The sequence below is a fragment of the Protopterus annectens genome, chromosome 3.part0, assembly GCF_019279795.1.
Source record: "Protopterus annectens isolate FY-2018-M chromosome 3.part0, PAN1.0, whole genome shotgun sequence".
NCBI classification, from domain to species: Eukaryota; Metazoa; Chordata; order Ceratodontiformes; family Protopteridae; genus Protopterus; species Protopterus annectens.
The window spans coordinates 1,384,460,986-1,384,533,074 of NC_056731.1; positions in this window are offsets into that span (position 1 = coordinate 1,384,460,986).

Consider the following 72,089-nt stretch of genomic DNA (forward strand, 5'->3'; position numbering starts at 1 on the left):
CTGATATGCCTGTGTGTTTCTGCCTCTGCCAGGCCTCACATACTCTCAGGTATATATTTGAACAACCTCAGAGACAGATACATATACGTGAGATACACCTGCAATATATTACAGACATATTTCAGTTGAGACTTTCTTGGAAATCAGAGCATATGTATACCTACACCTTTTCTGATGTGCAAGCAGTGTCTACTCTCACCTATTGACATTATTCATTACGTGTGATTCCACACTTGTCTGCCTAAAGTTAGTACTTTCCAGAGTGATTCAGTGGGGCACTGCTAACATTTGTTTACAAATCAGGGACATCCCTGTAAAGCAGCCACAGTTGGGGTGTATGGCCTCTGCCCTTTTCAACTTAGCCAGTATTTATCCCGGTCTGATACTGTGTGGTGTTTGTAAGGTGCTACTGTAACATTATTCCTTGCTTGGATGGCTGGTTCTCTTTTCACAGTCATGTCATGCAATTCCACAACAACTGCTGGTAAAGACCCACAGAACAGGATTTGTGTTATACCATTCCTAATTTCCATTTACATTCCCTCATTGTAATGCATGATATATTTATTTCAGCACCAAATTATTTGTATATCTGCTATGGCTTAGTGGTAATTCATGCAATCTATTGTGTCAATGGTCTGGGGTTTGAGACTGGCAGAGGTCTTTTCTTTTGCTGCTGAGCAGAACAAGGGCCCTTCCATAGGGTGACTAAGGCACTTTTAAGCAGTTGTAAGCAGGTTTGCATGGGTTTGCGTGATGCTTAGCTAAGCGCACACATGCACACACTCGCTTAAACCCGCTTACTACTGCTTAAAAGTGCTTACTCCTGCTAACCCCTGCGTTACTTTCCTTTAAAGAAAAGAAAATGGGGAGATAGGAAAGTGGTGAAAAAGGGGGCACAAAGATGGACAGACAGTAGGTAAACAAGCTCGGGATGTGCAGGACGGGTGTAGGGAAGGTCCATAGCTGCCCATTTCTTTACCAGCAACACCTGTGCATATGCAATAAATTTGTAGTGAAATTTGAAACCATCCACACCTGGGAGAGGGGTGAGGACAACAAAGTATGTTGTACTGCCAATTATAATTATCAGTTTACATGTCCAATGGACATGTGTGCGAAATGGGCAGCTATGTATGGGGCATAATTTTTTTGTGGGTACAGATTGCCCTTTTTTTTTTTCAGGTGAGAGTGGAAAGTGAGGTAGAGGAAGTAGGTATGTTCGGGGAGGTAGGTTGGGGAGGTAAACAGACAAGACCGAAAAGACACATACAGGGGTGGTGTATGACACATGGGGTGGGTGAACACAATTGACGGGGTTGGATGTTTGGAAATCGCAAGCCAATGAGCCCACAGATGGTAACAGTGGAACTGAGATCCCCACCCATGGGCTGTCACCACTGCACCTTCACAGCCTCGGGGGTGGCTGTGCTGGGGGCTGCGTAGGACAGGCAGGCTTACCCGTGAGATGCGCCACTCTCACCTTGAGCTGGCGTAGGGGATCAGCGACTGACACTGGATCTCCCTACTCGCCACAGCTTGGACCCTTGGAAGGGTGACAGGTGGCCCTTCTCTGCCCACGCTTGCATGGGGGGACAAGCCCCATCCCCTGCAGCGGTTCTACCTGAAGGTGGCACAGGACCAATAAAGGAGAGGAGCCTGGGCTGTGCACTGGATCTGCTGGTGCCAGGTGCACTCGCCAGCTGAGGAGGGACAGGTGGGTCCGCTGGGACCGGCCTTCCCATACGTTCTGTGATTAGGTGGGTTTAATTACAACATAAACAACAGCATTCCAGATTAGTTGTAACAGCATGCAGTAATATTCCCATTAACCCAACACACCAAGGTTCCAACAGTTGACAAGCAAGCATAACACATGCATATATTGAATGACAGTGGATATTCCAACAGCATGCAGGGATGTTTGGTAGCAACAGGCCACCATGATTGTGGTGTTTGAACAGGGCAAATGCATCAACGTGAATGCAAATATTTATAGAACAATAGGACATATGTCCCAACAAATATTTAAGATTACACATACCCATTGAGGTGTGGAATTACATGGTTTATGCACATACAGTAGGGTGTAGAAAAATCCTCGATTAACATCTTATAATTACTTTTAGTCTACACTACATTCCTAGTGACTGCAAGTGTATATCCCCTGCATGTATTATTACACTTGCCACCATGCATTAGGTTGTGTAATGGGTTTGGCTAGTTCAATATATGCCTGACCTATATCTGACATACTAACTGTCCAAGATGCAGATGTTACTGCTACATATTCCTTGATTGCATTTATATTTCTTTATCTACATATCTGGATGTTTTCATATGACATTTTCACTTCTATTTGTACAGAACCCTGCATTTCTTGACACACACTCAGATTTCTGGGGAACAAATTAACATGCTACTCGTGTGCCAGATTTACTTATGCATGCCAGCCAGTAACTGACTGTTGAGGACTGTATATATGCTTCACAGCTACTAGCACTTCCATCACCCACTTCATATGGGACTGCAGAACTCTGGGTTGCCAGCACTTTTTAAAACAGTACTATTTGTATAATGCAAGGATACAACATTTCAAACTAAGTGACACAGACACACTCCAGGTTTTAGACCTTTATTAATGACATTACACACTTTTCCACAGGCTCACTCCTTTATTTGTTATAACAGTGCATATGGAAGACATATTCAAGACATATTATACCTTTATTAATAGGTTAGAACACTCTTTTTCAGGCTCATTCACTTATTTTATATGACAGTACCTGCAGAGATATTATTCTGGACATATGTTACCTTTCTTAATGGTTACTACACTCTTTTTCTGGCTCTCTGACTTTTTTATCTGACAGTACATGCAGATGACTTATTCAGGCCATTTTTTGGCTGTATTATTGGACTACAACACTTTATTTCATGCTCTCTCCCCTATTTTATATAACAATACATGCAGAATAATCACTAACCTGCCTGGTGGCCCAGCCTTAGCAGCCTAACTGCATAGGCTTGCTGATTCGCAGCATGGTCACCTGCAGCTGTAAAGTAAATAAAGGGATATTGAGACACACCTATCTGTTATACAGAATCAATTATCAATTCTTACATACTGCATTCCATGGCTACCTACTCAGTTGTGGGGCACCCTGCATCCCATGGGCCTCCTGTATCCATTGGTTCAGGTGGTCCTGCTTCCATTTCTTCAAGTCTGCATGGTGGTGACAGACCTGCTCACCAGTCCGAGGAACACCTGTAACACTGGTGAGGTCATGAGCTAACCGGTTCCAAGCCCCTGCCTTGTACTCCATCCCTTGGAACTGGCCCTGCAGGAGTCATGATGGTGGACAAGGAGCCAAACCATGTATTTTGACTCCTCAATGCCCCAACGTTGTGCTCGGAAGCATGTACCCTCTCCAACACTAGCCATTCTAACTGCAGATGTGAGCTACAATCAGTTATGGTGAGTATTCCCACCTATGGGGCTTAAATATGCCGCATTTCCCGCACTTTTTTGTGTTTGGCCATTTTTGAAATTTCTCAGCTGACTGCAGACCTGCTTAGTAATGGTTAATCTACCATTACTAAGTATATGTATGTTAACAGTGGCTGCTTCTCCTAAGTTGTCATGACTTAGTGGTTCTGTACTTTAATAATGATGCACAGAGTCCTGGGTTCGAACCTTGTCATTCATTTTATTTTCATACTGTCCAGACAGGCTAGCGGGTGTGGCTGCATTTAAGCAACTTTGTTTTACGTTGCTCCACGGTGCCTTGTTTGGCATGGCGCGCACCTCCGCGCAAACACATTGCACTGGTTAAAGAGCTATTTCGCTATGAGCACCTCTATTGCGCTGGGTAAAGTGCTGTTAAACTTTGGGCAACTCTATTGCACTGGGTAAAGTGCTATTAAACTATGGACAACTCTATTGCACTGGGTAAAGCGCTGCTTAACTGCAAGCAATTATATATCAGGATCCTTTAAAAATATATATTTTGTTCACTGATACATTGGCCATTTCACTGCTTTTTACTAATATTTTAATCATATTTGTCAGGTATTATTCCATATACTGATTTAAAACATAAATAAGAAGGGGAGTGGTGGGACTCGAACTGTGAATGCCTCTTCTTTGTGCAAATGCTTTACCATTAGGCTATTGTTATTTGGTGTGATTTGCATAAACATTCTTTTTTATGTTCTTCCATGTCGGAATTGCTAACTACAGCTAAGCAATGGGCACACCTGTGCACACAATCGCAAATACGGGCAGCTATTTCGGGAATTTAAAAAAAATAAAATTAATGTTTTACTTTTTATAACTGTGATGGGGGTTTACAATGTCAAGGAGTGTGGTGTTGGGTGCAAGGACATTTGAGCGGACTCGCTCTTTTGTAATTTCATTTTACTTTTCCAAACCTAGCAGGGGCGTGGACATTTAGACTGCTCGGCAGTCGGACACACCCCCTGCTTTCCTACATGGTCCGTGTAACACTTACGGTTGAGTCAGCATGCCCTCATGAATATTCATGGCATGCTGACATCATACCGTTCAACTGCAGCCTCTGAGTAAGACTTATTAAGTCTTACACGGAGGATTCATGAATCCGGGGGACTATCTAACAAATGTTACTATATTAAGCAAGAAATCAGTTTAGAACAATCAGGAAGGGAAAATCAAAGAACACATGCATTTACACATTGTCTTAAAATGTATGCAAGGGTCCCATAGCTTGAAAAGAGTCTGGAGACCAAGGTACTCTTAATCTACCACATTTCAGGTACATTTTCAATGAATATGAGTTTAAATGTATTTTATGAATGAAAGTTTCAAGGGAGAAGAAATTTACTCTTGCGCACATTAAATCTGCTTTTTTTTAACAAAACGTTTACTGTTGCTCATGCTTAGTCTGTTTTCAATGTACATGAAATGAATGCCTGTAGCATGGCACACTATGAATAGTAATATAGTCTAGATGGCCATCCCATAAACATCTCCCCTCATAAGGTCAGCAAATAGTAAGAGTTGCCTATCCTGGTTACCTTTATGGTATTGTATTGCTTAACAAGGTACATCAGTGAAGCCTGCTTAATAGGCGGTGATGTCCTCATTAATATCAATGTATCAATGGGCATCAACAGGCAAGTGCATTTTTCAGCCAATGGAATGCCACGTGGAAGGGTCCCACTGACACAGTAGGTGAGCACAATACAGTATGCAAAATCAAATAACCGGACTTCACAAAAATGCTCTCATGATGATTAATGAATTACAAAAGGAATATATATTTCCTGCTAGATTAGGTCCTTTGTTTTCTGACTTCATACCAGCATGATTCCATCAAAGATAACAGCAGAAATGGCAAACAGGTTGCCCATGATGTAATGGCTACATTCATAGGTCAGTTGAAGTATATTAGAAAATGATCTGTGCAAGAAAATGTTATGATACAGTGTCTACTCAAACATTTTGCAGTGTTTCTCTTTCTAAAAGCTCTCAAGCAACTGTCTAAAACTGAGTATTGAGGCATGCTGTGTTTTTGGAAGTAGATTTACACTGATATAATCATGAGTATTTAATGCATTTTTGAAAATGGCAAGTAGAAAAACAGAGAATTGTCTTATCTGCTCTTTCTCTCTCGCTGGTGATGTAATCTTAACAAGATGATGTTCATTGTCACACTGCCTTTAAAGCATTTTACACTAGTGAAAAGTAGCAATATTTTCATTTATCTGCTCAAATTCAGAAAATAATGGATACGTTTATCTGCTTTTCAGTTGACAGTACTTGTTGCCATGTTACTGATGAAGAGGTAGTCTCAACAGGTTTACATTAAAGGAAAATTCAGAAAACTTATATAAAAGAACACATTATCATTTGATAAAATGTTCAAAGTAGCTATTTTATTTGATATCCAGGTCACAAAGCAACAAGGCATTTAGATATCTGGTGGTGCACGTGAGATTAGATGCTGATCTTAGGAGTATTTATACCCTCATAGGGTCATAGACTTTACAAGGCATAATTACATTGCCAAAACCCACCCTCACAACAGACATTCTGCCTGCAGGGGTACAAGTCAGGCCTTGAGTGAATTTATGGGTACCTATAAAATTGTTAAGATTTACCTGAAACAGTGGCAAATTAAATTACAGACTACTTAAAAACCTATAGTACTGAATGGATGTGCTGGCCAAGAACAAAATTAATTGTAGATATTGCTTGAATCTTAAGAAGAAAGCCCTATTTAATATTTTTTCCACTCTTTCATTTATTCCTCTGTCTTTGACACCTCGATGAAAAGAGGATAATGTTTTATTTTCTCCATTTATGGGTAAGTATGGAGGAATAATATGAATCACAGTAAACACAAGACCAGGGGTCCAGAGGTCATGACATGCCTATAACCACCCCCAGGCTCTTACAATCTTTTCAAGGAAGGCAAAGTCTGGGGGTTGTCTAAGCTGTGTTTGAAGGCAGGCAGGGAGTCCCACAGCTAGACATGTGGGGGGGAATTGATTCCAGAGCGAGGGCATAATCTGGATGGTGAATTCATTTCTCAATTTAGTTTTATTTATTCCCTGATGTAGATTCATATCTCTTGTTCCAGTGTGGCTGTACTGTATGACACATAGAGAAAAAGTAGGTCTTGGATAATAGGATCTCTGATGGCATAGAAATAGGATATTGATCACCCATCCTGAGTCTATATGATCCTTTGTACAGGAAGGGTGATTGCAGACTTTCTTTCAGCTAAGACTTTTGAGACCCAGGATTCTTTTTGTTAGAAGCCTCTGTATTCCTTCAAGTGCTTTGATATGTCTAGTGAGATACATACAAAAAGGGTGCAATATATATTTTATAATGGGATTAACCAGGGCAGAGTACAGGGGAACAATAACTTGCTTGATTTTAGAAGATATGCCTTTGGTGATTAATTGTGATATAAAAAAGGACTTCCTGACTCTGGTTGCTACACGGTGATCAAAGGAGAAGGAGACATCCACTCAGGTACCCAGGTCTTTTATGACAAACTCATTGGAGTGTTAGATGGTAGCAGTTTATTTTTTTTTATGAAGGTGATGATACTGGATTTCTTAGCATTTAGTTTGAGACTTTTCTCCATTTTCCTTGTGACATCCCATCCCTGGGACAATAATCAAGGAGCCTGAATCCTCACCACTGACACTGGAGAGGAATCTTCACTTTGAATATAAATGGAAACACTCAGTATTTCCAGGCACAGACCTCTCTTCATCAAGCACAAATTCCCTTAAGAGCACCCAAGGAACACTCTCAGGCTGGGGGATGATTCCTCTCTACACCTGTCCAGACCCTCAGTAAGACTCCCTATTGGCACAGCTTAGAGTTGAGTCCTTAGCTGGGGTTCCAAGCTAAGTTCTCCCACACCCTCTCTGTGAAGCTAGTGCTTTGTGTCACTGCTCCAAGCAGCTGACACACACACACTCTTTGAGATTTGATTTACATACACAAACACACACACACACACACACACACACACACACACACACACACACACACACACACACACACCTACACACCTGGGAAAGGCTAGCACAGATTCACCTGCTGTGCCCCTTTCTGCTCTGACTGTAAGGTAGTTATCACTGCCATCAGAATCCCTGCCAGTTATTTTAAGGGTCTTACAAGAGCATCCAATTAAACTGAGTGAAGTTAATATTATTATTGGCACATATTTATTTGGTGATAACTCTGGTTACTCCTGAAAGCCTTGCTGTTTGGTCAACATTACCATTTGTATTCATTTTATTTATTTTACATTTGTTGACCATTCGGGCTTGCTCCACACCCTGGCCTGCCCCCAAATCCCGTCCCCCAGTGATCCTAAATTTATAGCTCTAAAGCCACTCCTCCTCTTTCTAGAACCAGTCAACAAGTCTCTACTCAGCAATAGAACCCTCTTTACTCACCCTTTTCTACTAATCTTGTTACTCAATTAGGGTATATGTCAAAGTCAATTACCATATAATGCCACTGACACTCATAAAGAAACCAACTAAATTTATGCTATCATACTGCTTGTTACCCTTGATATTTACCATATATCTTCTCACCCACTATGAAAACCAATCCTACCAAGGTTTTCACTACCCAAGATGCCAAACTGCCACTCCATTAATTCCAAATAGGTTAGACCACCTAATAACCCCCCCAACAACTAACTCTTCAAATATAAAATATCACTATCCTATTAGACCCAGATACATCAACCCCAAAACCAAGAATTATCTAATACCAATAATTAAATTCTTGAAGCTCTCAAATAGTCTACAAAGGAATCTCACAAAGGATGGTGATATCCATCCAAACCCAGGCCCTATCTCACCAGTTGGCTCCTGCCCCATTATCAATACTGCCAGTAACTTTCAAACCTTAAATAGACCTCTGAATTCTCTCATGTTCAGTCACTTAAATATTAGAGGCATAAATGATAAGGTCCATCAGCTTCATGTCCTCTTAGATACATATTCCCCAGACATACTATGTCTCACTGAAACCTGGTTAAAAACCCCAACTACAGATAATGAAGTAATACCACCAGCTTATAACATACTAAGATTAGACTGTACACTAGGAAGGGAGGAGGGGTCACTATACTTTGCAAAACTACCCTTGATTGGAACTCTGACTCCTCACAATCACCCCAAGTTGATAATGCAGAAATTCTCATTACTAAGTTATAAATTAATAAAAACAAAAGTATAAATATTGTCTGTATCTACATTCCCCCAAGTAATAACACTAACATCCTAGAATACATCCTCTCCTGACTGGCTACTAACTACCCTCAAGAAACAATTATTATTGGAGACTTCAACATAGACTGGAACAGTTGTTCCTCAGAATCACCCACTATCCATATGAATCTATATGCCTTTACTCAGATTATATCCTCCCCTACTAGGATCAATAACCCTAACAACAAAGAAAGTACCCAGTATTGGATTCTCATTAACAATCATCCAAACATGTAGAGGACTGGGACCCTACCTGATGATATAAGTGATTGTTTTCTAACCTATATAATCAGGCAGAAGACTGATATCCATTACCAACCCATTTACAAAACAATAAGAAACAATAAAAACTTCATCCCCTCTAATTTCCAAAATGTACTCAATTCATGTAATTGGTCAATCCTAAAACAATTGCCACTTGAAGAAGTCATAATATACTTCAATGCCAAATTCCCAGCCATCCTTGATACCCATGCACCTCCACATTCTATCAGAACTAAAACAAGAACTGCACCATGGCTATCGAAAGATACCAGACAAAAGGTCTTTCTCAGAAACAAAGTGTGGGCTACCTGGCATACCACAAAATCTCCCTTAGATCATCTCATATATAGACAGCTAAGGAATGAGACAAAAATATCCATTATGCTTGACAAAAAAAACTTTTACTGCCAATTACAACAGAGGCACCAAAACAATCCGCAAAAGTTCTGGGCAGGCATAAATAAACTTCTTCACCCTGGACAAACTACCACTCCTACCCCCTCGGCTAACAACCAAAAACCTTCAGAGGATGTTGCCAATAACTTTAACAATTTCTTTACAGAAACTATCCAGTCACTAGCTAGCAAACTATCTCCAGTTTGCCTAAGTCTGCCTGTCTCTACAATCAGTTCCCAACTCTCCTTTAACTTTCAACCTGTTTCTACATCACTTATCCAAACTCTAATCAACAAACTAAAACCATCCACTCTATCTGTGTATCTCCTTCCTGCTGAGTATTTTCAAAAAGCAGTGGATGCCATAGCATAACCCATTTCTATACTTATTAATAGAAGTATATCAGAATCCTATATTCCCTCTGTCTGGAAGATACCACATGTTATTCCACTCCATAAAGGAGGTAGCTCAACAGAACTGTCAAATTACAGGCCTATAGCCATTCTATCACCCCTGGCTAAAATTATGGAGAAGTGTATCCATAAACAACTTCTGAGCTATCTCATTCAGAACAATTGCCTGGCCAAATCACAGCATGGATTCAGACCTTTTCACCACCACTGCCCTCCTCTCCTTCTCTAATGTTATCAATCAAAACTGAAACAATAACAAGTTCTCTTCTGCCCTCTTTCTTCACTTTCCAAAGCTTTTGACATGGTAAACCACCCACTACTCATAAATATGCTCTAGACCATCCCCCTAGATGACCAGGCTATCCAATGATTTCAACCCTACCTGTGTGGGAGGCAACAGGCTGTACTTTGGCAAGACAAGCTATCTTCCCTGCTACCCATCACCCTAAGGGTCCCCCAGGGCTCTATATTAGGTCCTCTCCTATTTTCTATCTTTATCAATGACCTGTACACTGTCATCCCTAAAGCATCTTGTATTCAATATGCAGATGATTCCACTCTGATTTGCTCTGCCACCTCTCTTACAGACCTGCGGACTCTAACTCAAAATGTTTTTAATACTGTTGAAAATTGGCTCTTAGATCATCAACTAATTTTAAATCCAAACAAAACAAAGCTGTTGCTCTTCTCTTCCACATGCAAGGCCTCCTCTCCTAGCTTTACTTTAGAATCTAAAAATGGAACTATCATTGCCCCAGATCTTACTACCAAGCTCTTAGGGGTAACAGTTGACAATAACCTCAAGTTTGATTTGCATATTAATCAAACCATCAAAAAAGTTAACAAAAAACGTGGATCTCTATATAAGATTAGCACAACTTGCCAGGACTGTTATTGTCCACACATATCTACTCTCCACTCTGCTCTATGCCTCTCCTCTTTTCACTAATTTGAGTAAGACTGACCTTAACAGATTTCTAGCTGCTACAACCATATTGCTAAATTTGTCACTGGTGCAGCCTACAGAACACACCACTGTCTGTACCTAAATCTCTTAGGGTGGCTTGAACTGCCTAACTAACTAACTTCAGTACAGCCAATTAATAGTAGCCTATAAAATCCTCTACCAACCTGAAAGCATGCCTGTACATAAAACATCATAACCCCTTATAGTAACCTCAAGACACTTTGCTCATCCAACAAGCTACTAGTTCATACACTCAAATCCAACAACTCAGATGGCGACTCTCTATTTGCCAACTATGTTGGCAAAACCTGGAACTCACTCCCTGCTGAGCTTACCTCAGATCCCACTCTATCCCATTTCAAAAATAGACTAAAACTGGTCCTTAAAAGCTGCTGGCTTTGTCGTTGTTCTGGCCCTGACTAACTCCCACAATGCAAACATGTGCTAAATAGGATGCCTGTCTTCATCTAGTTTTTTTTTCTTATTGAAAGGTTACTACTTTATATTAAATATGATAGACTGTATTGACTTTTATCCTGACATGAGTGTGCTATTGGAATGTAATTGTAGTAGTAGTGATGTACTTGTATTATGTCAAATACCTCTGTATGTACAACACCTCTCTGTATGTGTGGTGCTGTAATAGTGCTCTGATTGTAACATGGAATTTCTCTGTGTGTATGTATGGAGCTTTTCTCCCTGGGCCTCCTCTGAAAATGGACATAAATCCAGTCAGACTATCCCGGTCAACAAATGTAAAATAAATAAAATTAATACAAATGGTAATGTTGACCAAACAGCAAGGCTTTCAGGAGTGGCCAGAGTTATCACCAAATAAATATGTGCCAATACTCTCAAAACTTAAAGATTTTTCTAAAATGACCAGCCACGATGAGAAGTTTAAATATATTTACATTTAGTGATAAATAATAAAATTACATTAAAATACAATTTTTTACAGTAAACACCAGAGTTTCAGTCACAGGGAATATTAAAAATAACACTGATGGAAAGTTTCACACAGTTGTCAAAAAGCAGTATTTAGTTAGTGTCACTATCTAATCCTGATTGAGTAAAATAATACTGTTTCTACTTACTGACTAGAGCAATTCAAGATGGGTGAGTGTTCCTTGATGTAAAATGCATGACAGAATACAAAATGCTGCTGAGACTTTAGTCTCCTCTAATATTAAAACATCATTTCTGTACAGAATGACATCACATACATCTGGTCACCTGACTCTCTTTCCTGCACTATCCTCCATCACAAGAAGCTACCAGGGTTTAGCACCTATGTGCTACAATACACACACATAGAGCATTGCTCAGATGTGGTGCAGCTGCTGGAAGTCATAAAACCATAAAACCATTCCACTCTTTCTATAGGAACTGCAACCTCTTCTCTAGCACAGACATTGCGTCTCTGAATTCATTCAAAACTGTGGGATAACATCTTTATGGTTTAACCCATAAAGCAATTTAATTTCAAGACTATTTTTTCAAAGTCAGCTGGATTAACCTCTTCTCTCCCAGTATATGCTGTTAAAATGTATACATGTACATTTCTTTTCTTTCCAGCAGGGGACACTCTTGATACATTTTAATACTAGCGAACCTCACAAATGCATTTTCAGTGCAAGCATCTGTACAAATCAGTTTGATATACAAATGACATATAATGATTTATAAAATTCCAGATAGCTGTCCTGGCATAAGTTATATATCCAACAATCACGGATGTAGTATGGACCTTCAAACACCACTCCAAACTTTGCTGAGTTTGTCCATACTACATCCGTGGTTGTCACTGAGTTTGCCCATAGTACATCCGTGGTTGTCGCTGAGTTTGTATGGTCCATACTACATCCGTGGTTGTCGCTGAGTTTGTCTTGTAGAAATCTAGTTTCATAAGTTATATATCCCCTGCAAAATGTTTCTAGGCATGGCTGGCAGTACCTCCTATTGTCAAACTCTTGGTACACTGAAACCTTTCTCAGTGTACTAGGAGCTGATGTGTGATAGTTTCATTTGAAGGAAATTTGTATAATTTGTTGATTTGATAACTGCACCCAAAATGCAATCTTCAGGAATGTAGTTAGGCAGACAACCATGTTGTCAATGCTGAGATCAGAGAAATAAATACCAAAAAGGATGTGGCTCAGTAAGGATCCCTGGGGAATGCCATTGGTCACGCTTTCCTTATACATGGAAGCATCACTGACCCTAAAAACATGTGTTCTGCCCATAAGTCAGTTTGCAATAGATCTTACCACCTGGGATCTATGTTTAAAGCTATTAGCGTGTTTAAAATTCCACTGTGAGGTATTGCATCAAATGTTTTTGCTAGATCCAAGAAGGTAGCAAGAACAGTATGACCATTATCAATGGCATGCATGAACTTTTCAAAGAAGTTCTCAAAAACTGAAGAGGCATGATATATTCTTGACAAATCCAAATTTTAGTTGAGGGGGGTGTTATTATTTCATTTGAACCATGTCTTAATATTCAAGTTCATGACGTCTGTGACAATGTTTTCCATGGTTTTGCAGACAAGGTTAATAAGGATAATGAATCTGTAGTAGCTTGGGTCTGTGGTAGGGTTAATGATATGAATGGGCATCACCACCAAAGTATGCTATTGTTCAGGAGCATTACCTGTGGCAAGACATAGGTTGAACAATATAAAGAAGGGATCAGTAAGGGCCTGCTCGACATGTTTTATAAAATGACCAGAAATGGTGCCAGAACCCATTAAAGATGTATTTTTGGTCTTGGAGAGCATGGCATGGTTCTTGGAGAAAGTGGGAGGGCAGATAATGTGAGGGGTGTAAGTGCATCTGGTATGTTTAGGATGAGGATGATAGTTTCAGTGGAGGAATTTTCAACAAACTTGTTAGCCAATATGCTGGTGATTTCTTTAGAATTTGAAGAGGATATGCCATCATGGATATGTCCTTAGTTTTCTAACATAGCTGAAGGACTTACAATTATCGTTAACCTCAGAAACAAGCCTACATTTATGGAAGACATTGCTGGTTTTAATAACTGCCTTCAGTTTCTTGAGGAGGCTTTTTATATTCTTTATTCTTTTGTAAAACTGTTATATTTTTTGACCACTGTGTGGTTTTGTTATTAAATTTACTACTGTGTTTCATACTGGTGGGAATAGCTGTATCAATATATTTTTTCTAAATGTGCATACAAATCCTTGACATAGGAGGTGCATATCCCAGTTTTGTTTTATGATTTCAATGCATAATTGTTAGAGGTTAGATTTTGAAATCTTTAAAGAGGTTGGTTTTGGTAACCATGACACAGGATGCTTTGAAGGGAAATGTAACCAGCTGGTGATTAGATGTAACAAGAGAGAGACCAGCCATTGGCAGGAAGCTAGCCAGAGCTGAGTTTGTGAGAACTAGGTTCAGGATTTCTACACCTTTGGTGGGGTTATGGACAACCTGATCCAGGAAATTCCTATTCATACAATCTAAGAAATGCTCTGCTATCCAATGTTAGAAGTATAAATACTCCTGTCTATGGAATGCTAGTTGAAGTTACAGAGGATTAGAGATCTGTCTTTAACAAGGATATTTTGTAGGAATTCTGGGAACTTATTATAGCCATATTTGGTCATGGTTGAAGACCTGATAAAACTTATAAGATGGAGGGCCAACTTACCTATCATAGTTTGAGTTCAATGAGCTTACCTGGATGGCCAATGCCTATCAATGTGGAAGTGATGAAATTCCTGGCAAAAACAGGAACACCACCACCATGTTCTGTGGACTTAAAGGAATGATAAGCACAAAACCCAGTCACAACATGAACCATGTCTCAATTACTATACAAACATGGACTCGTTAACAATGCAGATGTTCCTGTAAACAGGTTAATTTGTTACTAAAACTCTGGATATTGTAAACGACCAATTTGATGCTGTCTTGTTCATGATTTGATTTGTTGATTGTGCTGAGATGTGCATTAGACGAACTCTGTCTGTAAAAAGGCACAATGAAAGGCTTGAAATGAATTGCTTGAATTGAAATGAAATGAATTTCAATGGCTTTAGTCAGTATGTGGAAAATCTTGAACGAGAGGTGTAGTCCACCCTTGGAAAAGAAAGTAGGATTGTTGATCATGTTGTTCCAGGGAGACGCATTCAGGATGCCTCTGGAATAACACCAGTCACTTAGCCAGTTGTAGAAACCAATTATATATATTTTTTCACTCTGGGCATAGTTTTCAGTAATGGGAAGATAGTACTCAAGACCAATGTCTTGTCCTGCAGTTGAAGATTTGTAACAAGTTCCAGGTAGCCTTTCTTGTATTTTCTTGCCAGATCATTCACTCCAGCATGGACTACAATATGGAAGAAAGACATTTTTAAGGGCTCTTGAAATATCAGCAATATTGGCTCCTATGCAGTAGCTATCTTTTACCTGTTCTTGCTCAGCCTGATGTGTTAGACTCAGTGTGCCTAACAATGGTGTCACAAAGTGCTTGGATGATTCCATGAGTTGATTTATTCTTGTTAGGCTCAGGGGTATTTGTAAACATACATACACGCATATACACACACACACACACACACACACACACACACACACACACACACACACACACACACACACACACACACACACACATCTGTGTGTGTGTGTGTGTGTGTGTGTGTGTGTGTGTATATATATATATATATATATATATATATATATATATATATATATATATATATATAGTCTATCACTTGAAATTTCAATTCACCTAACTGTCATTTCGTCTAAACTTCATTACATCGACAAGCGCACAACATTGGGGACGGGGGCAAATGCTTGTCGATGTAATGAAGTTTAGACGAAATGACAGTTAGGTGAATTGAAATTTCGAAGTGATAGACCATATATATATATATATATATATATATATATATATATATATATATATATATATATATATGGTTCCCTATTAGAATCCTGAAACACTATAAGCCTGAAAGTCAAAATCCTGAAAACTAATGACTGAAAATGCAAAATCTCAAAATGCAAAATCCTGAAAGTCAAAATCCTGAAAACAGAAAATGGACATACTGACGTCATTGTGGCTTTGCTATTGTTAGCCCTGTGGTGTTAGGTCATGCGTTGGGTCCAGGTAAGTGTGCGGTTGGTTTTATGTTAGGTTAGGGTGTATAAGTGAGTTAGGGTTAGGGCGCAGGTTAGGCATGTATGCAATAGTGACAAATATTGGGGTTAGGGGCGGTTTAAGTGAGTTAGGGTTAGGGCGCGGGTCAGGTGAGTGTGCGATAGTGACGGACCTTAGGGTTAGGGTTAGGGTCAGGGTCAGTTGGTAGATATTAGTGTCTTTATTGTGACATATTAGGATTATTTGTGTTTTCAGGATTTTGACTTTCAGGATTTTGCATTTTCGAGATTTTGCATTTTCAGTCATTAGTTTTCAGGATTTTGACTTTCAGGCTTATAGTGTTTCAGGATTCTAATAGGGAACCATATATACATATATATATATATATATATATATATATATATATATATATATATATAGTTCCCCTTCACAAGATCGAATTCCTATAAACTCGAAATTCATAACCCCGAAGCCAGAATAACGAGTTTACAGAAACTCAAAAATGTGTTTGCCCCCTGCAACACCCACACCCCCTACTTAAATATTCCTACTCTGAGATCGCACTACAGCGAAGGAAAGGGAAATCTCCCATTCTGCGCTATATGCATTAGTGCAAAATGGAAGATTTCCCAGTCCTCCACTATAGTGCGATCCTGCAGCTCTTTGATGACAGCTGCAAGGGTGCAGGGGGACCTAGCCCCCTGTTAAAAGGTAACTGAACATTTTTTTTCTAACCCTAAACTTCCCATTCACAATTTCGAGTGAATGGAATGTTCGAGATTCTGGTCTCGAGCTTATGCATTTCGAGCTTCCATTCATTTGATCTTGTTCACCTTCCATTGGGAAACTCTTTAAGTTCCTGAAATGTTGGTAAAATGTCATCTTCATTTAGAAAAGCCAAAGCAGGCAATTGTTTCACTGCTAATCGAAAGCTTATAGAGGAGTTGTACAAACTGCCCAACCCTAGGCTTTGAACTTTCCTCCACAAATTATGGCCAAACTGGAAGAAACATCCCTTTGAAGTTACATTCTGGAAGTTTACTTTCATACTTGTCAGTGCAGCAATTTCAAAATCCCAAAGAATATAGGAAACGTCATACTCCAGTCCTTCTGTAGACATTAAGTTAAGCAAACCGCTCCATAGAAAGTTGTAACACTTTAAAGATTTCTTGGACATGACACAGTATATCAAAGGTACACTTTTGCTACATGCTCCAGACTTCACAAATGCATGTATAGTATATAACTGCCTACAATTATTACTCTTAACAAAGTAATTGCTGTCCATAAGCCAAATTGTAGTGGCAGACAAATCTACTAAATCTTGCTTTGTAGTAAGCAACACTACAATGTTTTCTGTACTTGAATCACTTAATGTCTTCTTAGCCAACACTCTGAATTTCAAGGAATATTATTGACATCAACATCAAGTAAACTACTAGTCCTGTCTATGTGTATACCTCTTCTTTTCAAACGGGCTCTCCTCACTTGCTGAAGCATTGCCATTCTACTAGGCATTCTTGGGGCTAAATCTAATGAAATGGATGCTAATGCATCATCCACTATTATACAAGCTGAATCTCTAGAAGCAGTTGCACATTGTTTTAAAGTATTGGAAACTGAATACCTTTCCACATCTGATAGGTCTCCAGGGTGATTGTGGTCTACGGACTTTACCAACTCTTCTCCAGTGGTAACGCACATTGTGATAACTCTACCATTGCACCGACCAGTAATTTTCCTCTTACAGCACCAATACTTTCTGGTTTTGCTGTTTTTTCCAAATAATACACAAAGCCCTCTATGGCAAGCAGTTCTTTTCCCCTAATTTATTTTACAGTTTGATAAGCTCTTCCTAGAACTACTTTTTGGGAACTTACCATATTCACCATGTTTTGATTTTGTACGTTGTACTCATCGTGTAAGTTGCCATATTTAAAGTTTACAAAGTATATTATCCTATTTGCCTGATTTCATACTAGTGTACTTTGTATTGGTGGATTTTCATTTATTTGATCGTTCGTACAAGTGAAAGACTATTTTTTGTTTTCAGTAAGGTGTACTTTCATTGTAGAGTAGTAGACCCATATATATATAGATTTGGAGCACTTTTGCAAGGAAGAGTGGGCAAATATTGTCAAATCAAGATGTGCCATGCTGATAGACTCCTATCCAAGAAGACTAAATGCTGTAATTAAATCAAAAGGTACTTCAACAAATTATTAGTTTAAGGTTGTGCACACTTATGCAGCCAGTTTATTGTACATTTTTATTTTTATATTTTCCCCTAACAGATTTGTTTTTCAATTGAATTTTACAGGTTAAAGGTCACATTAAAGGTGGGAAAAGTTTTGAAATGGTTTATTGTGGTCTCATTCTTTTTATATCACAAAAACCTGGCATTTTAACAGGGGCGTGTACACTTTTTATATCCACTGCATATATATATATATATATATATATATATATATATATATATATATATATATATATATATATATATATTATAATATATATATCCACATACATAGTTACTAACATACAAATATTTCAAACACAAGCAATACTGCCCTGCAAGCCTGACAATATAGTAAAACCATTATCCCTACTGGAATTGTTTAGGTTGTTCTTAAAATTTTCTAAATTAGTCCTTGCTTTAATGTAATTTGGTAGTCTATACCATGCATCAGCTACTCTCTCAGATAACCAAATAGTACACCTATCATTCCTATGGAAACTTTTACATAGGTTGTCTGATGATTGTCTAATACTTTTTGATAACCTTAAACATTCCCAGAGGTAGTTGTCTCTAAATGACATATATACCTGAGTAATATCTTTAAGATATGTGAGACACTGTATAAGTTCAGATATTTTGGTCTTTCATAATAACTTAAATTGTCACTTCCATTGATGCCCCTCCAATATTTCTGCTGTACCCTTTTCAATTTACTCATGCTTGTTTTCTTACAAAGTTTTATATTTTTATTCATACTCTAGTTTGGGTCTAATATAACTAAGAAACAATGATTTCAGTCTTTCTAATTTCCTAGACTTTGTAAATATTTTACACAACTTTTAGTTCTGTAACTATCATTGACAAATTGGTTGGTACAATTAGAAAATCTCAAAGCTGGATCTATGCATATTCCCAGGTCTTGAAATTAGTCTACAGTTTCAATTATTGTGTGCTGTATTAAATATTCACCCTTCTATCTATGGCTCTCAAATCTCATTAGCTTAGTTTTTTTTTGTTGTATTTATCTACAAATTATTCTCCTCTGCCAAAATGGTTAATTTAGTCAAGCTGTTTTAGACATGCCCTATCTCAAGCACGTGTAATCAGTGTACCCATTTTCAAGTCATCTGCATACAGACAGTAGAGTATCTTAGATGAAAATGATAGATCTGAAAGATACAACCTAAGCAACTAAGAGCTAAGAGAGATCCCTGAGGGACTCCATGACTGTAACGTAGAATTTCACCTGTTCCAATTACTGTTTGATTCCTGACATGTCCTGTTTGTAAGCCTCACAGCTAACCATCATATAAAATTTCATTAATAACTAGATGTAATAATTTATTGATCAGTGTTTTATGTATGACCCTATCAAATGCTAAAGTTAACACTATATAAGTAACATCACAGCACAATTTTACATTTATACCTGCTTATCAAAACAATCCTATCTTGGTTTGTGATTTGCTGTGGAGATGACTGGTAAGAAAATGTTTATTTGAATTTATATATTATTTTTTATCACTGCTTTTCACTGTTATTAGGAAGGAAGAGTCAGATTGTAGACAAGAAGATTTACTTTGATTTATAGTTTGTTGTTTTACCTTTAGTTTTCACTGTTGGTTGTTAAAAGGGATACGTTTTAGACAGCCAAGCAATAGCCATCTCAAGGGGCTTAGCACTATCATCCTCCCCAGAAGCCCAAACTAAACTACTGGGTGTCATAGTTGATAACAACTTAAAGTTTGATGCACACATCAATCAAACTAACAAAACCATTAATAAAAAATGTGGCTCTCTTTACAGAATCAAACCTTTCCTTACCCCACTTGCTAGAACTGTAATTGCCCATTCCCATCTGCTATCAACTCTTCTCTACGCCTCATCTCTATTCTCCAACTTAAATAAAACAGATCTTAATAAACTATCATCCTGCTATAACCACATTGCCAGATTTTATACTGGCACAGCCTACTGGACACACCAGCGTCACAATCTAAATCACCTAGGATGGATTGAACTGCCAAGCCTACTGCAGTTCAACCAGCTAACACTGGCACATAAAGTCCTTTACCAACCAGAAAATACACCTGCACTAAAAAATGTTATCAGCCCCAAAACCAGCACCCAGCCACTGCAATCATCCACTAGACTCCTAGTTCAAACATACAAATCCAAATACTCAGCTGGGAACTCTCTGTTTGCCAACTCTGTTGGAGAAACATGGAACAGACTCCCAGCTGACTTGACCATAGAGCCCTCACTAGCTCAATTCAAAAACAAACTCGAGAAATACTTTAAAACTCATTGGTTATGTCCTTGCACTTACCCCAACTAGTGATCTCTCTATTTCTTAGGTGCCTTACCTTTAACTACTTATAACTTTTTTCTACCACTCTATTTTAGGAAGGGTCAATTATATAACTGCTGCTCAATCTGTCTTAAACCTGAATGTAATGTTATGTATATATAACGTTAAAAATAATGTTATGTTTTGTAAAGTGTTTTATAATAAGTTAGTACTACATGTGCTAAATGCTGGTATTGCTTATGACTGTAATCTGCTTGAAACTAGCATTTACTAAATGCTCAGTGTGTATTATCTTGGAGCTTTTCTCCCTGAGCATCCACTGAAAATGGACATATATCCAGTTGGACTATCCCGGTTAACAAATGTAAAATAAATAAAATAAAAATAAATAAAGTTTATACAGACTGCAGAGAGGACAATACAGAGCTTATCTAAATAATCCTATCTTGGTTTGTGACTTATTGGTCTTTACTGTTAAAAAGAAATGTGACTGTTAGCGATAGTGAGCAGAAATTACTGTGCACAACATAAAGGAATTGCATCTTTTGTCTGGCTTTCAGCGCGTGTATGGTCAGAACAGTAACTTTACTGTACTTACTTTAGTATTTAGTTGTATATTGCTTGTGTGATTTTTCACATAGAAGTTGATTTAAATTCTCTTTGAATTCTATAATTACTGACCCTTCCTTCCTTACTTCTTCTGCAGGTAGACAAATCAAAACTCCCAGCCAGTAACATGCTTTATTCCTTCTCTATTGCTAAGCTATGGAATTCTCTCCCAATAGCCATCAGAGCCCCGAGCAATATCTCCTATTTCAAAAAATCTCTGCAGCAACACCTCTCCACCTTATGGCAGTGCAGATGTCTTAATTGTCACCCATCCATAACCTGATTACTTACACCCTTAGTCATATTCACCTTAATTTATATCCTCATCCCCTCAAATCCTCCTTTATCACAATTTATAACACATATAAGTTATCTAACTTTGCCTTACTTTCTATCTATGCCTTAATATCTATGCTTTACTATCAAGCAATAATCAGTTCCGCACTGACCTGCTCTATTGTACTGCTTAACACTCTTCTAGCATCTAGTAAATATTCTATATGACTGCTTTTATCTCTATATTATTTCTAAATGTACAATAATAAGATTACTTAGTATTAGACTGTATTAATCTGTACATATCATATGTTTACATGTTTTTTATTCTGTTTTGTATAGGACTGTCTGTTTTTTGTAAAATACTGCCGGCATCTACTAACTGTTTTGAATTGTATGTACTATTATACTAACTACTTTGCAGAGACTAGACTTTCCTGATAATCAAATGCCAATAAATAAATAAATAAATAATTGATTATGGTTATTCTTTTCTTTTATCATTTTTTTTTCATCTGTGGCTGAATTTCAATTTCTTAAATGAGTATGTCATTAATGATTTGCTAAAGCACACATATCTTGTACAGTGTAATAAATGCCACCCATATTTAAAGGTAACAGCTGATAACACTGGTGATCTGTGTTCCTCATGTCAAAAGTTGGATGATTTTCTTAGCATTGTTAGAAGTAAATCTAGACTTAATGATGGTGATTGCATTTGTGCAATTGGCATGGCTTGAAGAACTGTTGTTACATATGTTGATGCAAGGACTGCTGAGACAAAAAATGTTAGGCAAAGAGCAAAAAGAACACATTTAGGAAACAATGTGTTCTTCGTCTATAAAGATCATTCAACCCCTATGAGACAAGATGATGCCCCTGACAACTTTCGAATTCTGGGTGCAAGTAATCAGCAACCTGAGGATTCAGAGTGTTTAGAAGGAAACTAAAAAAAAAAAAGAAAGGAAGAAGTTCACAACAAATAACAAGGAAGAAAAAGAAACTGATAAATGCCTGTAAAGTAAACATTATACACACTAAAAAGGAAACTGCTTTGTTATCTAACACACAGAATACAGGGAATAATAACATTTCTCTATCAGAAAATTTCAGTCTACAGAAAAAAGATATTTTTTTCCAAACAAGAAGGTAGAAAAAAGAGGCAAGTGGCAGGTGAAAAGGAAGAAATCAAAACTGAACATCGAAGGACTGAAGAACATTACTGTAAGAAAAAAGAAGAGAAAGACAGATGCTGACTACATGGCTCAAGCTGTGGATGTACAAAGCCAGCTGGATGAGAGTTTTATGCTTACAAATTTAATACACAATGAAAACAGTGGGATTAATAAGACTAATGGAGATGAAGATCATTCTTTTGTAACAACTGATAGAGCATATATTACTACATTACAAGCTGAAGATTCTTCAGATCTTGTCAAAAAATATACTCTTGTTATTGGAGATTCGATTATTAGAGGAACAGATACTTACATTTACAGAAAAGATAATGAACATTGAATAGTGTTATGCTTGCCAGGAGAAAAACCAGAAGATGTGAGACAAGCCTTGAAATGTCTTAATGTAAGTAAGTACGGAACTGTTTTTATTCCTGTGGCGACAAATGATGTCATCTGCAAGGACTCTCTGACTGTTTGCAAGGAACCCGCAGCTCTCTTAGATAGTATAGCTTGTACTGGTGTTAGCATATATTTTTCGATCACATATAGATAGGATAGTCAGGTCACAATGAATGAAAAAAAATTGGGGGTAAATACCTACATGGAAAAAATGTCCTGATTTAAATATGGAAATTTGTAGAGTATCCAAGCCTAGTTTTGAGCACACATGTCCTGAGACGGGATGGTATGCATTTGTTAAGATCAGGGAAGAGAATTTTTGCAGCAGATATTCTACAATATTTGACAAACACTAAGCAGGAATTTGCCAGGTCAAACATTCAACAGTTCACAGATAGCAAGATTTGATGCATCTCTGATGATTGTTAATGCTAGGAGCATTAATAATAAATATTTTCTATTGGAATGTGTGCTGTGTTTCCACAAGATTGATGCTATTGTTCATAAAACATGGTTAAAGAACAATGACTAGAAACTGGTTCTGTCAGGGTATAAATGTTTTTACTGTAACAGCCATTCTAACAAAAAAATCAGGTGGAGGTGTTATGATAGGGATTAAAGATAGTTATGAAACCTGTGATTATTACATATTCAGTGATAACACCATTACTATAAACTGTAACTGTGACAGTAAAGACAACCCAGGAACAGCAATTGTTGGAATCTATAGACCAATAAAGTCAAGTGATGATGTCCTAGATGAATTCATACATTTCTTGCATGAAATACAGAAGGGGATAATAATATTAGCTAGGGACTTAAATTTACCAGAACAGAATATTGATTTAAAATCACTAGTAAGGAAATTATTCACAACATATGTTCAGGAACAACAGTTGCTTCAGATTGTAAAAAAAAAAAAAAAAAAAAAAAAAAAAACCAGGGAATGGAACATACTAGACATTATTTGTGTTCATAATGAAATTACTGTTATTTTAAGTGAAGTCTTACCACCATTGAGGTGCAGTGATCATGTGGTTATAAAGTTTAATTTGTTGCTAGATAATTCTGTCAAACTGAAATCTAAACCAATGCACAGAAGACTAATTTACATATTATATGGGAGCAAAACAGATACTATGTAAAACTGGAGTGATGTGTTCAGTGGAAAAAAAACTGCAGAGGGAATGTGGAATGTTTTGAAAGAAAAATTGTTTGAGTTTAAAAAATCGAAAGAATGTTTAACATCAGGATCTAGGCATCCAACATCAGGGGAATATATTTCCATAATACCAAGATACCCGATTAAGGTAAGAGACAAGAAATACAAGAAATGGAAGAGAGGTTGAACTACAACTTTGAAAACTGTTTTGATTTCCTGCCAAGGAGTGTATCATATAACTGATTTGTTTGCAGTTAAAAGCATTCTGTAGAGTCTCCTTGCTCCTTTATCTGTTTAAACACTTTCATTTTGTGGCTCACTGCTGTGATAAACATTTCTGTAGTGTTTACTGTCTAAAAGAGTGTAGGCTACTAGCTTTAGTATTGTTCCCCTCCCTCCCTGTTGGTGTCTTGCTGTTATAGTTGGTGGCTTTGCAGTTGCCCACCCCTACTGTAATTTGATCTGGGACACTCCTCCCAGTCTAGTGTCATTAATCATTCTACCTAATACAGAGAGAACATCTGAGAAGGCCAGCCCACTTAGTTTCTTTCCTTCGGTTCCTCCTTTTTCCCTTTCTTACAAAAAAAAAAAAAAAATGCCTGAATTTATGAGTCTATATCAGAACATCGAAGTTTTAAAACTTTGAATGTTCTAATATCGACCCGTTTTCAGCAAACGCTAAAAATAGTGAAGCTGCAGAACATCAAATTCTTTCCTAGGGTTCAGGTAAGTGTGCAATTGTGTGGACGTTAGGGTTAGGGCACGGTTTAGGTCAGTTAGGGTTAGGGCACGGGTTAAGTGAGTTAGAGTTAGGGCATGGGTTAGGTGAGTGTGCAATAGTAACAGACCTTAGGGTTAGGGTTTGAGTTAAGGTAGGTGGATAAATAGTAGTGTATGTACAGTTTAGTGTAGGGTTAGTTGTAGGATTTTAAGTGTATGTGTGTGGATTGATATTTTTTAGGTGTGCTTGTGTTGTGTGCATGTGTTTCGGAATACCAAATTTTTTCCTTGGGAAAAAATTTGCTGTTCTGAATGTTCGATATTATGTGGTTTCGATATTTTAGGTTTAACGAAATAGCGTTTGCTATTTTCATCTTTCGATAGTGTGATATAAACGCGAATTTCCTTGTTTACTGACTGTGCTTCTCAAACATTTTGGAAATATAGAGTATATTTTAGTGCATTTATTAAAATTGTATTTGCCTTAATATTGCTACAACTCAAGTGCTCTAGGTTGCACTGCATCTGAATTGTTTTAGTGTGTTTTAGCTGCTTTTCTGTATATATCGAATTTTCTGTATATGTAGACTAGCTACTTATTCTACTGTTTTACTGCCTCTTATTAGCCATTTTGGGCTGATTTCTATCCCTTTCAACTTTCTGGCTTAAAAACATGTGTTTGCACATTTTTTGCATCGCGCAGCACAGTGAGGCTATAGTTAAACTATTCCAGGTGCCAGAAAGTCTGCTCTTCAAATTTTCCCTAAGCACTAGCTTGTTCCTTGGTAGTAGCACTAAAATCTGAACCCCTGTGACTAGCACTTGCTCTAGAACTTTCTGGAAAGCACTAGGAAGCCTTAAACTGATACAAGCACTCAACTCCCCTTGTTAATAAGGAGAAATTAATTGTAGGCACAAAACAGCTTATAATTGCAAAGTACCTTGCAAAAGTAAGGGGAAACAGCTCTTGTACTTTACAAAAAAAGCACCTAAACACTCATGTCCAAGGGTCAGCATTCGGTGAATTCTCCTGTCCACCTGGTGAATCTGGGCATACTGGGGCAATGTAGCAACTGGCTCATGTACACAGACAACCCTCTCCTCCTACCACCCAACACTACAACCTGTGAGAGATGCACTTACATAGCCAAACTGGAAGCAAAGCTCTCTCCAGCCAAGATTTTGCTAGACAGTCAAGAGGAGAAGGTTAACACCTGCACTACACCTCAAGCAACACATAGCCCTTCAAACCCCACACTAACACCCACACATAGCAACACTAAATGCACAAATGCAGAGGCCCTTAACATTAACCTACCCAAGCAACAAGGACCTCCAAAGATGAAACTCAAACACCAGTCACAACCAAAGTGACACATAGCTCACAACACCAGTGTGCCCCCCCAACAACATTCCCTAAAGCAAGACAACATACCCAACACTTTAGTCATAGGTGACTCTATAGTCAAGCACACTGATGTCCCACTCATCAGGCTTAGCAAGGAGAAAAATGCAGTCAGCTGCCTGTCGGGTGCCAGGATCCGACACATTACGCATGCACTCAAGTCACTCCACAACAAGTACAAATACAACTCTGTCATTGTCCATGTTGAAGTGAATGACTTGAGACATACCTCATTGGACTACATGAAAAGAGACATGGATGAGATCTTGGATCATGTGGCCCAGGTAGGTATGACCCTAGCCCTGAGTAGCATCCTGCCTTCCCCAGAATGGTACCACAGTATAAGGACAAGCTAAGCTTCTGGTGTCAGTCAAAGGGGATCCAGTATCTGTCGGTCTGGGACAACATGATCGACAAACCACAATGCTTTGCCAGAGATGGTCTGCACCTGTCCCCCCTGGGATTCAGGTTACTGGCTAAAGCTCTTGCCACCCCTATAGTGCCTTTTTTTGGCAAGGTTCAAAGGACAAAACCACCACCATAACAGATACAAGCATGCATAATCTGAAGGTAATACTACTCAATGCTAGAAGTCTAAACCTCAAAATGCACTCTGTCAAGGCACTTTTAAAAATGGAGAACATTGATATCTGTGCAGTAACTGAGACCTGGTTCAAGACTCCAGAGAGCACCCTTGCAATACCAGGCTACAACTCTTACCACACTTTTTGGCTACAAGACCAAAACAATAAAGGTGGAGGAGTGTCTATATTCACCAAGGATATTCACACCTACAGGCTAGTTGCCCAACAAAATGCATCTGAAATTCTCCAGGTGCAACTAACACTAGGTAAGACTGCAATCCAAATTGTAGCTTGCTACAGATCCCCCACCATGCCCCAAGATTCACACTACACCTTTCTAAACATACTGGAAAATATTAAGATACAACCAAACACCCTAATACTGGGTGATTTCAAGTACCCTGCCATTAACTGGGAAAACTACTCAGGTACCAACACCTTTTCTCAGCGGTTCTTGGAATTCATAAATTCCAATGCCCTGGATCAACTAATTCATTGTCCCACCATGGGCTCCAGTATCCTAGACCTGGTCATTACCAACATGGGAGATAGATGCTCCACACCAGTGGCCACCCCCTCATTGGTCAGGTCTGACCATAAGCAAATCATCCTTGACATCCACATCCCACCCCCACCCTCCCAGTAAGGAAACCTCTGTAAAAAACTTCTCCAATGCCAACTTCATGCTACTTAAGTCAGAAGTGATAAACTTCATGGCACCCATGCAAACGGGAGCTGAAAGATCCACTGCTGAATCCTACATTAAGGCACTGTATGAGCACATCCACTTGTGCATGAATCATGCTATCCCAAATTGAACCAAGACGCTCTTCTCCAAAAAAAGAAGCCAATCTGGTGGCCCCCTGCCATAAACAAACTTTACAACAAAAGGAAGAAACTGTTGCAGAAAAGAGGAAAATCCCAGGCTGCAAAAAACTCCCTTACCAGCCTCAGTAAGAAGCTGAGATCCCTCATAAAATCCTCCAAAGCTAGTTACGAAAATGAAATTGCCAAAGATTCCAAAGACAACCACAAGGCATTCTATAGTTATGTCAAGAATCTAAATGGCAATGCTCAGATCTGTTCTGAGCTACAAAAGAATGGCATTAAATATACTGATCCCAGGGATATTGCCAATATCCTCGCAGATTGATTTAGTGCCAACTTCACCCCCTCTCACCCCCTAAAGAGCCCATCTCAATACCAAAAGATTGCCAAATTCTGGTAATCACGGCCACACAGGTAGAAACAGCACTCTCCAAAGCTAAGAATACAGCATCCAGGGGAGCAGATAACATCCTGGGCTGTGTACTACATGAACTACAAAATGAACTGGCACCTCACCTAAGTGTCATGTTTAATCACAGCCTCACCTCAGGCTTTGTGGTGCACAGCTACAGTTATCCCACTCCACAAGGGGGGATCCACCTTAGATCACGTTAACTACCACCCCATCTGTCTGATGAGCCTGATCTTCAAGGGCATGGAATGCATTATCATGGAACTTATAAACAAGGATATTGGCAATCTTCAAACACTGGACCCCACCCAGTTTGGGTTTGTGAAGGGCCTATCTTGTCTCCTAAACCTGATCGGCTTCTTCAAATCAGTCTCCAGAGCTGTGGACAAGGGTAAGGCGGTCCACACAGCCTATCTGAACCTCGCCAAGGCCTTCAATACCATCCCCCACTCTGGAATCATTGATAAACTTACTAAGCTGGGCATAAATCCCTATGTCACTCGATGGGTTGCCAACTGGCTTACTGACAGAACCCAGACTGTAAAAGTAGCCGACTCTAAATCCAGCTCAGACAAGTGACAGGTGGAGTACCTCAGGGTTCAGTCTTGGGACCACTCTTGTTTGGCATCTACTTCTCTGAAGTACAGGCCAATACTAAGGGACTCTGGCTAACAAAGTTCGCAGATGACTGCAAACTGGGAGCCATTACTGAATCCCCAAATGATGTGGATATTCTACAAAAGGGCCTTACAGAAACAGATGCTTGGTGCCAGAGCAATGGGCTCAAGCTTAATGCCAAGAAATGTATAGTTATCCCCTTTGGGAAAAAACATGTACCCATGAATTACCACATAGGTGGCATTACACTAAACACCAAAAGTGTGATGATAGACTTAGGGGCACAGGTGGACAGTGGTCTCACCTTCGATAACCACATTGCCAAAACAGTCAAGAAATCCTTCTATGTGGCACACCTCATTACTAAGGGCTTTTTATCCAGAAAAAAGGAGGTCATTGTCCCACTGTACTAATCCCTCATTAGACCCATTATAGAGTAGACTGCCCCGTTTGGTATGTACCTCACAAGACATCTGCAACAGCTGGAAAGGCCACATAAATACCTCACTGAAAGAATCACAGGCCTAAAGCAGATGCCCTAGGCTGATTGTCTAAAAAAACTCCAGCTATACTCTGTGACATATCGACTACTCAGAGGTGATCTCTACTTGACATACAATGCCATGTCAAACCCTGAGCTGTTGGACATGCTCTACTTAAAAAATCCCAATCCCTCAGAGCCACATGCTTCAGGGATCTAAACCTTGTCATCACAATGAGCAAAACATGCTGGAGGGATAGGTTCCTGACCCACAGACTCCCCATACTCTGGAATAAACTGCCTATATATATCAAGTAGAGCGCCTCCTTGGCCGTCTTCCAAAGGAATCTTGACAATTGGATGGGAGATAGGAAATTCACCCTTGGGATCATGTCAGTTGCCCTGCTAGACAGGGGTCCAGGCAAGTAAATATTGTGGGAAAAATATTTGTGGAATTGTTTGGCTAGGCTTGTATAAGCCCTAGGGCCAGTAGCCTAGTACCAACCAATGAACCTATGAACCTATGATTGAAACTGTAGATTCATTTAAGGACCTGAGAATATGGGTAAATGCAGCTTTGAGTTTTTCTAATCATATGAACCTATTGGTTAATGATAGTTATAGAACTATAGTTTGTATAAAAAGATTTATAAAGTCTAGAAAATCAGAAATGATGAAGTCATTGTTTTTTAGTTACATTAGACACAAACTTGAGTATGGAATAACAATATGGAAACCTTATAAGAAAACAAGCATGAGTAAACTGGAAAGAGTACAGCCGAAATATACCAAGGACATCTATTGATGTGAACATTTAAGTTATTATGAAAGACTAAAATATCTGAACTTGTTCAGTGTCTCTTATAGATATCTAAGAGGAGATCTTATTCAGGTGTAGAGGGCATTTAGAGACAACCACCTCTGGGAATGTTAGGGGGCTATCAAAAAGTAGTAGGGAATCATCAGACAACCTCTGTAGGAGATTCTATAGGAATGAGAAGTGCACTAATTGATTTCCCGAGAGAGCAGCTGATGCAGGGAACAGATTACCAAAATACATTAAACCAAGCACTAGTTTAGATATTTTTAAGAACAGCCTGGACACTTTTTACAGGAAAAGAGTTTTAGTATATTGGCAGGCTAGAAGGGCATTAATGCTCATGCTTGAAATACGTGTATGATTGTATAGTATTATAGTTTTATAGAACATGTTATAAGTATTTATAGATCTGTTTACAGATATGCATGCAGGTATATGATTTCAATTCCCAGCCTTTCTAATTCTGACAATAATTCATCCAAAATAACCTTTTCCATTATTTTTCAACAAAATGAAAGTAAGTATGACTCTAGGTTTGTCATATTCCCATTTCCCTTAAAGACTGACATAACAAGTGCATGTCACCATTCTTGGGGAATATCCATATTTAAAAGACCAAGAGAATAACAAATATAATGGTACTGTAATTTCATGCTGAAGTGTTCTCACGTCATTATTACTAATTTCATCTTCTCCATGTGCTAAGTTTGGGTCAAGTTAGTGTAGTTCTTTATTAGTATTATCTAATTTAATTTCAATATCTGTAGTTACCTGGATGTTAGTACGACAATTTATTGCATCCTTTGTGAAGACAAATTGCTTTGCATATGAGTTTGTAAATATATCTATAGCCTGTTGTGTTTGAGAATAAATTGTAGAATCTATGCACATTTTATCAATTTATACATCTTTACTCCTAGCACATCTTATGGATGTATAACATGGTTGTGTATTGTGTTCAATAGCTTTATATACAATTTTTTCACATTTTTCTTGATCTTGTCTCATGCTATGTTTAATCTGTCTGTCCAGCTTTATTTTGGTCTTCAAAGTTGAACATCTTTCCCATTTCTTTTTTTTTTTCTCTCACCTTAATTAAGTAACTTGTTCTTATGGATTTGCATTCAAAAAATTTGACTTTCAAAACTTGTCTCATTTCTTCTGCAGTTTTTCCATTGAATGCATCACTCCAATTAGCTTTACAAAATGACTGCTTTACTTCTATATCCATTGCTTTAGATTTTGGTTTGACAGATTATTTAGCAGCAATTTAACCTTTCTAATCTCTTGATCACTGCACAGCGATGGTGGTAAAACTTGACATGAAGTAGCATGGATTAATTTTCTTAGGAACACAAACAAATGAGGTTTGGTAACAAACCAATTTGTCCAGGGACATCTTCAGAGGGAGGTTAGATAAATGTAGTAATGGGAATTAAGAGGTTGGGGGGGGGTGATAAGGTTAAATGGGAATGATGGACCATTGGAAGGAAATGAGGTAAGGGCAGGGAGGGGCTTAAGGGGTTTATGCAGGTGTAACTGGGTAAGAAATCACATTTTGGCATGAACTTGCTAAGGCAAGTGTTATGTCCAAGATGACCTGTAGGTATTCTGGAGAGCAGTTAGGCCTTTGGTAATAGTCGGGAATGAAAGTGCTGGGTGAGTTATAATTTTTCCCTGCTTCATGGATTATAAAGATTGGTGTTTGAGTCAATTTACCTTAGTTGTTGGGGAGATGGAAGGATGCCTCATGGCTGGGCTGAGCTTCATGTGGGGTTGGGGTAGGTGTCCGATAAGTATGGTCTGTAACTACAGACAAGGTGTGAAACAAGGGGTGGGAAAGAGAGAGGGAGGAAAAGAAAGAAAGGGGAAACAAAAAAAAAAATTGGACGGAACAATGCAAGGCAAATATAAGGCAAATTCTTACTTGTAATGGCAGGGATGGTGGTGCTCCATATGCCACCGTTGTCTTTTTCATTCAATTTGTTTTTATTGTGCCCCTGTGAGGATCCACAGTGATGCAGGTTTGTTTTCTGTTGCTTTTCAGTGAGGGGAAGTGGTGTTTAGATTGTCTATAGCTCTGGTTGTTTCTCCCACCATGGTTGTGGCTTTATCCAGATGTGTGTGCCCAATTTGCAATCAGAATGCTTGTTCTAGTAAATCAGTGGTTATTGGGCTCCATTTCTGGGACTCTCAGCTAGGTTTTGATAATGGCATTTTCTGTGGGCTGCTGGAGTGAGCTGCAAATATCTTTTTGCTGGCTACAAGCACCCTAAGGTAGCAGCATATTACAATTGTAGTTAACCATGAGCGGTAACATTGATTGAGTAAACTTCTCACGCCATATCTACCTGATTCATTCTGCAGTAGTGGTATCTTACATAATGATTACTGCAGAATGAAGGCTCTCTGTTAGATTATAACAGACAGTAACTGATGCGTTTATCTGTTGTCTTGCTAGAGTCATGAGTTTGGTAACTCTCATCACAGAGGCAGCAGCTCTAACAGTCTTTATACAGAAACCCTTGTCTTCCTCTACACTCATGTGTAAAACAAAACCGCAGTGTAAAAAAAAAAAAATTGTATAAAACATTTTGTTTGCCTCGTTTAAAGGGACATTGTAAAATGGAAAGGCATGTTTGTTGAAAGCATACACACACTTATTTTACCAGTTACAGAAAAGGGACTGCATTGGAGGTATCAACGGGTGGTTCCATGTCTGCAAGAGACAATTTTTAGGTAGTGGTATGGTATGTGCTAGATGCATTTGTGTTTTCTGCTGTTGTTTAGGTTTTTCAAAATGAGAGGGTTTGTGCTTGCTTGCTTGCCATTTCTGAGTGGCTGGAGCTTGGCGTGCTGTTTTAACAGCTTGTGATGTCAGTAAGGTTTACTGATGGTTGAAAGGGCTCTCAGCCTGTGGGAGCATGTTCTCTGGTGTGGAGAGAGCCGCGAATACTGGCAGTTGGTTACACATGCGCCCTGTGAAATTAACAGTTGAGGGATCTCTTTGCATACTGCACCATTGTTTCTAATTAATTCAAAGCTACACTTTCGCCATAAAGCATTGTAATAATTTTATTTGGCAGGGCAATTACAAGTCGTCTACACGTGGCTGAGGATTCCATTTTGTGGCAACAGATATGCATGCATTGTTTTTTTTTTCAATTGGAGGGTCCATGTTAGTTGGCTCTGAAGGTTTTGCAATACTTATATTTAGCATACTGGATCACACTTGGATTGTCTGGGTTCAGTGGTGTTTCCTGGTCCAATTTGACACTCAGTGTGGTTTAGGCTTATTTTATTTTCTGACTACCTTAATCTTGGAGAATGTACTGATGTATTTGACACTTGTCACCAAGGTGTGCAGTGGATGGAGTGAGTGCATACCTCTCAACCTGAAAACATCAAAAATCTGGACAAGGCCCAATAAAAGTAGGTACAAATCTGTACACTGATTAATGTACAATTTGCATACATAATTACATAACCCCACCTACTCCAATGGAATTGTGGGATACCAACTTTCAAGCACAAACTGAAGAACAGACAACCAAATATGGCACCAGAGTGTCCCTACAGCCATTCCAATGTCCCATTACCTGGCTATTTCGCCCCATTTACCTTAAACACTAAAGTGCATGCATACTGATGCTTTACTTCTACAATGATTATTTGGATTTTAGTTTTACATTTTATAGGACAATGCACAAATAAACAAATAGATATCTGCTAAACAAAGCAATACTGTCTCACAATGAAAATAGACTTGACATTAAAACTTCTCTGCCCTTGAAACTCACATTCATTGAAACAGCACTGAAACCCACACAACAGCCAAAGAAAATGCATCTGGACAGTGGTGGCTAAAGATTACCTTTGGGCTGTTTTCAAATCATAGGCCCCTTGCACAGAAAACAAGAAACATACATTCGTTATTTCATAACAGCACCTCCGTGTGGCTTAAAGTCTTAATAAATAACTAATCTGTTCTCAACACACACACACACACACACACACACACACACACACACACACACACACACACACACACACACACACACACACACACACACACACAAAAGTTAATGAATAACGAAACAGACTTAACACAGGGAGCACACAGTTAATGAATAACTAAACAGACTTAACTCAGAAAGCACCTCCATGCGGCTTAAATTCTTAATAAATAACTAATCTGTTCTCAGCTCACTCTAATATATTAACAGCAAAAGCAACTCAAGTAATGGACTTAAACTCCGTGCAGCAGTAACTCACAGAAAGCATCTCCATGATCTGTTAATAAATAACTAATCTGTTAACAATCTGTACAGCAAAACCAGCTCAAGTAACAGACTTAAACTCCGTGCAGCAGTAACTCAACTCACTTGGCTTATAACAGATAGCACATCCATGAGGCTTAAACTCTGTTAACAAATAAATAATCTGATTCTGTGCAGCAAAAGCCTCAGTATGGCTTCAGAAAGCAACTCAAATTTAGTACGGCTTCAGAAAGTCCATGCACACAGCAAATAACTCAACTCACTTGGCTTATAACAGAAAGCACCTCCGTGTGGCTTAAACACGGTTAAAAAATAAATAACTAATCTGTACAGCAAAAGCAACTCAACCTCAGTACGGCTTAAGTCCATGCACACAGCAAATAAATAAGTCTTTGTGGCTTAAACTCCGTGCAGCAGTAACTCACTCACTTGACTTATAACAGAAAGCACATCTATGTGGCTTAAACTCTGTTAACAAATAAATAACTAATCTGTACAACACCACAAATTAACTTACTGTCTCTCATAAGGTCACAGAAATGTTCTCAGACTCTCTTCTCCATGTAGATGCAGCAGCAGTTGTTTCAGATCCAAACAGCTGGAAATGTGTGCACATGAGCCCTTCAGCTCAATTCCGACAAGCTGATGGAGCTGACGTCATCGCACACATGATGACATCAGCTCAAAAGCGTGAAAGAAAACAAATTTAAAAAAATAGCTGGAAAAAATCGGAAATGAAGGGGTGTCACTCGGGAATTGTGGCATCCCATTATTTGGACCCAAAAACATGGTAAAAACTGAGTAATTCAGGATGGTTGGAAGGTATGAGTGAGTGACAGAGTGGGTGGATGATATAACACACAATTGGGCTTTTTTGGGCTGGAGACTGGCATTTTGTGTTAACTGTAGTGGTTGCAGAAAAACAGACCAAGTATAGCAAATATACTTGACAACATTTCCTTTCTTTGCACTTGTATCCAAGTGATGTAAACCTTATATCCAAACACCAGCGACTCTGTATTGCTTTGAAGTAAAAAATATTTATTAAGCGATACCAACTTCAATATTTTTGGTTAATTAAAACAACACAAATAAAATGCTTTTCATTTCCAAAGGTTTGAAAACTTTTTCAAATGGTTTGTACTCCGCCCCTTTCCTTCTATTTATAGTGATCATGACATCACTTCTCCTTAAAGGTATAAGACACCTTAAATACAATATACTTCTACAATGTCAAAATTATTCTTTGTTGTGCAGCATGGTCAAGTAAAAGTAAATAAAATAAAACTTTTTCTATCCATCTTTAAATCATCATTCATAAAACACTTTTTAAACAGAAAAAACTTTGTTTTACAATCACAAAGCTTAATACAGTGTGTGTGTTCTATAATATTAGTGTGCTCTACACTAGCTGTATTTATAGAACACTAATATAAAGCAATCCAAGTAAATTTACATTTCTTATTTAAGAATCTTTGCATATTCCTGTCCTGTTATGTTCAGGGCATTGCAACATACATAATCTTTCTATTAGAATTATTTTATATATTTTTGCCACCCTGATTAGTTACTAAAACAGCTATGTATAGACTTCATTTTAATGTTACAAATGCTACAGCCATGCAGTAACAGAAGTGTGCAAGTCTATGGGCAGGATTCACGATGGCTTGCACGGAGTCTAAGAGTAGTGTAAGACTCCCTGCAGCCATCATGTCCGACGAGCGATCCATGAACAGCCTGTAGGGGCGTGTAAGAGAGCTCCTAAAATGGCTCTTACACAGACAGGACTTGGATATTCAAATTACCTCACTTGCAGCCGAAAGGCATGCAAATGAGGTAATTTTGCGATTCAGGAAGCACAAACCTGTCCGTGTAAGAGCTGTGTTATCTGCAGAAATGTACTCAGTTGACAACTGAGTACCATTCTGCAAATAGCACAATGGAGCCTTGTTAGCTGCAAATAAAGGTTGTATATGTTCCAGGAAGCATGCCAATGTCCAAATATGTGGCCACTGGCAACGTGCCCCCATGGAAAATTAAAATATTTTTTTTTTTCGTAGCGCAGCGCCGCGCAAATGGGCTGCACTGTAAAAAAACAGAAAAATAAAAATTTAAAACCCACAAACCATGACTTTACAATGTAAGGGAATAGCAGGCTGAAAACAACATGGCCACCGATTAGGGGTTGCTAAGGGGGGAAGCTCAGTGTAAGACATGTAACTAAGCATTAGTAGGCAATTCTCTGTAAATGAGTGTTAGGATAGAGAATCGCACTTTTACATATCAAATGAGCACAATCCCTGGAGTGTAGGAGTAGGATAAGGGGGAGTAACAGAGTAAGAGATAGGTGACATCACAGGGGGGTTTGTATGAAAGAAATGCAGCTCAGTGGAGCAGAGTGGCATGTAAAAACTGTCAGTCACACATCATGGAAAGAGGTGTGTCAAGAAGTAGACATGGGAAAACCAAGAAATGGAAGGTGTACACTGTGGATAACACCAAAGTTTCTTGCTGGCTGTGCATGCGCACGTGTGCATACTCGGAGGCCCGAGTAAGATAGGGTGCACGCGTGTAAGTGCGAGTGCACACGTTTAAGCTGGAGTAAGCATGTAAAAGCTTGTTTAAAGACCTGTTAGTGCATTTGCGCTGGTGTACGCACGTTTAAACCTGAATAAGCAATTTTTAGTCCATCTAAGCATGTGTGCGCACGTGTTAACTGCTGTGAGCATGTTTGCACTTGTTTGTGGTTCGCCCCCCCCTGAGGAAACAGAAAGGAAAAAGAAGCAGAAGAAATTGTAGGAAGCTACCAGGGAATAATGGCAGAAGTAACAGGTGAAAATAATCAGAAGCAGGCAATTACACAGGCAGAACTGTAGCCCAGCCCAGCACTTAAAACTCTGCAAACAACAGTGCAGTATGTTTCTCTCAAGAGACACTGCAACACTGGAGTAAGCTATTACAAGTGAAAACTGAAAAGGCCTCACTGAGACAAAAAATGCTAGGGGGTGCCATAGCTGTTATAAGGCGACATATGCAACATGCAACATGCTGAGGGTGGTGACAATGCGAATGCTGCCAGACAACCCACACTGAGGAGACAGAGAAGAATGCACAGTCCCAGGGTCACCTACCAGGGGTTACATGAGCTGGAGATAGTGGAGCGCTATAGAGTGGACAGAGATCTCCTACAGCAAATTATTGAGCTGTGCAGGCCATATCTCACACACAGAATCAACAGAGGTGCACCCATCCCAGTGGAAACCAAGGTATGTGTTGACCTAAGAATACTAGCAACAGGTACCTTCCAGAGACCAACTGATGATATGATGGGGATATCACAGGCATCATCATCCAGGGTACTGCACCAGTTCCTGGATGCCATGTCAGCACATGTCTGTGATCATGTATATTTCCCCAATTCCCATGAGGTATTGGCCAGCAATATGCGTCTCTTCCAGGAAATAATGGAATACCCTGAGGTAGTGGGTGCAATAGACTGCACGCACATATGCATCAAAGCACCAGCCAGTGAGCGGGGTAGTGTCTACTTCAACCACAAGGGCTTCCCCTCCATCAACTTCCAGGTCGTGTGTGATGCCCAGGGCATAATACTGAATGTGTGTGCTGGCTGTCCTGGAAGCTACCATGATTCCCATATCTGGCATCTGACGCAGCTGTACCAGACATTTGCCAGTGGGGACATCCCACATGGTCACCTACTGGGGGATGCTGGCTATGCACTGGAGCCGTGGCTGATTACACCCATCAGAAATGCACACACACCTGAACAGGAACACCATAATGAGGCACATACACAAACACGTAATGTAATAGAGTGTGTGTTTGGGCTGCTCATGTCACAGTTCCGGTGTCTGGACACATCTGGTGGAGCCTTGCAGTACTCACCCACTACATGTACCCAAATTGTCATGGTATGTGCTATGCTACATAATATGATTCTGCGAAAACAGCTGCAGCAGGACCAGCATAGGCCCGGGCCAAACAGCTCCCCACCATTGCCAAGGCCATCACAGGCAGAGCGTGACTCAGAGGAGGAACAACCTGAGCCTGCCCCAGTAGGCAGAAGGAGGCGTGCCCAGTATGCCTTGGCCTTGGCAAAGAGGCAACGCATAGCACATACACTGGCTCAGTAGGAATCCTGGAAATGATACCTCTCTCTGACTCACACATATAGTAAAAGGGATGCCTAAGTTGACACATCCTGCTTTCAAACATGTCCAGGGAGTGTAGTATGTGCATCCAACATATGCAGCCCTGCAGCACCACCTGAGGCATGATTGTCATGTGTTAAGCAATGTAACACCATGTAGTATATGCAAACTTGATGACCCTGATTAACATACTACCCTCACCAAGCATGATGCCACAATATGAAGACAAGATGATCAATTACAACAATTGGCTTAAGTATTGCTGTTAGTCAAAGGGGATCCAATGCCTGTCAGCCTGGGATGACATGCTGAGCAAGACATGATGCTCCACCCACTAGGGATGGCTTGCACCTATCACCCCTGGCCTTTTGGATACTGGCAAATCCTGTTGTCACCCCCATAGTGCCTTGAATAGGTAAGGCTCAAAACACAAACTCACCTCCATAGGTATCACAAGGGATAAGAAACTAGATGTAATGCTACCCAATGCTAGAAGTCTAAACTGCAAGATGCATGCAGTCCAAACTCTCCTCAGCATGGAGAATGTTGATATCTGTGCAGTAACAGAAACCTGGTTCAAGGCTCACAAGAGCACCCTAACACTACCAGGTTACACCTCATACCATGCTTTACAGCCCCAAAACATGGAACAAACTACAAAAGGAGGATACATTGGAAGTTAGCCAGGACTCTATGGATGACTCGTTCTCTTCATGTGTCAGTGAACTTAATGCTTATTGCACAATAGATACATCAAAGATTAAAATGAATAAGAAGTTTATGCCACCTTTCGTCCATGAAGGCATTAAGAGTTTTTCGACTATGATAGGTTTTGAAATTGATGAAATTATTAATAGTGTAGATATTTCAAATGTGAATTTTAATCTAACAAAAAAAGAATGGATTGAGTTAATGAAATTTTCCAAACAGAATGAATTGATAGTAAAGCCTTCAGACAAAGGCAATAAAATTGTCATTATGCACTATACTCAATATTTTAAAATGTGTATGAATTTATTAGCAGATACATCAGTTTATTGTGAGAGTTCTGTGACAGAAGTTACAATAGCCAAAGGAAATTATTTAGAATTAATTAACAAAGGCTTAAGATTAGGCTATTGGACTGAAAAGGATGTAGATTATAAGTTGAATATAACAGAATGTAGTCCTGCACAATTTTACTGCTTACCAAAATTACACAAGGATATGACTAACCCCCCGGGGAGGCCGATTGTTTCGGCAAGAAATTATTTTTTACACAATCTAGGGTTGGTTTTACATCAAGTATTACTAAAGGAAGCTATTAATATACCATCATATATAAAAGATTCTTTTGACTTTCTGAATAAAATAAAAAATATTGTTTGGTGTGAAGATATGTATTTTCTAACATTGGATGTTAGTAGTTTATATACGAATATTAAAAATAAATATGGCATAGAGGCATTACTTAAATCAATGGGAGATTATCCATTAACACATTATGTGTTGGAACTAGTTAAATTCTGTTTGGAAAATAATTATTTTAATTTTAATAACAGAACTTATCATCAAATACAAGGTACAGCCATGGGTGCAGCTTTTGCACCCATGTATGCTAATATTTTTATGGGTCTAGTGGAATCTGAGTGCATTTATACACATTCTTTTGTAAAAAAATATGTTATACACTATTTTAGATTTATAGATGACTTGATTTTTCTGTGCAAAGGAGGTAAAAATGATAGTGAAAATTTTATACAAGATATACAAAAGAATAGGTTTTATATTAAATTTGATGGAATACAGTGTGGAGATAATGTCTCTTTTTTAGATGTTAATCTAAAGGGGCTCATAGGAGAACATATAGTCACTGGAATACATAGAAAATTTAACTGTATAAATCAATTCTTGATGGGCACTAGTTGCCATCCGAATCATGTATTAGAAGCTATACCATATAGTGAATTATTAAGGATCTCCAGAATATGCAATAATGAAGTAGAATTTTAAAAGGAAGTTAATGACACCACAGAAATGTTTATGAATAGAAAATACAACATGCAAGTGGTAAAGAAAAGTAGGGATGAAATATTTCAAAATAGATATAACAATAGATTTAAGGTAAAAAAGACAAGTGATATGATGTATAGTAAAAAATATAGAGATACTGATAATATTTTCATGGTGTCTACATATAACATCTGTAGTGATGACATTAAAAGATGTATATCATATTTTTGGAGATTCCTACAAAATTTTAAAGAATTAAGTGAGATGACTAATAAAAAATTAATGTTTAGCTATCGAAGAGGGAGGAACATAAGAGACATAGTAGTACATACTAAATTTGAATTACCCAGTCAAGATGTAGGTAGAACAATAAGAAATATAGGTACCACACCTTGTGGGAAATGTAAAGTTTGTGTTCATGTAGACAGTGTTTTCCCCTACATAAATGGAATAAGCTTCAAACCTACAGGTTCTTTTAGTTGTGTCACAGAACAAGTCATTTATATTATAAAGTGTGGATGCAAAAAATTTTACATAGGACAGACGAAAAGAATGTTTAAAGTTAGAATCATGGAACATTTGAGAGATGTTAAAAATAACAAGTTAGAGAGCCCTTTGGCTCAACACTTTGTAAAATACCATAATTCTGACATTACTAGTTTTAGGGTGTCTATTTTAGAACATATTAATAGAAAGGAAGCTAGTGAGGAAAGAATAAAAAACTTACTTCTAAAGAAAGAATTAATTTTCATTTTAAAATATCAAACATTAATGCCAAAAGGGTTAAACATTGACTGTTGCTGGAAGAGTGTGATATAAACATATTATTGTTTTTTTAATTGGATTCTTAATTAGTTAATGGACGCTTAATTGTATAATGAGTTAATATGTATGTGTATTAATACTGAATGGAAGTGTATTGTTAGTTACTCCTTGAAGGCTTTGTAAAGCCGAGGCGCTAGAGAAGAGTATCTACAGAGAATAAACTGGTTTGGTGAACTGGCTGTTGTTTCATTTGAACATTTGTGCAGTGGGGTCTGTTCGAGCTGAAGAGCTGGTGTTGTGAGTGTTACAAAAGGAGGATGACTATCAATAATTGTCAAGGATAACCACACCCCCAGGTTGGTGCCACAGCAAGAAGCAGCACGGACTATCCACGGGCAAGTAACAGTGGCTAAAACTGCCTCCCAGTTTGTAGCCTGCTACAGACCACCCTCCTAAATCCTGGAACCGCACTTGAACTACATGAGAACACATGAAAATATGAAGGTCTCTCCAAACAACATTATATTGGGTGACTGCAACTAGCCAAACATAGACTGGGAGCATTATTCTAGCTCCAACACCTTAGGGTAAAGGTTCCCAGAATGCATAAACCAAAATGCTATGGAACAACTTACCACTCCCACAAGTGGGGTAAGCATACTGGACATGATAATCACCAACAAGGGGGCTCTATGCACAAGACGAGAAGTGTATCCCTCACTGGTAAGATCAGACCATAGAGTAATCTCACTGGATATTCACATCCCAACTCCAGTCCCTGGCCAGAAAACCACAGTGAAAAACATGTGTAAGGCAAATTTTGCACTCCTCCAAACTGAGGTGGAATCCATTAAAGCCCTTTTGCCTGTGGAAAATATGGCCCAGACCTCAGAACCCTTTCTAAATGCATTCTATGAACACCTTCAGGAATGCATGGATTATGCAATCCCAAATAAAACCAAGACCCAATCCTCCAAATGCACGCATCCGACCTGGTGGACCCCAGCCATTACCAAACCATGCAAGAGAAGGAGGAAGTTACTACATGATAGAGCAAAACCCAAAAAGGGAAGTCATCTCTGATCAGTATTATGACAAAAAACTATGGCCACACATAAAATCCTCTAAGGCCAGCTACAAGATAAAAATTGCACAGGACACTAAGGATAATCACAAGGCTTTCTTAACTGATGAAAGGAACATGGGTGGGAATTCACAGATATGCTCAGAATTAGTCCAAAATGACAAACAATACACCAAACCCTCACACATTGCCAACATCCAGCCTGACAGCTTCAGTGCAAAATCTGCCCCCCCCCCCCACCAAAAGGCAAAATATCTATCCCAGCAGAGTGCTGTCCCCCTGACATTGAAGATGCTTAGGTAACAGCCAGCATCTCCAAAGCAAAACACACTGCATCAATGGGACCAGGTGGTGTCCTGGGCTGTGTCCAACATGAACTCCAAGAAGAATTAAACACCAAATAAAACTACTGCTCAGTCTCAGCCTTAACACAGGATATGTACCCAAAGAGCAGTGTACAGCAACAGTGGTCCCTCTCCACAAAGGTGGTGACTGAATGGATACTGCAAACTATCACCCCAGAATCCTGACTAGCTTGGTCTGCAAAGCTATGGAAAGGATCATCATGGACCTCAGAAATAAAGATATTGGGGACCTACAGACACTGGACCCTACCCAGTGTGGCTTTCTTAAGGGCAGATCCTGCCCCTTAAACCTGGATGAGTCATTTGAAACAGTCACCAAGGCCATTGATGAGGGGAAGGTGGTCCATACAGCCTATCTGGACCTTGCAAAAGCCTTCCATACAATACCCCACTTGTTCATTATAGATAAGCTCACCAGCTTAAATATAAACCCCTATGTCAGTAGATGGGTTGCAAACCAGCTCAAGGACAGAACTGACATGGTCAGAAATGCTGCAGCCATGTCAGACTCCAAACCAGCTACAACTGGCATCCCACAAGGCTCAGTCCTGGGACCTCCCATGTGTGGTATATATTTCTCAGAGGTACAGGCCAACATGGAAGGAATGTGTCTGAACAAGTTTGCAGAGGACTACAAACTGGGCGCCATATCTGACTCTCCAGCTGACACAAGCATCCTACAAAAGGGCCTCATAGAAACAGACAACTGGTGCCAGAGCCATGTCATCAAGCTAAATGCAGAAAAGTGTATAGTCATCCCCTTTGGAAAAACAGTAAGTGCCCAACAATTGCCACATAGGTGTTAACCCATTAAGTACTTTAAAAGTAATAAGAGAACTGGGGACACAAGTTGATAGAAATCTTGCATTTGACAACCATGTAGCCGTAGTGGTTAGAGAAACATTTCATATACCCACCTAATCATGAAGGTATTCACATCTAGATCAGGGGAGGTCATCGTGTGTTGAAGGACAAAAACACTCTTTGACTAGGATTAGAAATGGCCTAGGGCACATATCCAAGTGTTTCTCAATGTCCACTCCAATTGCGGAATACACTACTAATGTTGGACAAGCCTGGTTTAAGTAGGCCACAGCTGAACAAAATGCAACATGGTCATTTTTGCACAACTGGCCCTTAACCACTCTGGTGTGCTCAGTATGAATATTTAAAGCAGTGATAGGACTGAAACCCAGGATACTGTCCACCACAGTGAAAGGACTGAACCAGTACACTATACAATATTACAGTGTTTGGTCAGTATGAAAGAATGTTGACAAGTGTATGCAAACTATCCCATGGAAAGCCTGCAGGCACAGCATAAACCCTGTTGGGTTCAGACACAAAGCAGTTGGGCAGTAAGAACACAACATGACCTCCAACACACAACTATATATGTCAAATATTGTTCAAGTTCACACACAACTACAAATGTGGTGGACCTCAGATATCAACATATGGAAAGGTCACACTGGGCATGCTCACACACTTGATAAATGAGACATATGTCAGGCAACAAACCATGGAAAGCCTGAACTGGGCATGCTCACACACTTAGGCCATGTCTCAGTATAGCAGTTGGCCACACATATCTGGCATTTGTATGTGTTAAGCCAGGAACCTACCACAATACAGCAATCTGCCCAGTGCACACAGTTAAATGACAACAGAGACATAAGTAATATAGTGGAACCCTCTCATATTCAAACATCTTATACAGATACACAAGTTGTTCATAGAAACAGGGAAAGCTATGGCAATAAAGACCTGCAAACAGTTTATCAGCAACAAATATTGTGCATCCGAAACATAAACATATGGGTGCAGAGGTCAGTACTAGGCTGTTTGCCCTAGGGAATACATAAGCCTAGCCAGAGTGTATTTGGTGTTTGCCTCCCCATTACAGTAACCTACTGTGCCTCTGTAAAGTAGGTTACAGAAGGCACCGTTTAAGGCTAGTGTGCTGTGCCTCCATCAAGCAGGGACACAATGGAGATCTCAGGGGTTGAATTTGCAATGTCACATCCATGTGGCTGCAGTTTGCTGGAAGAGGGTTGGTGAGGGGCTATGTCTATCATTAATTGGGATTCAGTTCCAGACTGAGGGGAGCCTTATCTGCAGTGTCTGGACAATTTCACTGTCAAAACTTGCAAGTGATGATTGTGAGGGATTGAAGTGTCTTGCCAATATTGTTCAGAGATGTCCTCCCTCTGTGGGATATTGCTCTGTAATGTATTAGCTCCCTCCTTCTGTTGTACAGCTTATATATGGCTGGTGTAAACCAGACAGGCCTCCTGTTGTGGAGGAGTCTTGGTTTTATTTGGGATAGCATGATCGATGCAAACCTTCCGGATGCTCATAGAATGCATTTGTAAAGGATTCTGCAGATTGGGCTGTATAATCCTCCAGCATGGGGCCTTTGAAGTATTCCACTCCAGTCTTCACAATTGCAAAGTCTGCTTTTGAGAAATACTTTGTTTGCAGTGATTTCCTTGCCTGGGGGTAGGGATGGGATATGGACGTCCAGGAAAAGTGGGTTATGGTCAGATATTAAAAATGGTGGTCTACCTCTGGTGTAGAGTCCCAATGTTGCTGATGGTCAGGTCCAATATGTATTCCCTCTTGTGGCTGTGGTGACTGGTTCTGCCATAGCACATGGATTCACAGATTGTACTGGCTATAGGGTGATGTTGTTGTGGCCTGAGTAGTTCCCCCACTCAATATTCCTGTACCTGAAGTTAACCACTGTAATGGTGTATGTGAACACCTTCATATCCTTCACTGTTCCCAGGGAAGCCAAGTGTGGTTCCTGGATATGGGAGGGGTGGTCTGAACTACGCACTAAACCAAAAGTCAGTTTTGCACAATGCTAGTTGTATATGTATGGCCTGTCATGCTTAGTGCAGTGGTAACAACCGAGAGGTGTGTGTATCTGTAATCTATATGGATACACCCCCTGGTTGTGTTGTGTGTTACAAGTCCTGTGGTCATGAAGCATGGTATAAAACATAACCTGGCAGTGCTGATGTGCATATGTGACCCTGAAGTAGGTGTTTATTAATGCATATATATTCTATCCCCCATACTGAGGGATAGTAATAGATGTACATACCTCTTTCTAAATAATGATGTCAGCACCCTATAAATACTGCAGGAGAAGAAAAGCCACCCAGTAATTTGGATAGCGTGCTCTGCTAATGCGTCTCTTTTAAGTGTCATAACATAGTTAGGATGGCAGCCGCTACTTCACGCATAGTGTCATTCATAGCAGTGCGATGTGCTCTAAGTTCCCTCAGACCCTGTCTGGTGTACCGTTCCATACATGCCTGTGCCTGCATTTCAGCCCGAAACATAGCTGAGGTTGAAAGACCTCTGTGGGCACATCTGACAGGGGCAGTACGACCATGGATGCTCCCACAAGAACCCCTGGACATCTGCCTGTGTGGTACCATGTCAAAACTCTGGCCATGGCTGCTGTGAGGGGGTGCATGTGCCACTGAATCCACATTACCCTGGTCAATGCCCACTGTATGCTGTCCCTCAGCTAAGGACATTGGTGACAATGGAAGTATCGGCAGGATGACTGTACGCATTGATGAGGTTGACTGCTGTGTACTGTTGATTGGCTGACCAACAACAGACTCCATCACACCTCCTTGTGCCATTACACATGTATCATCATTATCACTATCCCCAGCAGTGGCTTCAGGTTCCCTGCTGCACGCCAAAAGAGCAACATCAGAACCTGTGAGAGGAAGACAGGAAACACATTTTACAATGTGTACACAATGTTACCACAGATGCACACGGGCACATGCACACATGCACACATGCACATGGGCACATGCACACATGCACACGGGCACATGCACACATGCACATGGGGCATGCACACATGCACACGGGCACATGCACACATGCACATGGACACATGCAGACATGCGCACATGCACACTCCTCAGTACATGAGATACAAACATACACACACCTGTAATCCAACACATACACAATACTGTTTGAGGGTATTATTACTATTATTATCATTAGTATTAATAGTATTGTTATTATACACTCACCAGCATGGATTGGCTGCCTTGCTGTTACTCCAGAGGGACCTGCACAAATAAGACAGTTATTGTCAGTCGGCACAACTGTGCCATTGATACTGTGAGTATGATACAGTACAGTAGTACAACAGTTGGCTTTTACAGGTGCTCTGATGATATTCAGAATATCAATCTTGCACAAGAATTTCCAGGATAACAGCTACACACACAGTACACATCTCACACAAGCATAAACTACCAGTGCAGACAACACTCAACTACATATATGGCATGTTACATGCACACTCCATGTCCACATGCTGGGTGGCTCCAGCCTCCATCATGACACATGTCTGTGGATGTTGTTGTTGTTGGGCTGGAGCCACAACACTTAGGAGGAGCTCCTCCAGTCTGGTGAGGGGGGGGTGGATAGGTACCCCACCACCTGTGGCAAGCTGTTGTCTGTGGATATCAGACGCACGCTGATGGACATTTCTAAGTAAATCACTGCAGTGATGGCATACCTACTCATATGTCCGGTTATGCATGCCTATGTCATTTACCCAACGGACAAGGTCTTGCCACAGTGCAGCCCTCTCCTGCTGGTTCTGGCTGGTCCGGGAAAAAAGTGTGGAAAAAGCCCGCACCAGGCTATGGTGTATCTCCTCATCCTCTGCAGCTGAATAACAGGGGTTGCGCTGATGCACCATCGCCCTAGAAGAAAAAGAAAAATATGTGAGGAAGTAATATGGCACACATAATACTGTACTGTACTGATATCACTGAATTGCCATATATAGCATCTGTCTGTCTATCAGGGGATACACATGTAAATTAACACATATCAGTGCTCAGCCAACAACTGTGTGACAGTGCCTGCCACACTCCATTCAACAAACTAGTATACACCAGCACTAGGCACACTGTTTGAGGTCCAATGCGCAACCTCAAGCTGTATCAAGCTAATGGATGGGGAATATTGTCATCCCATGCAATGCATGCAATGCACAGTTACAATTTCAATGGTAATCCACCCTAGTCTTTGCTGCCATACCCCTACCTACACCGCAGTCATATACAGGGAACCACAGCACAACATATGGCAATGTAGTATGTTTGTATCCCAATAACTAACACATCTTTATCTGGCCTCACACCGAGGACACACACTACCATTCACAGACACAATGTGATGCTGAGCAATCACACCATTACAGACCTTGCACACAGTCAGTGGCACACTCATTCCACCTCGCATAGTTGGTATTGCAATGACTACATGTGTGTGCATTGTGTCATAGGTAGGTACTATGCTATTGGCCCTGGGCCTATGGCAGCATAGTGTTATGCTACCCTGCCCCTTGGGACACATGTAATGTGATTGTACTTGCTCCTGACACACAGTTACACAGAGGTGACTCATATGGCATATTACCTATCTGCATAACATTCATCACGGGTATGTCTGACATCTATTAATAAGGAGCCTTGCTTGATAATGCTGGGTGGTTTAGTCCAGGGTATGGCTTATTTGTGGATTGTAATCTGTACCTCCAGCATGTGCTCTTTACTGCGGTGGCAAGGATGAGGGCCAGAGGTCATTTAGACTGGACAGATTGTGAGGTGTTACCATGGCGGTTGGACAACTGGTATGTGTGTGACATAACTCTGTATATCCAGCAGTGGTAACCTCTGCGTAGGTAGTATGAAAGGCACTCTGTGGTTTTATCAAGTCACTCTGCATAGGGAATGTGTTTGAGGGCATTATCACTCTTTGTTAGGTATGCCTGTGTCCTTTTCCCTTGCTGTAGTTGTCATGGGAGGTACACACCATGTAGGACATTGTGAGGTGTAGAGAGGTACAGTGACCTAAATTTCCCTAGCTGACACTCTATTTGTGATGACATGTGCCATGTACAGGGATTACAAGACTAGTGTGGCACTGTGGATATCAAAGGGGAGGCTATTGTACACTTGTTTCCCATGTTCCCTTCTGACACCTCCAGTAGTAGGCAGGCAACCACCTATGTGGTAGTTAGTGGTTAAAGTGTTTTGGAATGAGGTATAGTGCTCCACTATCCACACTGGTGTTCAGTCCATGCCTTTGTCACCAGGCACCTGTTGTAATACATCTGCCCACATGTGCCTCTCTCAGTCTATACACACACACACATATATATATATATATATATATATATATATATATATATATAGAGAGAGAGAGAGAGAGAAAGATATTCATATACACACATATCTATAGACATTCATATCTGTCTGTATATGTGTATGTATCTATAGATATCTATATATGTATGTGCCTATTACATATATATGTATATACATATTCTATCTATCTATCTATCTATACATGTCTATCCATTTATACATATCTCTCTATCTATGTACATATATATATATATATATATAGATATATATACATATACATATATTTATATATACACATACACATACACACACTAATATACTTCTAAACATCCATTGCTGTACAACCTACATTGTACGTTGTACTACAACCTACATTGATATGTGCACATAGCAACCTTCAACTACATATGTATGTCCAGCCTTCACTAACAGTTGCAGTATTTCCCTTGCCCTATGCACATCTTCATATACATATAGATACAGACTGCTAACACATATGGAGGGTTCACAGTATGTAGATTATTAGATTATGTAGTTTACATTACCTTTGTTTCTGACAGATTTTTTTGGATGGCTTGCTGCTGGATGGCTTGCTGCTGGCTGGGTGGCTTGCTGCTGGCTGACTTACTGCTGGCTGGCTTGCTGCTGGCTGGCTGGCTGGTTTACTACTGGCTGGCTGGCTTGCTGCTGGCTGGCTTGCTGCTGGCTCGCTGGCTTGCTGCTGGATGGCTTGCTGGATGGCTTGCTGCTGGCTGGCTGGCTTGCTGCTGGCTGGCTTGCTGTTGGCTGGCTGGCTTGCTGCTGGATGGCTTGCTGCTGGCTGGCTTGCTTGCTTCTGGATGGCTTGCTGCTGGCTGCCTGCCTTGCTGCTGGATGGCTTGCTGCTGTCTGGCTGTCTGGCTGGCTGGCTTGCTGCTGGCTGGCTGGCTTGCTGCTGGCTGGCTTGCTGGCTTGCTGCTGGATAGCTTGCTGGCTGGCTTGCTGCTGGATGGCTTGTGGCTGGCTGGCTGCCTTGCTACTGGACAGCTTGCTGCTGGCTGGCTGCTGGCTGGCTGGCTTGCTGCTGGCTGGCTGGCTTGCTGCTGGGTGGCTTGCTAGCTGGCTTGCTGCTGGCTGGCTGCCTTGCTACTTGATGGCTTGCTGCTGGCTGGCTGTTGGCTGGCTGGCTGGCTTGCTGCTGGCTGGCTGGCTTGCTGCTGGATGGCATGCTGGCTGGCTTGCTGCTGGCTGACTGGCTTGCTGCTGGCTGGTTGCTGATGGCTGGCTGCTGGCTGGCTTGCTGCTGGCTGGCTGGCTTGCTGCTGGATGGCTTGCTGCTGGATGGCTTGCTGCTGGCTGGCTGCCTTGCTGCTGGATGGCTTGCTGCTGGCTGGCTGGCTTGCTGCTGGCTGGCTGGCTTGCTGCTGCATGGCTTGCTGGCTGTTTTGCTGCTGTCTTGATGGCTTTTTTTTTTGGTTTCTCTCTCTCTCTCTCTCTCTCTGTCTGTCTCACTCTCTCCCTCCAGTTGCTGCAATAATATTATTGCATGTGTGGACTGGGAGTACAGGCTGCTTTTGTAGGTATCTGCACATGTGTATGTGATGGCCTCTGCACCAATTGTTGGCCAGCATTTACTAATTGCATGCAGCCTGCTGTGTGGTAATTGCAGTTCTCACTGTGATTTCAGGACAGTGCTATAAAATGTTAGGTTAGGTATGTGTAGGCCTTTCATTTTTTCAAGGTGGGGACTATGCTGGTTTGCTGTGGACACTGTTGTGTGAGTCAAAAGGTTGGTATGTCTCTCATATCTAAGGCTGTATTGTAGCCACTGAAATGCATGTTGTACTGAAACCTGACTGTTGCTTCTTCCAGTTTATTCTTCTCAGTGTGCATGTTAACTCACACCTAATAATGCTAATACTGTTTACATGGGAGTATGTACTTTCCTGTGTGACTTGTGGATTAACTGGTATACAACAGTAGCTCTTGCAATTTCTTGCTATGGCTTCACTATTTAGCCTTTATATTCACTCATTGAAGGCCTGCTATTTGTCTTTACTGGAATGTGTTGATATGGCTTTCCTATTTTCCATTTACATTCACTCCTTGTAATGCATGACATATTTCTTTCAGCAGGAATTTCTTATATGTTTGGTGTGGTTTGGTGGCACTGCATGCAGTCTGGTGAGGCCAAGGTTTGGGGTTTGACACTTACAAGGGTATCTTATTTTGCTGCTGAGCAGTAGTGGGACCTTGTACTTTGTACTAACAGTTATGAATATCAGGCACATGCAGTGCTTGTAAACTGCTATACTGTCCTTAGTTTATTAGATGGCTACATCCTTTGATATTTCTGGGTTGTACTCCTACATGAGGGTGTGCTTGTGGAAGCAGTTCTACAGCTATTCGCAGAGGGTGTAACAGCAGACAGGCTGATATGCCTGTGTGTTTCTGACACTTGCAGGCCTCAGATACTCTCAGGTATATATTTGAGCAGCCTCAGGGAATGGTACATATCAGTGGGATACACCCGTGATATATTGCAGATATTCTGCAGTTGTGACTGTGGGGTATTTTGAGCATATGTATTACTACACCATTTATGACATGCAAGTAGTGTCTACTTTAACTTATTGACAGTTACCATTATGTGGGATTCCCCACCTTTCTGCCTACTGTTAGTACATTTCACAAGGAGTCAGTGGGGCACAGTTACCATTTGCTTGCAAATCAGGGACATCCCTGTACATCAGTCACAGTTGGGAGGTCTGGCCTCTTACCTATTCAAATATGGCGGTGTTGATCCAGCTCTGATACTCTGTGGGGTTTGCAAGGTGCTACTGTAACATTAGTACCTACTAGCATGGCTGTTTCTCTTATCACACTAATATAATGCAATTCCACAAGAATTGCCAGTGAAGATACAAGAAACAAGCTTTGTGTAATAGCCTTCCTATATTCCCTTTACATTCAGTCCTTCTATTTCATGATATATTGCTTTCAGCACAAAGTTCTAGTATATCAGTCATGGCTTAGGGGTAAGTCATGCAGACTAGTGTTTCCAAGGTCCTGGGTTCGGGACTGACAGGGGAATTTTATTTTTCTGCTTAGAAGACTACAGGCCTTGTCAGTCAGAGTGACTAAGGCACTTTTAAGCAGTTGTAAGCGGATTTCCGCTGGTTTGCGTGGTGCTCACGCATGCGCTCTGCCGCTTAGCTTCGCGCACACACGCTTAGCTAAGGTTCATAGGTTCATACTAGGCTATCTGCCCTGTGGCATTTATAAGCCCAGCCCAATTGTGTATGGCTTACACCACCCCTTGATTTGAGTATACTGTGCCCTTTTTAAAGTTTAGTTTACTGTGCCTCTGTCTAATAGTGACACGGAAGTAATCCCCGGGACAAACCTACGATCCCCCATCCACTCATCAAGATTCTTCTTGAAGAGAGTCAGTGAGGTGCTCTGCCTAACATGAATTGGAATTCTATTGCAGAGCGAAGGGAGCCTCTGGGTTATGAATCTGTCCCTCCAGCGTGTTCTATTTATTTCTGTGCTGAGGTTCAAGTCCCTCGAGCATGTGGCTCTAAGGGATTTAGATTTACTGAGGTGGAGCATGTCCATTAATTCTGGGTTGGACATAGCTTTATATGTCAGACATAGATCACCTCGAAGTAGGTGGTTTGCAACTGAGTAGAGCTGGAGTTTTTTTAAAGAAGCAGCATATGGCATCTGTTTGAGTCCCTTGATCCTCCTGCTGAGGTACTTTTGGGGTCTTTCTAATTGCTGCAGGTGTCGGGTAAGGTACATCCCAAAGGGGGCATTGTATTCTATGATGGGCCTGATGAGGGATGAATAAAGGGGCACAATTACCTCTCTTGATCTAGATGTGAATCCTTTCATGATGAGGTGGGCTATGTAGAAGGTCTTTCTAACCACTTTGGCAATGTGGTTGTCAAAGGAGAGATTGCTATCAACTTGGGTCCCCAGAACCCTAATTACTTTCTCTGTACTTAATGGGTTACCACCTATGTGGTAATATGTGGGCACATTGTTTTTGCCAAAGGGTATGACTATACACTTTTTGGCATTTAGCTTTAGACCATGGCTCTGGCACCAGTTATCTGTCTCTGCGAGACCTTTTTGAAGAATGTTTGTGTCAGCTGGAGAGTCGATTATGGCACCCAGTTTGCAGTCATCTGCGAACTTGGTGAGCCATAGTCCTCCCACGTTGGCCTGTTCCTCAGAAAAGTAAATACCGAACAAGAGAGGTCCCAGGATAGAACGTTGTGGGACGCCACTTGCGACCGGTTTCAAGTCTGACATGGCTCTAGCAACTCTGACTCTGTGGGTTCTGTCTTTGAGCCAGTTTGCGACCCATCTTGTGACATAAGTGTTTATATTTAGGCTGGATGGCTTATCTATGATGCCCGAGTGGGGTATTGTGTCAAATGCCTTTGCGAGGTCCAGATAGGCTGTGTGGACTACCTTCCCTTCATCTATGGCCTTGGTGACTGTTTCGAAGAAGTTGACCAGGTTCAAAAGGCAGGATCTGCCCTTGACGAAGCCAAATTGGGTAGGATCTAGTGTCCATAGGTCCCCAATGTCTTTGTTTATGAGTTCCATGATGATCCTCTCCATAGCCTTGCAGACTAGGTTAGTCAGGCTTATGGGGCGATAGTTTCCAGGGTTCGTAGATGCACCACCTTTGTGGAGTGGGACCACTGTTGCTGTACGCCATTCTTTGGGCACATATCCTGTCGTGAGGCTGAGGTTGTACAGCAGTTTTACTTGAGGGATTAGTTCTTCTTGGAGTTCATGTAGGACGCAACCCGGGATGCCATCTGGTCCCATGGAAGCAGTGTTTTTTGCTTTGGAGAGGGCTGCCTTCACCTGAGCATCAGACATGTTTGGGAGGCTGCACTTTGCCGGGATGGATACTTGCTCTTTTGGGGGTGAGGGGGTGGAGAAGTTTGCACTGAACCTGTCTGCCAGGATATTGGTGATGTCTGTGGGTTCAGTTTATTTTTTGTCATTTAGAATCAACTCAGAACAAGTCTGGGAGTTGCATCCCAGGTTCCTAACATAACTGAAAAAAGCCTTATGATTGTCTTTAGTGTCCTGTGCAATTTTTCTCTCGAAGCTGGCTTTGGAGGATTTTATGAGGGATCGTAATTTTTTGCTAGTACTGATCAGAGATGCCTTCCCTTTTAGGGATTTTGCTCTATCATGTAGTAGCTTCCTCCTTCTGTTGTACAGTTTATTTATGGCTGGGGTCCACCAGACTGGACGCCTGCCTTTGGATGATTGGGTCTTGATTTTGTTTGGGATAGCATGATCCATGCATTCCTGGAGATGTCCGTAGAATGCATTTATATAGGATTCCACAGTTTGGGCAGTAGTTTCCACTGGCCCTGGGGCCTTGATGGATTCCACTTTGGTTTTGAGAAGTGTGAAGTTCGCTTTTGAGAAGTTTTTCACTGTGGTTTTCTGGGCTAGGGTTGGGGTTGGGATGTGGATATCCAGTGAAATTAATTTATGGTCTGATCTTACCAATGAGGGATATACTTCTGGTATGGAGCATAGAGTCCCCATGTTGGTAATGATCAGGTCTAGTTTGTTTTCCTCTCTTGTGGGAGTGGTGACTAGTTGTTCCATAGCATATGAGTTTATAAATTCCAGGAACCTTTGGGCTAAGGTGCTGGGGCTTGAGTAATGCTCCCAGTCTATGTTTGTGTAGTTGAAGTTGCCCAATATAATGGTGTTTGGAGAGATCTTCATGTTCTCCAATGTTTTCAGGAAAGCGAGTGGGATTCATGACTTTGAGAGGGTGGTCTGTAGGATGCCATAAACTGAAAAGCAGTCTTGCCCACTGTCAGTTGCACATGGATGGTCTCCGATACTTCGTGCAATGCCACTAACCTGGAGGTGTGGATATCCTTGATAAATATGGAAACTCCCCCTCCTTTTGTGGTTCGGTCCAGGTTTTGGGGCTGAAAAGCATGATATGAGGTATAACCTGGTAGTGCTGGGGTGCTCTCTGGAGCCTTGAACCAGGTTTCTGTCACTGCACAGATATCGATGTTCTCCATACTGAGGAGAGCTTCGAGTGTGTGCATCTTGAGGTTAAGACTTCTGGCGTTTAGCAGCATTACCCTTAGTTTCTTGTTCCTTGTGCTGTCTATGGAGGTAAGTTTGACTTTTGAGCCTTGCCTAAAAAAGGCACTATGCGGGTGGCAAGAGCCTTTGCCAATATCCGAAAGCTGTCCCTAGCGAAGCAACGTGGCTTGTCGAGCATGTCATCCCAGGCTGACAGACACTGGATCCCCTTTGAATGACACCAAAACTTTAGCTGACTACTGCTTAAAAGTGCTTACTCTTGCTAACACCTACGTTAATTTCTTTTAAAGAAAAGAAAATGGGGAGATAGGAAAGTGGTGAAAAAGGGGGCACAAAGAGGGTAGGACAGTAGGAAAACAAGCTCGGGATTTGCAGGAAGGATGTAGGGAAGGCCCATAGCTGCCCATTTCTTTATCAGCAACAGCTGTGCATATGTGTGTAATTTGGTGTGAAATTTGAAACCTTCAACCCCTGAGAAAGGGGTGAGGACAACAAAATATGTTGTACAGCCAATTTTAATTATCAGTTGACATGGCCAGGAGACATGTCTGCAAAATGGGCAGCTATGTATGGGGCGTAATTTTTTTGTGGGAACAGAGTGCCCTTTTTTTTATTTTTTTTTCAGGTGAGAGTAGAATGTGAGGTACAGGAAGTAGGTATATTTGGGGAGGTAGGTTGGGGAAGTTAACAGACAAGACAAACAAGATGCATACAGGGGCGGAGTATGACACATGTGGGGGGAAACACAATTGACGGGGATGGATGTTTGGATATCGCAAGCCCATGAGCCCACAGATGGCAACAGTGGAACTGAGTTCCCCACCCATGGGCAGTTACCACTGCGCCTTCACTGCCAGGACGCGGCTGTGCTGGGGGCTGTATAGGACAGGCAACCACACCCGTGAGTTGCGCCACCCATGCCTCAAGCTGACGTAGGGGTTCAAGCACAGAATGCCTGATCTCGCTACGCACCACAGACCGGACACTTTGGAGGGTGAGTGGACGTTCTCCTCCGGCCACACTTGCAGAGGGGGGATGAGCCCCATCCCCTGCAGCGCTTCCACCCAAAGGTGGCACAAGGCCACCGGAGGAGGTTCCAGCCTGGGCACTAGTGCCAGGTGCACTCACCAGCTGAGGTGGGAGAGGTGGGTCCGCTGGAACCCGCCTTCCCTCTTTTCCTGTGTTTAGCAGTAGTTTATGACATTTTGGGTTAGTAACAAACAACATCATTCAAAATTAGTTGTAACAGCATGCATCAGTATTCGCATTAACCAAACACCCATGAATTCCAAACATTGAACAGCAAGCATAACACATGCATATTTAGAACAACAGTACACAATCCAACAGCATGCAGGGTTGATTGATGGCAACAGGCCATCAGGTTTGGATATGTGAACAGGGCACATGCATCAACGTACATGCAGATATATATGAACCAACAGGACAAATGTCCATGGGAATTAATTGTGAATACACATACCCAGTTTGGTGTGGAATGGCATTATTTGTGACATAGGGTAGGGTGAAGAAATATTACATTAACAACTTAAATGACCTATACATATGCTGTACATTTTTAGTAGCTGCAGATATATATATACCCTACATGTCTTAGTACAGTTTCCTATATGTAACCTTAGGAATTTTGGTGGTAAGAATGTTACTGCTACTTTAATATACATTCCATTTTTATTCATACATGTTCATATCTGGCTGTGTTCAGGTACAGCATCCTGCTACATTTGATTTATATGGCTCTAGACAACTGTGGATGTTCAGTATTTCATACAACCATACTATCTCCATATTGCAAGGGTACAGCAACATATCCAAATTGTGGGACAGACACATTCCAGGTTCAGTACTTTCTTAAACCCATTTCACTCTTTGGTTGTGGTTGTCTCATTCATTTCATAATGTACTGACTGCAGTATAACTTTATTCCAGAATTATTACAGCTTTCTTGGTCGATTCATACCACTTTCTCACACTCTCACTTGTTTTATTTTTACAATTCATGATGGTACTGAATTCTAGGCATTATTAACATTTCTTACTTGTTACAACAATCGTTTCCAACAGTCTCACTTATTTCATATGGCAGATTTTAAAAAGGGATGTATTTGACACATGTCTATCCTGTGTAGATTGTTCACCAGTCATTTTCAGGCTGAAGCAGTTATCTGATATTACAATACAGGTGGAAAATCTCTATTTGACACTTATTTAATGTTTATTTCTGGATTACAGGCTGCATCACTTATCTAATCAGACAGTACTAGCAGAATCTTTCTTCTAGGCTTATTTGAACTTTATTAATATGTGACTACACTGAACTCTTTTACAAGCTGTCTCACTTATATTCTATAACAATTCCATCAAAATAATTACTCACCTGCCTGGTGGCACAACCACACCAGCCTATCAGAATAGGCTCGACGATTCATAGAACGACACCTGCAGCTGTGATATAAATGAAGTAATATTGGAGCATACATCTCCATAATATAGGCTAAGATAAATTTCTTACATACTTAATTACATGGATACTTACTCAGTAGTGGGGCATTGGGCATTTGCCGGGCCTCCTGGATCCAATGGTTCAGTTGGTCCTGCTTACGTCTCTTCAGGTCCGCATGGTGGTGACGAACCTGTTCACCAGTCCTTGGTATGCCTGTGGCACTGGTGAGATCATGTGCCAACCAGTTCCATGCCTCTGCCTTGTATGCACCCAAGGGAACCTGGCCCTGCATGAGTTGAGCCTCATGATCATGGACTAGGAGCCAAACCATATATTTGTACTCCTCAATACCCCACCTCTGTGCTCGGAAGTGACTGCCCTCTCCTACACCTGCCATCCTGACTGCAAATGAGTTCCACAATCAGTTATGCTGTGTATTCCCGCCTATGGGCTTTTATATGCCCGTTTTCCAGAACTTATCCATGATTGGCCATTTTGGACATATATCAGCTTATAAAAACCTGCTTTGTCATGCTTCTATTTCCATTCATTCCTAAATATTTGCTAATACTGCATTTCTCAGTACAACTGACATGGCTTAGTGGTTTAGTACTTTGACTATGGTGCACAGTATCCTGGGTTCGAGCCTGACTATTGCTTTTTTTTTTTATTTTACTACTGTCTAGACAGGCTAGGAGGTGTGTCTGTGTACAGGTGGTTTTGATACAGCTTGCACAACGTTGCCCGTCGGTAAGCTGGTTGGCGCGCTGCGCAGCTCCGCGCAAATGGCTTATACTGGGTACTGCGTTATTTGGCTATGAGCACACATATTACGCTGTGTGAAGTGTTCCTCAGCTGCGGGCACACATTTTAAGTGTGTTAAAGCGCTGCTCAACTCCGGGCACTCATATTACACCTGTTAAACCGCTGCTCACCTGCTAGCAGTCATACTCTGCTTGTGAGAGCACTGCTCAGCTATGGACACTTATGACATTTTTTTTTTTATTTTATTGTCTCGGATTTCTTCAAAAATACAGGGCCCATTTCATTACATTTTACTTAAATTATAGTTTTATAAATATATATATATATATATATATATATATATATATATGTATACATATATGGCGGGATTGTTTCATGCTTATTTAACTAAATATAGAAAATGATGTTGTGGGGGCTCGAACCATGACTACCTCCTCTTTGGCCAACGTCTCTACCATTACGTTATTGCTACTTGACTTAATTTGCATATTTTGATTTTATATGCTTTTCAATGACTGCTAACTGTGGCTGAGCAGAGGGCATACCCACGCAACTGAGCGCAACTATGGGCAAACATTTTTGAAATTATAAAAAAAAAATTAAACTGTTATTTTTACATTTTACATTACAGTTGGGTTTATAGTCTGTGGGGGCATGTGTGGTGTTGTGTTTCTTGACATTTCTGCGGACTCGCTCGTGGGAGGTTAGTTTCAGGACTCTGACTCTTCTGGGGACATGTCTATTTGCAGAACTTGCCATTCGGACATGCCCCCTACTTTCCTACATGGACCGTGTTAGCCTAGGGTGTGATTCAGCATGCCCTCATGCATATGCATGGCATGCTGACATCATACCGTTTAACTGCAGCCTCCGTGTAAGACATGTTAACTCTTACACGGAGGCTTCGCGAATCCTGCCCTATGTTTTTGTTGTTCTTCGTGTCAACTTCGGTATAAATTGATTAAATACATCTCATCTACGGATGTTAAAGTTATGGAAGTCAGAAACTATTTAAGACAATGTCTATAAGAAAACTCTTGTAATGTAAATAAGTACAATAAATATTAACTATGTTATATATAATCCAATATAGTCTCATAAGCAACTATACACACATAAATACACCTATTTGCTGATAGAAAACTTTATACATCAATTGGAAGCAATAACTGTCCAACAAACAGTATAGTCACTTTCTGACTTCATCATACAAATAACATTATAACATCATTCAATAATGGGTATACCTATATGATACCCTCAAATCTCAAATCTCAAGGTTATGTACTAAAAATAATACTACACTAGACTTAAACTATTAACAAACATAAAGTCTGTGTAAATAATGAAATTAGTGACTTAGGTTCATAGGTTCATAGAGTAGTACTAGGCTAACTGCCCTGACAAGCCATTTTAAGCCTAGCCAATTATCCCTTGTGAGACTCAAACTCTGTACTTTGTGTTTGTAAGGCAAACACCGTAACCATTAGGCCACCCTCCCAACCCCTCTATCTAAGTTCTTAAGACTAAGAATACAGAGTATCAAAGACATTTCATTGATACCTGGATAGGTACATGCATGAGTGGAAAGTTGCCACATTAGTTCCAACCTTTCTAACAAGAGGCTAGCAGGTCTACCTCTTTCATCCATTTTTATTTGGTCAATGACCCAAAACTTAAAGCGGTGTCCTACATATTCCGTAGTATGTCTTGCCAAAGCATTGTCAAGTTTACTGTTTTTTATACTATATAGGTGTTCGTACATTCTTTCTCTGAGTGTACATATAGTTTTTCTTATATAGAAAGCTTGACACAGTTGGCATGTAGCAAAGTAAACTATCAATTTAGATTGGCAATTGTACTTACTTCTAGTATTGTATTTTCTATCATGAATAGTAAATGTCTTTCCTGTGTCTATGTGTCTGCAAAAGTTACACATTAAACACTTTGACATACCTGGATTTTTTGCTACTATGTTAACTCGGTGTTCCAGGATTGCTTTCATATTCCTACCTTTTTTAAAAATCAATTTAGGAAGTTCTAAAAGTCTTTTCCTCACATTTGGATCAGTTTCCAATATTTCCCAGTTGTTGTATATGACTTGTCTAAGATCTTCTGCATTTATACTATATCGGGTAATAAAGTTGTAACTAATATAAGCTGCTCCTATTTGTATATTGCTGTCTGTCAAGGCTAAGAAATTTCTTTCAGCCTCCCTATTACTATTATCCAGGACTGGTTTATATGTTCCTCTCCTTCTCTTAATGGTTATTTCGTTGGTCAGGTCATGGACCAACTCCAATGGGTATCCCCTATTCTGGAACATCCTCCCTAAATTCTGACATTTTGTTATAAATTCTTCATCAAGGGTTGTCATTCTTACCACTCTTACCATCTGTCCTTTTACAACAGATCTTTTTTGGTAAAATGGGTGGCAGCTGGTAAAGTGTAACAAACTGTTGGAAAAAGTCTCCTTTCTAAAAATAGTACTTACATATCTGTTATGTCTGTTATCATTCCTTAGTTCTATATCTTGGACAGAAATTCTATCTTCACTATAATTTGAAGTAAATTTAAAAAAAATATGTAGTATTGTTAAAGTACTGGATAAGGTCTCTAGATGCACTTTCATCACCTTTTATTATAACAAAAATGTCATCTAAAAATCTTGTATAGTAGTACAACAAGTTTTCAATATGGGCTTGGCACATGATGTATGTGTCTTCCCATTGGGTCATAACTAGGTTCGCAAAGCCTGCCTAAGGGGGGAGCCCATTGCGACTCCTACATTTTGCAAGTAAAAATTATTGTCGAATGTGATGAAATTGTTGGACAACACTATGTCCATTAGCTCCTCCACTAGAGTTAATTTGACGAATGTCATACCTAGATTAGTTAGTTTTCTAGAAACCCGTTCTATCCCTTCTTGTTGTGGGATACATGTATACAAGTCCTTGACATCAATTGTCATAAAGTTATATTTGTCTACATATGTAAGTTGATTAACATCTTTCAAAAAGGAAAAAGAGTCTTTGCAAATTTAACTTTCACACTTTATATATTTTTTTAATATTGAGTCCACTACTTTAGCACAACTATATGTAATACTGTTGTGTGCATCTACTAGTGGCCTCATTGGTGGATTTTGTATGTTTTTATGTACTTTAGGTACTCCAAATAACAATGGAATTTTTGGTGCTAGCATAGTCATGTAATTGTACATGTTTAGATATATTTTTCCTTCTGTAAACAAGTCACTAATGTCATTTTAATTCTAGCATAGGCAATACTCAGTTCATTCCTTCAGACTCTAATATATGTTTCACTATCCAACAGTTCTTTCATCCTCTGTTTATAATCTTCTTTTTCCATAATAACTAACCCCCCCCCCTCCCTTGTCGGGTTTCATAAATCTAAGGGGTAGTTTAAGTATGGAATTCAATGCATGTTTTTCTAATTCAGAAATATTTCTTTGATTTTTCTTTAAATTGTTGTTTGCTAAACTATTTCTTATATCGATTTCACATATTTTAGCAAATAAGTCAACACTATTCTGTAATGGAGGGTTGTAAGTGCTAGTAACATAAAATTCAGTGTCTTTGCATGTGTCTGTACCTAGGATAACAGGTAAATTGACCTTACATACAAATAATTTAAAATCTATCAGTATCTATGCCAGTTGTGCCCTTTCTGCTATGGCAAATGTATTGCCTTTAGCAAAAAGTTCAACAAGTAGAGGATCAATGTAAGTCTCTGTGTAGTTATAAACTGTAAAATCTCCTTGTGCATTTAACATGTTACAGTACCTGTTGTTGTTCTAGTAAATAACATCTATTTCTTCCTCCTCTTGTTGTTGTTATAATGCTGTTGATTTCTCCCCCGAGGGTTGTAGTTCTGGGTCTGATGATGAAAATTTTCATTATTGTTTACACTGTTGTTACTAGGGTTTTCTGTGTAAGTAGAATTGTTTTTCTGAATAGTTCTCTCACTTCTTCGTATTTCTCTGTCTTCACCTATGTAAGTGTCGTTAGTTCTTTCTCCCCTTTGTAGGTGAGGTTCCTTGGTTGTGTACGGTCCAGGGTTTATGTTTGTTCTTGTAGCTATTTCCTTCTGTCTCCAAACTTGTGAGGGTGGTGGTTTTGGGGACGCTGTTCTGTTCCTGTATGCTGTTATGTCACGTTGCATTTTCTTCTCTTTTGTTGTCTTAAGTTTAACCATAAGTTGGTTAATACTTTCAAAAGTTCTATTGTACTCGAATTTATAGCATTCAAAGTCGGAACTATTTGTTATTTCTTGGTCTATTTTCTCTATGTCCAAGACTAAAGTCTCAAGATTTAGTTGGTAGTGTTTGGTCATTAATTCTAAAAGTTCTATTCATGTCTCTCAAACATGGTAATTAAGTCGTTATGGAACGCTGACCCTTCTATTAGGCCTGTTGGATATTGCCATGATCTCAGACCTTTTGGTACCACTTTTTCCTTAATACATTCTTTGAAGTAAGAAACTTCTAATTGCAGTTTCTTATACTTAACTAGAACGTGGTCGAGTGACTTCAAGTTTGTAACAATGGAAATATTACCTCCAGCTGGGTTCTCTTGTGTTTCTGTATATTTGCTGTTGCCAAATTGCATCGGTTCTTGTAGCCATGCTGATAAACTAAGAGTCCCAATAAGCCCTGAGGTGATAGTCTCATTTCCTATACTTCTAACATTACCACTAAAGTTAGTACATTCATGTTGTTTAAATGATGGTCCTGGGTTGTTGCTAACTTTGTGGTTTGTTGAGGCAGAGTTTGTGTTCACTCTCTGAGGGTGGAAACTTGTTGATTGTAAATTTGATGTATTGTTTTGTACAAGTTCCTTCTCTCTTGTACTGTTGTACATAGACACACTCAATGTCTCCACTTTGTCCATCAAATTTTCCATTCTTTGAGATAGTAAGTTTATCAGTGAAGTTAAACTGCCTGGTTCACTGTCCTGTGTGTCAGGTATGTCTAGTCTCTCCATTTTCCGCTGCCATTTACACAAACGACTGACAAACTCAATAACTGTAGAAACCAAAAGGCCTGGAATAGCTGCAGAAAAACAGACCAAGTATAGCAAATGTTCCTGACAAAATTTCCTTTCTTTGCGCTTGTATCCAAGTGATGTAAACCTTATATACAAACACCAGCGACTCTGTATTGCTTTGAAGTAAAAAATATTTAGTAAGTGATACCAACTTCAATATTTTTGGTTAAGTAAAACAACACAAATAAAATGCTTTTCATTTCCAAAGGTTTGAAAACTTTTTCAAATGGTTTGTACTCCTCCCCTTTCCTTCTATTTATAGTGATCATGACATCACTTCTCCTTAAAGGTACAAGACACCTTAAATACAATATACTTCTACAATGTCAAAATTATTCTTTGTTGTGCAGCATGGTCAAGTAAAAGTAAATAAAATAAAACTGTTTCTATCCATCTTTAAATCATCATTCATAAAACACTTTTTAAACAGAAAAAACTTTGCTTTACAATCTCAAAGTTTAATACAGTGTATGTGTTCTATAATATTAGTGTGCTCTACACTAGTTGTATTTATGCCAGCACATATCTATTAGAACACTAATATAAAGCAATCCAAGTAAATTTACATTTCTTATTTAAGAATCTTTGCATATTCCTGTCCTGTTATGTTCAGGGCATTGCAACATACATAATCTTTCTATTAGAATTATTTTATATATTTTTGCCACCCTGATTAGTTACTAAAACAACTATGTATAGACTTCATTTTAATGTTACAAATGCTACAACCATGCAATAACAGAAGTGTGCAAGTCTATGTTTTTGTTGTTCTTTGTGTCAACTTCATTATAAATTGGTTAAATACATCTCATCTACGGATGTCAAAGTTATGGAAGTCAGAAACTATTTAAGACAATGTCTATAAGAAAACTCTTGTAATGTAAATAAGTACAATAAATATTAACCATGTTATATGTTGTAGCATTTGTAACATTAAAATGAAGTCTATACATAACTGTTTTAGTAACTAATCAGGGTGGCAAAAATATATAAAATAATTCTAATAGAAAGATTATGTATGTTGCAATGCCCTGAGCAGGACAGGACAGGAATATGCAATGATTCTGAAATAAGAAATGTAAATTTACTTGGATTGCTTTATATTAGTGTTCTAATAGATATGTGCTGGTATAACTACAGCTAGTGTAGAGCACACTAATATTATAGAACACATACACTGTATTAAGCTTTGAGATTGTAAAGCAAAGTTTTTATCTGTTTAAAAAGTGTTTTATGAACGATGAATTAAATATGGATAGAAAAAGTTTTATTTTATTTACTTTTACTTGACCATGCTGCACAACAAAGAATAATTTTGACATTGTAGAAGTATATTGTATTTAAGGTGTCTTATACCTTTAAGGAGAAGTGATGTCATGATCACTATAAATAGAAGGAAAGGGGCGGAGTACAAACCATTTGAAAAAGTTTTCAAACCTTTGGAAATGAAAAGCGTTTTATTTGTGTTGTTTTAATTAACCAAAAATATTGAAGTTAGTATCGCTTAATAAATATTTTTTATTTCAAAGCAATACAGAGTCACTGGTATTTGGATATAAGGTTTACATTACTTGGATACAAGCGTAAAGAAAGGAAATTTTGTCAGGTACATTTGCTATACTTGGTCTTTTTTTTTTTTTTTTTGCAGCTATTCCAGGCCTTTTGGTTTCTACAGTTATTGAGTTTGTCAGTCGTTTGTGTAAATGGCAGCGGAAAATGGAGAGAGTACGATCATACCTGACACACAGGATGGTGAACCAGGCAATTTAACTTCAGTGATAAACTTACTATCTCAAAGAGTGGAAAATATGATGGACAAAGTGGAGACATTGAGTGGGGCTATGTACAACAGTACAAGAGAGAAGGAACTTGTACAAAACAATACATCAAATTTACAATCAACAAATTGCCACCCTCAGAGAGTGAACACAAACTCCACCTCAACAAACCACAAAGTTAGCAACAACCCAGGACTATCATTTAATGAACATGAACGTGCTTACTTTAGTGGTAATGTTAGAAGTATAGGAAATGAGACTAACACCTCAGGGTTTATTGGGACTCTTAGTTTATCAGCATGGCTACAAGAACCGATGCAATTTGGCAACAGCGAATATACAGAAACACAAGAGGACCCAGCTGGAGGTAATATTTCCATTGTTACAAACTTGAAGTCACTCGACCACGTTCTAGTTAAGTATAAGAAACTACAATTAGAAGTTTCTTACTTCAAAGAATGTATTAAGGAAAAAGTAGTACCAAAAGGTCTGAGATCATGGCAATATCCAACAGGCCTAATAGAAGGGTCAGCGTTCCATAACGACTTAATTACCATGTTTGATAGACATGAATAGAACTTTTGGAATTAATGACCAAACACTTCCAACTAAATCTTGACACTTTAGCCTTGGACATAGAGAAAATAGACCAAGAAATAACAAATAGTTTCGACTTTGAATGCTATAAATTCGAGTACAATAGAACTTTTGAAAGTATTAACCAACTTATGGTTAAACTTAAGACAACAAAAGAGAAGAAAATACAACGTGACATAACAGCGTACAGGAACAGAACAGCGTCCCCAAAACCACCACCCTCACAAGTTTGGAGACAGAAGGAAATAGCTACAAGAACAAACATAAACCCTGGACCGTACACAACCTAGGAACCTCACCTACAAAGGGGAGAAAGAACTAACGACACTTACATAGGTGAAGACAGAGAAATACAAAGAAGTGAGAGAACTATTCAGAAAAACAATTTTACTTACACAGAAAACCCTAGTAACAACAGTGTAAACAATAATGAAAATTTTCATCATCAGACCCAGAACTACAACCCTCGGGGGAGAAATCAACAGCATTATAACAACAACAAGAGGAGGAAGAAATAGATGTTATTTACTAGAACAACAACAGGTACTGTAACATGTTAAATGCACAAGGAGATTTTACAGTTTATAACTACACAGAGACTTACATTGATCCTCTACTTGTTGAACTTTTTGCTAAATGCAATACATTTGCCATAGCAGAAAGGGCACAACTGGCATAGACACTGATAGATTTTAAATTATTTGTATGTAAGGTCAATTTACCTGTTATCCTAGGTACAGACACATGCAAAGACACTGAATTTTATGTTACTAGCACTTACAACCCTCCATTACAGAATAGTGTTGACTTATTTGCTAAAATATGTGAAATCGATATAAGTAATAGTTTAGCAAACAACAATTTAAAGAAAAATCAAAGAAATATTTCTGAATTAGAAAAACATGCATTGAATTCCATACTTAAACTACCCCTTAGATTTATGAAACCCGACAAGGGAGGGGGGGTTAGTTATTATGGAAAAAGAAGATTACAAACAGAGGATGAAAGAACTGTTGGATAGTGAAACATATATTAGAGTCTGAAGGAATGAACTGAGTATTGCCTATGCTAGAATTAAAATTACATTAGTGACTTGTTTACAGAAGGAAAAATATATCTAAACATGTACAATTACATGACTATGCTAGCACCAAAAATTCCATTGTTATTTGGAGTACCTAAAGTACATAAAAACATAGAAAATCCACTGATGAGACCACTAGTAGATGCATGCAACAGTATCACATACAGTTGTGCTAAAGTAGTGGACTCAGTATTACAAAAAATACATAAAGTGTGAAAGTCAAATTTGCAAAGACTCTTGGTCCTTTTTGAAATAATTAATCAACTTACATTTGTAGAAAAATATAACTTTATGACAATTGATGTCAAGGACTTGTATACATGTATCCCACAACAAGAAGGGATAGAATGGGTTTCTAGAAAACTAACTAATCTAGGTATGACACACGTCAAATTAACTCTAGTGGAGGAGCTAATGGACATAGTGTTGTCCAACAGTTTCATCACATTCAACAATAATTTTTACTTGCAAAAAGTAGGAGTCACAATGGGCTCCCCCCCTTAGGCAGGCTTTGCGAACCTAGTTATGACCCAATGGGAAGACACATACATCATGTGCCAAGCCCATATTGAAAACTTGTTGTACTACTATACAAGATTTTTAGATGACATTTTTGTTATAATAAAAGGTGATGAAAGTGGATCTAGAGACCTTATCCAGTACTTTAACAATACTACACATTTTTTTAAATTTACTTTAAATTATAGTGAAGATGGAATTTCTTTCCTAGAACTAAGGAAAGATAACAAACATAACAGATATGTAAGTACAATTTTTAGAAAGGAGACTTTTTCCAACAGTCTGTTACACTTTACCAGCTGCCACCCATTTTACCAAAAAAGATCTTTTGTAAAAGGACAGCTGGTAAGAGTGGCAAGAATAAAAACCCTTGATGAAGAATTTATAACAGAATGTCAGAATTTAGGGAGGATGTTCCAAAATAGGGGATACCCATTGGAGTTGGTCCATGACCTGACCAACGAAATAACCATTAAGAGAAGGAGAGGAACATATAAACCAATCCTGGATAATAGTAAAAGGGAGGTTGAGAGAAATTTTGAAGCCTTGACAGACAGCGATATAGAAAAGGTACCAGCTTATATTAGTTACAACTTTATTACCCGATATAGTATAAATGCAGAAGATCTTAGGCAAGTCATATACAAGAACTGGGAAATATTGTAAAATGATCCAAATGTGAGGAAAAGACTTTTAGACCTTCCTAAATTGATTTTTAAAAAAAGGTAGGAATATGAAAGCAATCCTGGAACACCAAGTTAACATAGTAGCAAAAAATCCAAGTATGTCAAAGTGTTTAATGTGTAACTTTTGCAGACACATAGACACGGGAAAGACATTCACTATTCGTGATAGAAAATACAATACTAGAAGTAAGTACAATTGCCAATCTAAATTGATAGTTTACCTTGCTACATGCCAACAGTGTCAAGCTTTATATATAAAAAAAACTATATGTACACTCAGAGAAAGAATGTACGAACACCTATATAGTATAAAAAACAGTAAACTTGACAATGCTTTGGCAAGACATACTACGGAATATGTAGGACACCACTTTAAGTTTTGGGTCATTGACCAAATAAAAATGGATGAAAGAGTGAAAGAGATGGACCTGCTAGCCTCTTGTTAGAAAGGTTGGAATTAATGTGGCAACTTTCCACTCATGCATGTACCTATCCAGGTATCAATGAAATGTCTTTGATACTCTATATTCTTAGTCTTAAGAACTTAGATAGAGGGGTTGGGAGGGTGGCCTAATGGTTACGGTGTTTGCCTTACAAACACAAAATACAGAGTTCGAGTCTTACAAGCGATAATTGGCTAAGCTTAAAATGGCTTGTGAGGGCAGTTAGCCTTGTACTACTCTATGAACCTATGCACCTAAGTCACTAATTTCATTATTTACACAGACTTTATGTTTGTTAATAGTTTAAGTCTAGTGTAGTATTATTTTTAGTACATAACCTTGAGATTTGAGATTTGAGGGTATCATATAGGTATACCCATTATTGAATGATGTTATAATGCTATTTGTAAGATGAAGTCAGAAAGCGGCTATACTTTTTGTTGGGTAGTTATGTGCTTCCAATTGATGTATAAAGTTTTCTATCAACAAATAGGTGCATTTATGTGTGTATAGTTGCTTATGAGACTATATTGGATTATATATAACATAGTTAATATTTATTGTACTTATTTACATTACAAGAGTTTTCTTATAGATATTGTCTTAAATAGTTTCTGACTTCCATAACTTTGACATCTGTAGATGAGATGTATTTAACCAATTTATAACGAAGTTGACAAGAAGAACAACAAAAACATAGACTTGCACACTTCTGTTATTGCATGGCTGTAACATTTGTAACATTAAAATGAAGTATATACATAGCTATTTTAGTAACAAATCAGGGTGGCAAAAATATATAAAATAATTCTAATAGAAAGATTATGTGTGTTGTAATGCCCTAAACAAAACAGGACAGGAATATGCAAAGATTTTTAAATAAGAAATATAAATTTACTTGGATTGCTTTATATTAGTGTTTTAATAGGTATGTGCTGGTATAAATACAACTAGTGTAGAGCACACTAATATTATAGAACACATACACTGTATTAAGCTTTGAGATTGTAAAGCAAAGTTTTTTCTGTTTAAAAAGTGTTTTATGAATGATGATTTAAAGATGGATAGAAAAAGTTTTATTTTATTTACTTTTACTTGACCATGCTGCACAACAAAGAATAATTTTGACATTGTAGAAGTATATTGTATTTAAGGTGTCTTATACCTTTAAGGAGAAGTGATGTCATGATCACTATAAATAGAAGGAAAGGGCGGAGTACAAACCATTTGAAAAAGTTTTCAAACCTTTGGAAATGAAAAGTGTTTTATTTGTGTTGTTTTAATTAACCAAAAATATTGAAGTTGGTATCGCTTAATAAATATTTTTTACTTCAAAGCAATACAGAGTCGCTGGTGTTTGGATATAAGGTTTACATCACTTGGATACAAGCGCAAAGAAAGGAAATTTTGTCAGGTACATTTCCTATACTTGGTCTGTTTTTCTGCAGCTATTCCAGGCCTTTTGGTTTCTACAGTTATTGAGTTTGTCAACTGTAGTGGTATTAGTGGTGGTCTTGAACTTTGACAAAACTGAGTTTACATATTTCTTACCATTTAATGTTCAGCATTTGAGTTTTTTTATGGGTTTTGTGGCATTGGACAGGTACTTGGTTGTTGGGGGGGGGGGGGTGCAGACAGATTTTGAAGATGTTCCAGATTTTGCCTTGTGTGTTTCATCCATTCCTGGTTCCTAGGTATTGGCATCATGCCTCTCAACTAAATGTAAAAAAAAGCAGGTGGAAAGGTACAGAATTTCATAGTGTTCAGTTTTTTTCCTTCATATTTCTGCTCCGTTCCTGATGGACTTTGTAATTTATGGAATTTTGTGGCAAATCAGTGATGAATTAAATCAATGGGTAATGACAATTATTTGAGTTAGGCTTTGTGTATTTCAGAGGAAGCATGATGGCATGGGAGCTTTTATTCCAACCACTTTCCAGGTTTATAAGAGCAATACTTAATATATAATGGCAGCACAATATATATTAATTTCTCTAACATTAACTCATGTGAATTGCTACAGTATGTTCCTTCGCTGGTGGCAAAATGGATTTGCAGATGAATAAGGCAATGCCAGTTTACTGTCTATAGGGGATGTGAGGCAGGGTAGTGGCTGTACAGTTGATGAACAGGATAGGCTTTTGGCAGTGCTCAGTGTGTTCATGTGTGTGTAGAGTATTTATATTTTTCTTTTCTTTTGCAGATGGGGAAGTGCAGACTGGGCATCAGTCGGTGCCCTGAAAGAAGTGGTCTTAGAATGTGATGGGCACTGCTATGATGGAGGTTCCAGCTGCTCGTGTGATGCATAATGAGGTCGCAGGTGGGAAGTGCAGCATGGGCATAGGTGAATGACCTGAAGAAAGCAGGCTCAAAAGGTAATGGAGGCTGTTACAGTGGATATCCTGATTTCTAAAGTGGGGTGCAAAGATGTCACAGATGGGGGAGTGTAGAGTGTCCAGCAACATTCAGTGGCCTAAATGAAGAGGATTGGAAAGTGAATGGATTTTGCTGAGGGGAGATCTGGTTGCTGTTGTGGTGGACAATTAGGTTGCAGGTTATTTTTCTTACTTTGGTACTCATTATGACACCAGAGTTGGTGCAGTTGGGATAGTGTAGTGGCAAGTGAGGAGGAGGAGGTCTGTTAGGGGCAGGGTAAAGCAGGGTTGAGGATTGTTTATGGGGAGTCTGGGGTTCCCACTGGTGGGGTGGAGTCACAACAATCACAGGATCATTTGGAAGTTACTAGGCTAATGGTTCTAAGGCTTTTACATCCTAGCCAAGTTTAACCCTTATTTCCACATGCAGCCCCGGTTGCCCTTGTTCAAAAGGCACATGGTTGGAACCCCTAAGGGGAATTTACAGAGACCCATCCAGTTGTTCAAATTGTGTTTGAAGGGGGCCAATGAGGTGTTCTGTTTGACATGAAGTGGAGTTTGTCCCAGAGGAGGGTATCTTCTGGATGACAAGCAGGTTCTACTAATCTCACATACTAGGTTATGGTCTTTAGAGCAAATACCATGTGTACCGCTTGATTTGTACATAGGGATGATAAGAGGTGGTTTGCTATATGTATGACTGTTAAGACTTGATAGGGTTTGATGGAGCATTCTAGGTTTGCAGGTGTCTTGGGGATATTTGAGAAACTGTGTGTCTCATTGGCTACAGTGAAGTTAGTAGGCTTAGGCAAGGAATTGTTTTGGGATTCCTTGCACATGCAGGCCATGTTTTAATTCTTTACCGGATGCAAAAGTAAAAAAAAGCTAAATTTTGGTCAGAGGTTCATCGGTTTGCAGGGTTGGGGTACAGCATTGCTAGAGTGGTTTAATTTGGGTTGCAGAACATTGAGGCACCCATTATAAGGAAGGCTTATGGTAGAGCACTGCCATAGTGGTTAAATTTGTTGTGCAGTTGCTTATGGGATGGAGTTTGGAGGGAAATATTTGGTTATTTATCTGGCTTTGGAACCAGGTAAGGCAGTTCTGTGGTCAGGGAGGAATTAGCTGTGAGTAGTGTAGTTATACGGGTGACAAAGGTATATGGACTTAATTCTGGTAGGCGATTCATTAGTTTGAAAGGTTGGGGCAGGTTTGATAGTGTAAATATTGACAGACATTGGCTATTGACAAGATAGCTGGTGTCAAGGGTTGGATTTGGTAACGGAAGTTTACTGGGCTACAGTTCATGTGGCGTTTTCTTTTATG